This window comes from Danio aesculapii, chromosome 22 (genome assembly GCF_903798145.1).
Source record: "Danio aesculapii chromosome 22, fDanAes4.1, whole genome shotgun sequence".
Classification (NCBI taxonomy): Eukaryota; Metazoa; Chordata; class Actinopteri; order Cypriniformes; family Danionidae; genus Danio; species Danio aesculapii.
This window is the reverse complement of record NC_079456.1, coordinates 10644385-10716473: the sequence shown is the minus strand read 5'-3', so window position 1 is coordinate 10716473 and position 72089 is coordinate 10644385. Positions and strand designations below refer to the sequence as shown.

The 72089-nt window shown below is 36.7% G+C and overlaps 5 protein-coding genes, 1 long non-coding RNA gene and 1 pseudogene across 8 annotated transcripts in view; 2 read left to right on the top strand and 5 right to left on the bottom strand.

Moving 5' to 3' along the window:
* LOC130216419 (gastrula zinc finger protein XlCGF7.1-like) overlaps nt 1-12767 on the top strand; it is a 62712-nt pseudogene extending 49945 nt beyond the window's left edge.
* On the bottom strand, nt 6202-7793 carry LOC130216426 (uncharacterized). The gene is made up of 3 exons (XR_008835800.1): nt 7528-7793; nt 7313-7386; nt 6202-7172 (listed from the first exon to the last, which is right to left on the bottom strand). It is a non-coding gene; the product is annotated as an uncharacterized LOC130216426 (long non-coding RNA).
* Nucleotides 12768-17605: 4838 nt separating the features above from the next.
* On the top strand, nt 17606-22658 carry LOC130216409 (gastrula zinc finger protein XlCGF8.2DB). The gene is made up of 2 exons (XM_056448304.1): nt 17606-17753; nt 21239-22658. Exon 2 carries the CDS (start codon nt 21259-21261, stop codon nt 22195-22197), a length of 939 nt encoding a protein of 312 aa, XP_056304279.1. The 5' UTR covers nt 17606-17753; nt 21239-21258; the 3' UTR covers nt 22198-22658.
* Nucleotides 22659-26728: 4070 nt separating this feature from the next.
* si:ch211-236g6.1 (uncharacterized) lies at nt 26729-33833 on the bottom strand. Of its 2 annotated transcripts, XM_056448305.1 has the most exons (6): nt 33628-33833; nt 33030-33374; nt 32474-32776; nt 32045-32161; nt 31875-31942; nt 26729-27349 (listed from the first exon to the last, which is right to left on the bottom strand). In XM_056448305.1, the coding sequence occupies exons 1-6, from the start codon at nt 33674-33676 to the stop codon at nt 27299-27301; spliced, it is 933 nt and encodes a 310-aa protein (XP_056304280.1). In that variant the 5' UTR covers nt 33677-33833; the 3' UTR covers nt 26729-27298. The 2 variants fall into 2 exon arrangements, with proteins under 2 accessions (XP_056304280.1, XP_056304281.1); XM_056448306.1 differs by lacking the exon at nt 31875-31942.
* A 7132-nt stretch (nt 33834-40965) lies between these two features.
* LOC130216417 (uncharacterized) lies at nt 40966-45733 on the bottom strand. The gene is given in 7 exon segments (XM_056448316.1): nt 40966-41059; nt 41144-41214; nt 44434-44547; nt 44630-44914; nt 45129-45340; nt 45342-45423; nt 45546-45733. Coding segments are annotated over 7 exon segments (873 nt in total). The 5' UTR covers nt 45592-45733; the 3' UTR covers nt 40966-40996.
* Nucleotides 45734-46950: 1217 nt separating this feature from the next.
* Nucleotides 46951-64318, bottom strand: LOC130216396 (uncharacterized). The gene is made up of 9 exons (XM_056448290.1): nt 64000-64318; nt 63354-63659; nt 62940-63245; nt 52308-52358; nt 51388-51717; nt 50012-50308; nt 49801-49920; nt 49646-49713; nt 46951-48089 (listed from the first exon to the last, which is right to left on the bottom strand). The coding sequence occupies exons 1-9, from the start codon at nt 64301-64303 to the stop codon at nt 48039-48041; spliced, it is 1833 nt and encodes a 610-aa protein (XP_056304265.1). The 5' UTR covers nt 64304-64318; the 3' UTR covers nt 46951-48038.
* Nucleotides 64319-68865: 4547 nt separating this feature from the next.
* The window catches only part of LOC130216418 (uncharacterized), a 3952-nt gene continuing 728 nt past the window's right edge, over nt 68866-72089 (bottom strand). For both annotated transcript variants that reach the window (XM_056448317.1, XM_056448318.1), the window contains exons 3-4: nt 69354-69656; nt 68866-69272 (exon numbers count right to left, since the gene is read on the bottom strand). In XM_056448317.1, the coding sequence (XP_056304292.1) occupies nt 69112-69272; nt 69354-69656 (464 nt within the window). In that variant the 3' untranslated portion in view covers nt 68866-69111. The remainder of the gene's footprint in view (nt 69273-69353; nt 69657-72089) is intronic.

Genomic DNA, 72089 nt, shown 5'->3' with positions numbered 1-72089 from the left:
AACTATTTCACCAGGGTTACACTTTCCCCCCCTGAAATCATGCAAGTCCCTTTGCATGCTCTGAGTGGCTGATTAGTCACTACATTCAATGAGGCATCAGGTAAGTTGGAAAGGGCACCGGGACTTTCAACACCATTTAGGGAGCTAACAATGGCAGAGCTTAACCCCTGAAAAAGAGACTGGACAACATAAGAAAGGGGATTCCCGAGTTGAAGATAGTTAAGTCTGTTAGGTTCCTCTCTTTGTCTACTTGAGCGTCTGAGTGGTACATTTGGATTATGTCCTCTCTCAGCTTTGGGCTGTTCCTTCTCCACAGAAACATCTGATATTGCAGTACTTTCCTCCACTTCCTCTTTATCTCCACCTTCAACAGGTATGTAAGTCTCTGTTTCCTCTTCAGGTGTGTGACCTTTCACAGTGTCATGTGGATCATTAACAGGTGAATCGTCAACTGAAATATCAGCAGGTAAGTATTCCTCTGGAGCATTATCAGGTGAGTATGTATCGGGAACATTGGCAAAGGAATTGTCAGCTGGAGTGTCAACATGTGAGTAATCTTTTGGAGTATCAACAGGTAAGTATGGTGTATTGTTACCTTCTGAAGGCTTTAGATTAACTGAATCTGTATTCAAAGAAACATTTGAAGTTCCCTTTGATTTGTGTATGTTATGGACTGTAGAAAACCGTACAGTTTCCATTTCTGGGAGAGTATCATGATGACCATTAGGATATTCATCCTCTGGATCAGAGATGTTGTCATCATCAGATGGTTCTTTGCCAGGGTTTCTCCGTGTCCTAGGTTTAGAGGGAGGTTTGGTTAATGGGTGGCTTGAAATTTCTGAAGCTGGTAAAAATCCACAAGGAAGCAGAAGGTCCCTATGAAGTGTACGGAGAGGGCTATCCTTTGTTTCAGGACGAACAGTATACACGGGCAAGTCACCTGCTCGTTTCACTACTACATACACCTCGGACTCCCACTTGTCTGCTAACTTGTGTTTACCTCGTAACCGAACGTTCCTCACCAACACACGGTCATTGACTTCCAAGGATGAGTTTGTCACAAGTTTGTCAAATCTGATTTTATTCCTCTCAGCATTCTTTAATGCTTTACTAGATGCAAGCAAATAGCTCTCTTCCAGATGTGACTTTAGATGTTTTACATATTCAGAATGGGATGTTTTTGGGTGATCATGATATGGTAAACCAAAAGCAAGGTCTACAGGCAACCTAGGTTGGCGCCCGAACATCAACTCATAAGGGGTGAATCCTGTCACTTCATGCTTCGTGCAATTATATGCGTGAACCAACGGCTTAACAAAATCCTTCCAATGAACTTTATCTTTCTTTTCTAATGTGCCAAGCATGTCCAGCAGGGTTCTGTTGAAGCGTTCGACAGGATTTCCCCTTGGATGGTAAGGTGTTGTTCGAATTTTCTTGATGCCAGATATGTCACAAAGCTCTTTGATTGTGCGTGACTCAAAGTCTGGGCCCTGGTCACTATGTAAGCGTTCTGGGAACCCATAGTGCACAATAAAGTTTTCCCAGAGACACTTTGCTACGGTTCTTGCCTTTTGATTTGGTGTAGGGATAGCCACAGCATACTTAGTGAAAAAATCTGTGATCACCAAGATGTCCTTGTGTTGCTGCGGTCAGGTTCTATCGAGAGATAGTCCATACAGACTAGTTGTAGTGGTCGGGTGGCCTGGATGTTAACCAAGGCCGCTGCCTTTTGAGGGTGAGACTTTCTTCGCACACAACGACCACATGTCTTGATTTTCTGTTCTACATCGGCAGCCATTTTTGGCCAAAAGAATCGTGTTCTAACCAGATCCAACGTCCTTTCAATCCCCATGTGACCCATACTATCATGCAAACTACTCAACACAGAGGATCTTAGTGCTTCTGGAAGTATTAGCTGGTAAGTAATGGAATCCTTATCTCTCCGTTTCCTGTAGAGAACTCCGTCCTTTAACTCAAGGCGGTTCCACTCCTTCAAGTAGTACGGAAGACAAAGAAGTTCCTTCCTTACTGCAGGTGATGGTTTTTCTCCTGACTCCAAGTGTGATATCACCTCTCGAAGAACTGGATCGGCCCTTTGTTTGTCACCAAGATCTTTTGAAAGGTGCAATAGATCGACTGACCCATCTGAGCTACTTTCTTGTTCATAACAGTCTGGTATGGAACATGAACACAGTGACAGGGAGTTTAAAAGAGCAATGCCTGGCTCAGCGTCAGCTGAAAACCTAACAAAGTGCTTCTCACAGATAGCTTGGATGACTTCACTTGTGACATAGACAGAATCTTCTGCATTTGCCAGTTGATGTTGTATGAACTGCTGGATCCTCTCTCGTTCCTTTTGGTTCATATGACTTTCTGGTGATGGATCCTGAGGTCGCCTTGAAAGACTATCAGCATCAACATTCAACTTGCCTGCCCTATACTGCAGTGTAAATGAAAAAGTGGAAAGGGCTGCAAGCCAACGATAGCTAGTAGCATCCAACCTTGCAGTGGTAAGAACATGTGTAAGAGGGTTGCTGTCAGTAATGACAGTGAATTGACTACCATAAAGATAGTCACTAAACTTTTCAGCAACTGCCCATTTAAGAGCAAGAAACTCTAGTTTATGTGCTGGATACCTAGATTCACTGTATGACAGTCCTCTGCTTGCAAATGCAATAGCACGTAACTGTCCATCTTGGTTCTGATACAGTGCAGCTCCTAACCCTTTGGCACTAGCATCTGTATGGAGAAAATAAGGGAGCTTGGGGTCAGCGAAACCCAGTACTGGTGCACTAGTTAGCTTTTTGATGATGGACTGAAAAGCTTCCTCGCAAAGGGATGTCCAACGACCTCCAAATGGTTCCTTAGGGTTATGGTACTGACCCTTCTTGTCACTCTTTTTAATGCTCTTCCTTAATGGTGGGTATCCTGATGTAAGATCATTGAGTGGCTTCACAATCTTGGAATAATCTTTAATAAATCGGCGATAGTAGCCGGAAAAACCAAGAAATGACCTCAGTTCTTTTAGATTCTTGGGACTCGGCCAGGTTTTTAAGGCTTGTATCTTTTCTGGATCTGTTTCCACTCCACGTTCTGACACAATATGGCCTAAATAACGGACAGAAGTTTGAAAGAATTTACATTTCTCCAGAGACAGTTTCAGCCCGTATTCCTTTAGGCGAGATAGAACATTCAACAGACGTCTTTCGTGCTCCTCAAGAGTGTCTGAGAATATTATCAGATCGTCCAAAAAGACCAGTACTTGTTTAAGATTAATATCTCCCATACACTTCTCCATCAATCTTTGGAAAGTACTTGGTGCGTTGGTCACACCCTGGGGCATACGATTGAATTCCCAGAACCCCAGTGGGCAGACAAAAGCGGTTTTAAATTTGTCTGACTCCTCAACCTCTATCTGGTAGTACCCAGATTTTAAATCAAGCACGGAAAACCATCTTGACCCTGTCAGAGCAGAGAAAGCCTCCTCAAGATTTGGCAGAGCATACGCATCTTTCACTGTCTGAAGATTCAGTTTTCGATAGTCAATACACAGCCTTACTTCCCCATTCTTCTTCCTTACTACCACTATGGGTGAAGAAAAGGGTGACTGTGACTCTCGAATGACTCCACTGGCAAGGAGATCACGAAGATGCTGACGGACTGCCTCAACATCATGTGGGTGGATAGGCCGTGCTCTTTGCTTAAAAGGAGTTTCATCATTTAACTGTATGCGATGTTTCACTTTTTGAGTGCGACCAAAGTCTAAGTCATGATGACTGAAAACTTCAGGCATTTCTCTGAGCCTTTTGGTGATGCGATCTTTCCACCCTTGGGGTAGTGGGGATTCACCAAAATTTGAGGAAAAATCAAGCTCTTGCACAGATAAGTGTTCATCCTCAAAGGTGGCATTTGGTTGAGAGAGTACTGAGTCAACCACATGAAGTTCAGCAATAGTACACCTTGGTGGAATGGTTATTTGATGTTCAGTTTCATTTGTAAGCACCACTGGAAGATAGCAATGCTGGCTTTTTGGAACGGTTAATAAACATCTTTTAACAAACACCCCACCAGGTAAGGATGAGTTAAATGGTTGCTCCACTACCACACACTTGTCAACTCCAGAAGGCACTTCAACGGAACCTTCCACAACTACAGTCTGTCCTGCAGACATGACCTCAGGTACATTGCCTTTTAATCGTACACAACCAAGGATACCACTTGTGTTTTGTTTCCGCCTTGCCTCCAGTGTGCGCAAAACCACTCTGTAACCAAATGCAGATGGTTGGTAAGTTGGAGGATTTATCTTCAAATTCTGCTCATAAAGAACATCCAATGTGTTCGTGCCAATTAGGACCATAGACTGATCATGGGATTTCACATCAGGCACTACTAATGCGATGGTAGGTACTTCAACACTCACCCCCAGGAACTCCTCTGGAAAAGCGATAGTAACTTCAATATAGCCTTCATATGGGACAGAAATGCCATTGGCTCCTTCTACTTCCAAGATGTCATTTATGGGGTTAATGGGATACACAGAAAGATGTTGCTCATAAAAGGATTTGGGGACTGTTGTAACTTGTGACCCCGTATCCAATAAACACTGACACATTTCACCAGCTATGCTGATTTCTGCAATGCATCTAGCACCAACTAACCCTTTTGGAAGTGTAGCATTTGACATTCTAGAAGATTGACATTTGTTTGAGACACGTTTAGAAGTGGGACAATCTGATTTGAATTCAGCCCCCGTCTGTCCCTCAACACGGGCTGGCTTTAGTTTAAATGAGGGCTAAGGGTGGAGTTCTGAGAGTCCCACTGCAGCTGCTTCTCTCTCAGCAGCTTACGCTTTGTAGCGACAAGAACAGGGTTGGGTTCGGAAGTGCATGAAGCAGCTACATGGCCATCTTCCCCGCATACAAAACAGTATCCTGGTCTTGGCCTGTCTGTTGACTTCTTACTGACTGAATTTGCTCTAACGGTAGCAGCAGTTTGATTCTTGTCTTTGCCCTGGCTGCCTACTGCTTCTCGTACTGGCAATTTCTTTTGAGGTTTAGGCTTGGCCATAAGACTGGATAACTGACTTTGGAGCTTGACTATTTGTTTCTTGAGCTCTTGTGTTTCAGTTGCACTTGAAACCGCACCTGAAGCCTCTTTCTGCTCCAACTCAGCAGAAACCCATGTTCTTTGAGAGTGCATCAGTGCTTTTTGTTTAGCAGACCCAAGATGTTTTTTCATACGATCAACCTTAGCTGTGTGTTTATCCTCTTCTGTGCGTAACATCAGCAGAAGTTTTGCAAAGGAAAGAGGATGGTCACGTTTTTGCTCAAGCTGCAGATCAGTAATTAAGTCATTGTCCCAACAGCCTCTACAAAATTGTCTGAGAAGATATCGGTCTGATTCGTCAGGCATAATACCACCTCTTTTGATAGTTACACTCAAGGCTGTTTGTAATCTATACAGATAAGTTGAGGGTTTCTCACCAGCATCCTGCAGCGTGTTCATAAATCTTGCAAGGAGCTCATCTCCATCCTCAACAATACCAAAAGCTGAATCTAGTAATTGAAGATAAACAGAAGATGGAGCATCAGGGCGTAGATGTTTAATAACATCAGCTGCAGGTGGCAAGAGACTGTCCACCATCTTCCTAGACACATGCAAGTCAGACATGCTAGGATCTTTTAGAAGAAACTCAACACTGGAGCGCCATGTGTCATAGTCAGCCTCACTATTGGGCCTGGGACTCCTACCAGAGAAGGCTCGAAGCCTAGTTTGCATAGGCCCTTGGCCAGCCACATCACCACTTCTTACTACATGTTCAACTATAAGCTTCTGGACTTCTGGTGGATTAAGCATCTGTTGATGTGTAAGTGGGGACGGTGGGTTAGATTTTATGGGCGTATCCTGTGACTGTGGTCCTTCTACCTGACTTGTCTTCACAGAGGCTGTCTCAACACTCTGATCAGGAAGTGCTTGAGATGGTTCATTTTGGTTTGCATCTCCATCTGCAAAATCAGTGGACACTGAGGTAAGCTCTGAACTCATTTGAGTTAGCACCTGATTTAAGACTGCCTCAAAATTAGTTCCACTCAGCTTTGCTATTTCTTTTAATTCCTGAATATAGGATTTAGTAACATTACTTCCCATTTCCTGGGTGAAGATGCTAGACAGTGCCTTCACATGGTAAGTGATTTCTGGATCACTTGATGACTGGTGAGTATAAGGCAGCTGGGATTCAAGAGACTGCAAGGCTTGACCACTGTTATACTCAATTATTGTGTTCTGATAGAATGCTGATTCTCTGTCACTGATGACAAAAGTTCTTGAAAAAGAACCATATCTTTTCAGTATGTCCATTAATTCTTCATCATGCTCTGTGTTAGTCAAGCCACTGATAATCAGGGAGTTTGGAATTTTAATGTTCTCTGCCTCAACTATATCCATATTTAGTTAGATATTTATTATATATATTTTTTCCTAAGTTGAATGTCAAAAGATTATATTTTAGTTGCTTATATAAAAATTATTACTCAGCTACAGCGCCACCTCCTGGCTGGCTCGCCACATTTGTAACGGGTGTACTGAATTTATGTAATATTGGACCAGACAATATAATCAGAAGACTTCAAGGTAAGTAAAAGGAGGTGGGGGTGTAACTGAGCAATAACCAGACACAAAAGGTATGTTTTAAATATAAAAATACTTTTACTTTGGATTGTATGTTTTTTTCTCTTTCCTTATATTTTTCTCAGAAAACAATAATTACCTTAGAAATACAAAACTATTTACACATGGTCCCCAGGGTGCACCCACTTTACAATTGTCATAAATCAAAAACAAAATCACAATAAATGAGTTCAAGTAAAACCAAAAGAAACCATAAAAATAACACAAATAAATCAGTATGGTTGTTCACACTGAAATCAGTGAACTCAGTTCAATTAAGTTCAAGTTCTGTTTTTTCTGTCAAGAAAATCAGTCCTTACAGCTGTGTTCGGAATCCCAGTCCATTAAAGGAAATAACTTTTTGGTATATTCTTACTTTATCCGGTGAAAGGAGGATAAACTGAAAATTTGGGTACTTCACGACTTTCCAGGTCGACGTGGGAGGCTCGCCATCAATACAAAGAATCCAGGGAAACCGGGAAAATCTCCTCAGAAAAAAACCTGGCCTGATCACAGACCAGAATATATAAATAAGTTTAATGTGTTCAAAATAAGTTAAAAAACATACAAAATATACAACACATGGAACAAATAAAACACATACATGCACATGAATACTATAAAATGAGATATTATAATAAAATACCTGTCAAATTCACAATGCCTTTATCTCTCTATGGCCTTTTCACACACACGCGATTTCAAAATGGCGTCAGTGCACTGTAAACGCAATGCAACATGCGGTCTGACTTCAACACACTCTTAAACTCACTATCATGCTAAATAACAACTATTTTGCAGGTACAACTTGATTTAGTACAGCTACCAACACTTTTAAACAGTTTAGGAATCGTAACATACCGTATTCTATCCTTTTTGTTCAAGTTTACTCCTCTCTATTGCTCAGATAACCGGTCTCGTCTCTGCTCCGTGTCTCTCTCTGCCGGCAAGCTGGAAGGGGCGGAGCTAACAACCCGCTCCTACAATTGGCTGTTACTTTACCTTAAACTACATTTGTATACATGAATTTTATTTTGCTTATTATATTAATAAAGACTTGTAGATATAATAATAATATGATTATACTGCTCTGAATAATATTATAAATAATTATTCAACTATTTCACCAGGGTTACATTTGTGTGGACGGAGTTTTTGTCAGTTTGGTGCTTTTAGTACGCACCTGAAAAGACACCGTGGGGTGAAGGATTACTTGTGCTTTGATTGTGGAAAATCTTTTATTAGAGACGCCGAACTGAAACAGCACCAGAGAGTTCACACTGGAGAGAAACCTTTCAAGTGTTCACACTGCGACAGAGGCTTCAGTCAGCCAGGACATATGAAAGTACATAAGAGGATCCACACTGGAGAAAAACCACACACATGTGACTACTGCGGGAAGGTATTCGCTTATGCGCAGAGTTTTAAATTGCATCTGCGCTGTCATACTGGAGAAAGACCATTCAACTGCGATCAGTGCGGAAAATCTTTTTTAAGGGCAGACGGTCTAAAGAAGCACCTGAAAGTTCATACAAAAGAGAAGCCTTGAGTTTGTTCTACATGTGGAAAGTGTTTCAGTGAGATGAGCACTACACCAGAAAAGACACAATATTGTAAATAATCAAACGTGCGTTGATTGCGGAAAGACCTTTGTTACAAAAGCTGAACTGTAGCTGCACCAGAGAACTCACACTGGAGAAAAACCTTACAAGTGTTCACACTGCGACAGGACGTTTAAGCGGTTAGCGTCTTTGAAAATACATGAGAGGATCCACACTGGGGAAAAGTTATATCACTGTCCTCAGTGTGGGAGGGGTTTTGGTAAATTAGCTTATCTGCGCAATCATAAAAATAAATGTTGTAATTAAAGAACCATCATCCAAAGTGTAATTCAACATATATTGGATTGTAGGAGCACAAGAGCTCTAGAATGAAGACTGGTTACATTGAATGTATACATTTACATGGGAAAGTATGGGGGAAGCTTTTTTAAAAGCGAAAGTGAAAGTAAAACTTTGGCTGTTCTGTATCATCAACTGCCTTAACAATTTTCACTGTAAAGTGTTTTTCTCAGCTTTCTAGCTTGTAAACAACACAATGAACATTAAACCCACAGGATGGAAGTAAAGCGAAAGTAAAAGTAAAACCTAGTAACTCACATAACACTGAACACTGATTTTGCAGTGTACGCATGCACTCCAAATAAATTATATCTGCAGTAGTATATCTGGAAATAATTTTTTGCACCTCATTGGTGTAACAGCTTTTGGGTTTGTATGCATTAAGTATTAATTTCCTTTATTTTGATGGCACTGCTCTGCTTATCGTTTTGGCATCTTTAATATTAATCCTTCACTTGATTCAATCCGTCACGTTATTTGTTTGAAGAGCAGCATTAAGCTATTATGTTTGTGGTGACTTGCAATTTTAACATTGAGTAGTTTAACATTGAATAGCGGTGGTGCAGTAGGTAGCACAATCGCCTCACTCCAAGAATGTCGCTGGTTTGACCCTCAGCTGGGTCAGTTGGCATTTCTGTGTGGAGTTTGCATGTTCTCCCCCGTGTTTGCGTGGGTTTCCTCTGGTTGCTCAGGGTTTCCCCCACAGTCCAAAGACATGCGGTACAGGTGAATTGGGTAAGCTAAATTGTCCGTAGTGTATGTGTGTGAATGAGTGTGTATAGATGTCTCCCAGTGATGGGTTGCAGACGGAAGGGCATCCGTTGCATAAAACATATGCTGGATAAGTTGGCGGTTCATTCCGCTGTGGCGACCCCTGATTAATTAAAGGGACTAAGCCTAAAAGACAATAAATGAATGAACACTGAATAGTTTTAGGACAGGGTTATATAATGACATATAACATGATATAATATAAGTAATCCATAGTAAGAGTGATTCCTTCCAAATAAACAATGTCTCATTGGTTTTCTTTTCAGATATCATTTAAATTCATGATAAAATAATTATAATCATGCTTTGTAATGATTTTATGTTATTTTAGTTGGTTTCGTTTAAATATGATGTAGTTCATTACATTTATCATAAATCTTTTGTTTGAAATAAGTTGTGTATATATTTTTGTGATCAATATTTGGGACATTTTGGTTGTAAAGTATATTTTTACCCTGCGGTGATGAGCCTTCATGGTCAGTCAGCGCTAAGGTAAGAGATATATATTTGACAAAACACTGTTATCTTGAAATCAATGTGTATTTTGCTGACATTTAGAAGAATGCACAATGTTTGGAGTTTAAATGACATACTGCGTGCAACAGTGTGAGATATTGCCAATCAGCATCATGCATTTTAGAATCAAGGGGGTGGGTATTTCGCATTTTCTATCAAGGGGTGTGCGACTATTTTTTTAGAACTCTAACATGCACGGCGCTGTATCGCACTTCACCAACAAAAAGGGAGATGATTGTTTTCTTTCTTCAATCTAGTAGTTATCTAGCATCAATTGATATCTGTGGAAATCAGTTGATGGGTTCTGATTAGGTGGGCATGCATAAGAAATATTTTGAAATGTAAACAACCATAAATCATAACTAATGAAAAATTTACTTGATATGTTGTGTACACTGCACGTTTTTAAAATTTATTTATTTATTGTTACTTTTTAGTCAACAACACAAGAAGATGGCATTTGTTATTTTTTGTGTAGCTGACTCTAATGGATCAAAAAATGATTGATTCTGACTGTACAACAATGTATATGCCCTGTATATCGGCATTGGTTGTCTATATTGTGTGTGGGTTGAAAATATTCAACATTCAAAGTGTAATAATATGTTCAGACTCAATATTTTCGGCAAACTGTTAAAAAATACTTGCAGATGACATTCAAAACAGATTTATCATGATCTATGTTCGTCCTCCTTCCCAGTGGGTGGCGATATATGCACGGTAAGTTGGTTTGCCAACCGTCAAAAGACGAAAAGAAGAAGTTGACAGTGTTCATGAAATCACAGCACAAAAACAATTTAAGCACGGACACACTGAATGACAATTGAAGATATTGAAGAACAAAGAGGTTGGTGCTTAGTCCCGGTCTTCATTTGTGATGCTGAAATACGTCATCGATGTTTTAAAAGGTAAAGCTATCAGTCGTCAGTGGTACTGGTTGTAGTCAGAATATAAAGAGCTGTGATTTAATAACACAATGTGAGCAAACAATTAAGCGGTTGACTTTTCAAGAAATGGACACAGATTGGAGCCTGAATCATTTCTGATACATTTTAATTATTTGTTTATAACTAGAAAACCATCTTTCTTTGTTGTTTACATGTCTCAGAACTTGATTTAATGTTGTTGATGAGTTAATGTGTTGAATTCAATAAAAAATAGGAGGCTTTTGCAGCTACACCATATTTCAAATGGCTGACCATTTTCAAGTAGTGAAAATAAATGCATTTATAAAGTATTAGAAATAACTAATTTAAGCTTGTGTATATGTAATATGCATGTTGCTGTTCAGTATTTGGACTTTCAGCAGTGATATTTAAACCACACTGAACTGAACTAAACTGAACCTTAATTCTGATAACTGGACACATTATATTTACTTTTTTGAAAGGTTTATAATACCTTCGAGCATGTCAGGCTAAATAATCCGATTAAATAATTCACTTTTGCTGTCTTCATTAGTTTCAAAAACACAAATTTCTTAACAATTTGCTGTTAGAATTACAGTGCAGAGCGTATATGACACATATACAGTTAATACAAACTTTATATATTTATATACACTATCAAGTTAATCTAATAGAGGACACTTGATGCTTTCATATCCTTAATGTATATTCAACACATTTTGATAACAATTTCAACATTTCATACCTGATGAGGGACAATAATGCTATTAAAAACACAGGAAACGCGGAGCTGCTGCTGCTGCTTTACGTCAGAGTCTGTGTATTGTTTGAGCAGCAAGCCCCTCCCCCTCATTAAATATACAGTCCACAGGCAGAAGTAGCCAATCGGAAAGATGTAAATCATTACATCACATTCCATTTATTTGCGATATTTATTTTGTCTTTTCTTTTTCATGAAACGAAAGTGTACAGACTTAGAAAGACAAATAAACTTTGATTTTCAATCTCTAAAAATTTGTAACCACTTCACTTTCTCCTTTACAGTAACATTTCTGTCCTTGATTTATGATTCTACTGAAATTAAAACTCTTTTATTTTAGACTTGCTGAAAGAGACTGAAAATCCGAGGGAAGCAGAAGAGTATCAACATGTCCAAGCTGGGAAATATATCTCCGGGCCTCTCGCAGACAAAAAGTAAGTTACTGGAAAAAAAAGCGGAGAGTCCACAGACGTGTGATCAGTGCGGAAAGAGTTTCACCCGAAAAGAGAAGCTTAAAGAGCACATGAAAATCCACACCGGAGAGAAGCTGCCCACGTGCGATCAGTGCGGGAGGAGTTTCACGTATAAAACATCTCTTAGAGTGCACATGAAAATCCACAGTGGAGAGAAACCGCACACCTGTGATCAGTGCGGGAAAAGTTTCACACATAAAGGAACCCTTAAAAATCACATAAGGGCTCATACAGGAGAGAGGCCGTACACGTGTGAACAATGTGGAGTTTGTTTCAAACAGAAACGAAGTCTTGAGGATCACGTGACAATACACACTGGAGAAAAGCCACACAAATGTGATCAATGCGGGAAGAGTTTCAGAAAGCCACACACTGTTAAAAGACATCTGCTTACTCATACTAGGGTACGGCTGTTTCCTTGTGACCAGTGTGAGAAAGCTTTCTTTAGGTTAGATGCCTTGAAGGATCATCTGAGAGTTCATACGAAGGAGAGGCCTTACATGTGTTCTTTGTGTGGGAATTGTTTTAGACATTCGAGTAGTTTAAACGTACACAACTGTAGAAAGGTGTGAAGAATCACATGTGCTTTTCCTGTGGAAAGACGTTTGTTAGAGATGCTGATCTGAAACTGAATCAGAGAGTTCACACTGAAGAATCTTACAAGTGTTCACACTGTAACAAGAATATCTGAAAATACATGAGAGGATCCACACTGGAGGAAAAGCGTACAAGTGTTCATACTGTGATGAGATTTGTTGATTAAGTATGTCAAAGTTAACTTTGACTAAGGCACCGAATGCGCCGCTCGAAGCCGCGACACGGCACACCAGACACTCTGTGGCGCGGCAGAAACAAGAAGTGTCCCGAATCGTCGCGCCACGCATTTTTGAATTCTAAACATAGGTTTCTGCAACGGTCCGCGGCGCCCAGCCGTCGACTTGAGTGTACCCTGATAGAAACCTATGTTTAGAATTCTAAAACGCATGCTAGTTAAGATTACAGGGAGCTTCTGGGATCGTGAGAAATGCAAACGGCTGAAGTATAAGGTAGACTCAATGAGAAGTACACATGTTTGCAAACCTACCTAAAGATACAACCAATAATTCCGGTTAGAGCGATAATGTGGAGAATATTGATCTTGTGTTGAGCCCAATGAGCTTTGCATCTAAAAATAGAGGTAGGGTGTTCCTTTAGTGATATCGCTTCGACCCACGCTGAAAATGGCGGACGTGAATCAACAAACCGAGGATATGATGACGCACCTGTCAATCAAAATTGGTGGGCGGAGGGACCGCTCTCCTACGTAAAGTTGCGGTCGGTTTGAAAACCGCTCCAATTGGTCCACCGTTTTTTATGTTGATAAATTTAAAAAAAAAAAGCACTGGGTGTGTTTATATCACCCCAATATGACGGTCTATACACTATACATGCACATATGTCTGTCCAAACAGCTTGAAAAGTAGATTTTTATTACCATAGGTGCCCTTTAAGGATCACATTACAATTCACTGGAAAAGCTACAATGTGAGAAGAGATTTTCACAGCCATATATTTAAACCATTTAACTATGTAACAGAACTGTAATACTAGGGATAAAGTACATCTAGCCGGTTGTTATCACAGGCAGCTAACATGAAGCCTGAAGGGCTTTATTCTGTGAAAGCAACCAACTGGATGTATTTTATCCTGCTTATTACACAACTACTTGGCACAAAATATAAAAAAATGTTCTGAGCCTTAATAGTTTTATTAATTATTTAATTAAATGTGAAGCTGACAGAAATGAAAACGGCAGAAAGGAGCATATACTAACACAGGGATTCTCAACCATTTGGCCGCAGCACTAGTGGGCCTCAGCGATCCTGCAGGTGGGCCGCGAGAATTAAATTAACTCTCAATATTATACTATAATTTTTGGATTTGATTATTAATATGCTATATTAAATTGACTTCAGTAATGTTACGTCCCTGATGTTAAACGCCTAGGAGTGGGATTAACAGTGAAAAGTTTTAAATGTTGGTTGGGGTGAGTGTGGATAAGTCCCTTGCCTTCACGACAACACACCAAATTCAAGTTAAATAATTTATTACCAGAAATGTACAATAGTAAAACAAAACTGGGAAGCAAAAATAGACTTCAGGAGGGGGAAAGGCCATAACAACAAACAAAAGTACCCTCTAGCTAGTTAGGGAGTAAAACTGTCTAAACTGACAAAGTAAAATTAAATTAACAACAGAAATGTACACTAACTCCCTAACTAAACATAAACAAGAGAAAAGGGGTTTTAGAAATAAAATGGCACCCACCTCCCTACGGCTTCCACACACAAAGTTAGTTTTCAAGAACAGAGTTCTTGTGGTTTCAGTAGCTTTTACAACAGATTTTTCTAGCTTTTACATCAGATTAACTTCAACAAGTTAAGCACAACAGCAGCAATAACTTCTCAACAAAAACACCAAGCAGGAGAGAGACCACACTCTGGAAGCAAGCTTCAATGTGGCTTGCAACTGGCTGGCTTTTAAGCTTGCCGGACAACGAGTAGCAGGTGCAACCAATCAACTTCCTCTCCTCCACACCTAGCTGAAAAACAGGAATGGAGAGAGAGAGAGAGAGAGAGAGAGAGAGAGGGGGGGAGAGAGAGAGAGAGAGAGAGAGAGAAACCAAACACAATAATACATTCAAACACCATAGAATGTAACAGTAATGCACTTTCTCCTGTTCTCTGATTACTTCAAACTCAGCGCAAAAACAGCCTCATGATTGCGTCTGCAACTAGTACATGGAAGTCTGTTCATTCACAGTCACAAACTATCAGTAAGGTAAAAGTGAAAGTCTCTGTGTATTTTTGTGTGAACTGTTTAATATATCTGCATGGTTGTCCAAATTAATGTCCTGTGAGCGTTTTATAACGGACACGCATACATACAGGAGGATCTAACGAGGCTCAGTAGTGTTTCTGCCATAGAATGCAAAATAAACTTGCATATGAGCTTCAGACGCGCTCTGGCGGAGCTGTTCACTGTTCCTGTCAGCGATCTCCCAATAATATCCAACTGCCATCAGATTGAAGCGTTTCAACAGATTTAGGGGATTTTACTGTGTATTGTATGGGAGTTCAAGAAACTGGCTGCAAAATGGAAGAAAAGGCAGCATGTAATAAAAATGTATCCAATACATCCATGTGTTGTAGCACTCAAATGGTTCATTGCATGTTCAAAAATTGACGGAGATCTGAATTGAAAATTAACAAGTTTTATTTTGAATGCAAGAAGTTAGAGAATACAAGTTCTGCGCAGGAGAGGTGTAATATCAGTTCAGCTCTGCACTATTAGGCTCTTCTTCATGCTTTTATACTGTCTTTCGCACACTATCTAATCCCAACCCTACTGACTTATATGGTGTCGTCTTGACAGTTTGACCATTCAGCAACCAGATGTTCCTCTTTCTGGTATCTGTGTATCTTCTCTTGACAGTTGACGTTTTAAGGCAGATGTTTCAGAGCACGTACACACAGCTCATACATCCTGTCATTTTCAGAACTTTCTGCACTTTCTATGCACCCATACCCGATAACAGCATGTGCTGTACTCTAGCAGCCTGCAACACTTCTCTATACTGTGCACATAATATGGCAGTTAACCCTTTAAAGCAGTGGTCACCAAACTTGTTCCTGGAGGGCCGGTGTCCTGCAGATTTTAGCTCCAACCCTAATCAAACACACCTGAACAAGCTAATCAAGGTGTACTTGAAACATCCAGGCAGGTGTGTTGAGGCAAGTTGGAGCTAAACCCTGCAGGGACACCGGCCCTCCAGGACCGAGATTGGTGACCCCTGCTTGAAAGCAAAAGCCTTCATGTCTATATTTACTACGTATTTACTAGCAAAGCTTAATAAAATGCTTATCCTTCAGTGTACAAACATGTTTTTGAACGTGATTATTCGTTTGACAGCCCCAATAGAGATTAAACACAGGTCTAGCTATGTGTATAAAAATGGAGTTTAAATTTTCTAGTTTGTAATTTTTTTTGCAATATTTTGCTTGAATTTAATTGTATTATCTTTTAATTTCTAAATATATTTGGTAACTAAAATGTTATTTTAATAAATATATCTGTTTAATAAATCTGTTTTGTTTAAATCCACCAAAATTATAAGCATTAAAATTGTTCTGCCATGTTTAAAGGTTCTGACAAATGCAAATGGCTGCATTTTAAAGAAACTACTTAGTCCTGAAAAAAAAATGTGTAGAATCTTCATCAGATCAATAACTTAAAAAATTTTCACCACCTAAAATGTCCTAAACGATCTGTAGGGCAATACAATTGCTCTCTCTTATGTGTAATCTGTCCTAACCATCTGCGAAAAGTGACAATACAAAGCAATGTAATACAGCAATATGATCTGAGTGGGTGCATTTTTTTGTTTACTCTGTCATGGAACACATTCAATCTGTCATCACTTCAATGTGGCCATGTCACTGGCTCATGAACTGCAACAAGAGGCAATCTAATCACATCTTACTGTTAAAATTGGCTGCCATAGCATTTTCAATATGTGGACCTTTTTGGGTTTTTGGAAGCTATGGAAATTAAAAACGTAATACAAGAAATGCATCAGGACCATTGCTATGTTTACATCCCTTAAAATGATCTATGAGAAGAAAAAACAGGAAATACGTTACTGTACACGAGACGTCTTGAAGACAGAAGATGTGCTCCTAACTGTTGGCTGTGCTGTGGCGGGAAGAAATGAAACCTACATGCGTAATGAAATGTTGAGACTAGACAAGTTGGCAAAACAAGCAGCACAGCAAACTACGATAGACATTAACATAAAATACAGCAAGTCAGAAATCAAAAGTATCGTTAAAACTAAAGTATTGGGAAAATGGCAACAGATATGGAATAATGGGAGTACAGGACGTCAATATTTCAACATACAGAACTAAGTTCTGGAAAAGGTAGGGAAACAAGGAAAAGCGAACAGGAAGAAGACAAGTTCACAAGAATGAGATTTAATCACACAGCACTCAATAGTACATTACACGGGATCAATAAACATGCAGATGGGATGTGTGAATGTAATAATAACCAGGAGACTGTAGAACATGTATTGATGCACTGCCCAATTTATCACACAGAAATAAATAGATTATTCACACAGTTACAGGAAAAGCAAGTGGAACCTACCATAGAGAATATCTCAAAGTTGAGCACGGGGGATGTGTGTTTTAGATGTTTATAACTTTTTGAAAGACACAGGGTTAAGTAATTGAATTAAGCATTTAGCAGAATAGTTATGTATGGTAATATAGCTGGAAAATGCAGAAGGAAAGAGTATTGGATAAGGGTAATAAATAGAAAAAAGGATTTCGGGAAAAGGAATATATAAAAAATGTAGTATAAATTTTATTTATTTATTTAGTTTATTTTTTTGCCTTTTCTTTTGTGCCGCTTTGTTTCACTATAAGAAATACATAAGTTAGTCAACTCCTGGTTCACACTCCAATCCAGATGGTGGCGGTAATGCTCCAAAAAGCTGGTTGCCAACCGCCAAAAAACAACCAGAAGAAGAAATGTTCTGACTCATTATCTGCATTATCCATATCATTTAGTCATCCTCCTTCCCTTTAGGTGGCGGAATATGTACACAGAGTTGGTTAGCCAACCGGAAAAAGAAGAAGAAGTATGTATGAAACGGCAGTGGGGAGAGAAGTTTGAAGAGGACAGAAAATCGATGATACTGAAGAACAAAGAGGTTGGTGCTTATTCCTGTTACTTCATTTGTGATTCTGAAGTACACAAGGTCATAAAAGTTAAAGCAGTAAAAGTAAAGTTGGTTTTTAGATTAGCACATTCGTTCAGTGACAACTTGTGACATACTCCTTACGTTGTTTACCATGGTACTTTGAATATTCAGTCTAAAATCACATGCAAGTATGGCATTAGCACCATTTAATAGACCGTCAACAATGTTGTTATAGTCATTGACCCCTGATGTGATTTTCCTATTTAGAAATTGCAAATAATACTTTAATGAAATTATACTATTAAGGAGAAAGTCCAAATGTGTGAAAATAAAACCAACTTTACCTCAGTGTTTTACTTGATGTTGTCGTTGTCAGAACAGACGCACTGTGAATAGTATAGTATAAAAACCAACTGTCTTTATAGCACAACAGTGATAACAGGATGCTTTTGCAGCTGCAAATATATATTAAGAAGCTGATAAAAAAACAAAAGTGCAGACTAGTTTCAAATGGAGAAAATGTAGGACGAGCGTCTGTCAGCTTTGCATATATGTAATCATATTGCATTTTTAAAAGGACAGTCTAGCAGTTTGCAGAAGTCAAGGTTTTAAAACCACCAAAATTGTCTGCTGTACCGTTCCTAAGGTATGTGTAAGATTTATTTACTGTACATTTTTTAACCTATCATAACATAATCACACACACATATATATATATTTATCAATCATATACCTATTATAACATATATCATAAAATGTTTTGCGGTATTATGATGCTGCTGTAAAATATATGCCTTTTAAATGTCTGATTAAAAAACAAAAAATTTTTCCCCCTTTAAACACAGTATATTTTATTTTGAGAAACTTTTAAGATGTTTTGTAACAGTAAACGTGTCTGGCTAAATAATTCAAATGAATCATTGACTTCTGCTGTCTTCATTAGTTTCAAAACCACAGATTTATTTACAATTTAAAACGGCGTCATTGGATATTTTTTTCTGCTGGAAATACTGTTGTCCTAAAAAACTAATAAAAAAAAGAAAAAGAAACGTAAATAAAAAAATCTTACATATACCTCAGGAATGGTGTAGCAGAAAATGTTTGTTTTAAAACCTTGACTTTTCCCCGAGGTGTTAAAGTCTTAAAGTTTTATATTTCAAAAACAAAATTCTAGGCCTTAAAATGTCTTAAATTCACTGAAATATTGTGTTGTATGTATGTGTTAAATAATTTTAAACAGGTCTAAATTTTTCTCTCTCCAAGTAAAGCTAGTACCCAGTCAGACCAACATCCATCCAATCACCAACAATCTATCTTAATAAAATCAAGGGAGAGAAAGCTGAAAACAGTGGTTATCGTCCCTGTTATCATTTCTGTGTCTCCCACACATCCTGTAAAAGGTCTTAATTCTGTTTGCTGTATTTTTTAAGAGAATAATTCTCAATCTTAACCTTGTTTAAATTGAAACAGTCTGTTTAAACACATTAAAGCAGGGGTCTCAAACTCAAATTGGCAGGGGTCATATCAGTGACTGACAATTCATACGAGGGCCGCTTTAGCATTCAAGCACAAGAAAAAAAGTGGAAACTTGATGTTATTAATGCAGTCAAAGCTCCTTTTTGTTTCTTGTTGTACATATTGAAGGGGTAGTTTAAATTGCTATGAAAATCCTACAATTTAATAATAATTATTGTTATTATTATGTCCCAATCAATTGTTGCTTAACCAAAAGTTTAACCGATAGCATAAGACAGCAGAAAGCAGGTTGGGTAACTTTAGTGACTTAACTGACAATTGTACTTCTCAATATCTTTCTTTTTTGTAAAACTACAACAAAGAGGGGGAATGTATGTATATATTCACATTTACTTTAATATAGGGTTGGTCGATGTCGACCAATTTGGCATCGTACGATGTCTAATGTGAAACATTGCGATGGCATCATCGTCGTAGGCAGCAGTGATTTAATTATTTAAGAATAATTAATTAATTAATAATGAATTCATTACTTGTAGCCTACTGTTTCAACTACCTGACCCGCATGGTCTTTGTTTTACCTAAAACTAAATCATAAATAAATAAAGATGAGTAAAAAAATGGCATTTTAAAACTAAGATGTATTAGTGTAAATGGGGCCTGTATTTTTTGCGAGCGGCTTGCTGCTGCAACAGGGGCGGGGCGGAGGATCGCGATGCCAGCTGAGCATCGTGGTCTATCGGCCATCGGCGATGGATGATGGCATCGTCTATCAACCCAACCCTGCTTTAACATGTTCAATTTAGCCAGCAGTAAAACTTTACTTATGCACATTTTTATACAAATCGTATGCATGAGGAGAGACCATTTGAATCGAATATTAGCAAAATTATCATATTCACACCACCAGCATAACATGAAGAAGTTTCTGTACAACAAAACACAGGTGATTATAAAGCTGATTATAATCAAATGACCCTTGAATATTTTCAAAAATAGAGCTTTAGTGAAAAATAAGGACCTACGGACATATATTTGAATGTTTATTTAAGCCCCAGAAATAATCTGCATGTGCGTTACTCTCGACTGCACACTGAGAGAAACTGAAAGTAACCCGAACAAATAGTACATGTCCAGTAGGTAGTAGGCATGGGCCGGGATAAGATTCTGATGGAATGATAACTTTGGGTAAAAACATCACGGTATTGTAATTACTGCTCTAAAATATGTCCTATTTAGATGTCTTGGTGAAAAACAACACACGTGTTTTTTCCGCATTGAACATGGTATTTATATATATATTTTTAACATTTTAAATGGATTGGAACAGTAAACATGTCAGGCTAAATAATGAAAATAAATCACAAATATTACATAAAACACCAATTATTTTTTTCAACTTGAAAAGGCATCTTTGCATATCTTATTTTGGTAAGACTCCACTGCACTTTTCAGGTCTAGAGCATGCTGGATGTTGGTTTATAAGAGACTTGTTTTTCAGATGTTTCCTGAATCATGGACTGACCTGTAGTTTTTAATCTTGAGGGTCCTTTTCTACTGTTGGCCTAATAAATCCAAAAAAACAACAACTTACAAATACCGTAGGAACGGTATAACATAAAATTTTAACGGTTTTAAAACATTAACTTTTCAAAACCACGGTAAACCTTAAAACCGGTTATCGTCCCATGCCTAGTAGGTGAGGGGTCAAAACCACAAGTGGCTGAATGCAACTGCATAACAATGATAGTGATTCAAAAACAAATGTTTTTGTGGGCCAGATTTCGTTATATTTTGACGTCAGTTGCGGGAAAGAGGGAGGGCCTCAAATGGCCCGCAGGACGGCAGTTTGAGATGCCTGCATTCGAGCAATATAAGCATATGATGAATAAAAGATCTTATAAATTGCACCCAATTGGCAAAATACTCGTAAATCCACTTAAAATTAATCTGCATTGACAATTTTTCTCTTTTAAAATAACACTTCTTAAATTGTTCAATTCTTTTTTTCATTTTAGACCCGATCAGAGAAACCAAGATGAAGACCCGGGGGAAGCAGAGGAGTAATAACACGAAAAAACCTCTGAGCCGCTCGCAGACTAAAAGTAAGTTACTGAAAAGAAGAGAAGAGAGCCCACACACTTGTGAACAGTGTGGAGAGAGTTTCAAACGAAAAGGACTCCTTGCAAATCACATAAGAGTTCATACAGGAGAGAAACCGTATGCGTGCGATCAATGTGGAGCGAGTTTCAGGATGAAAGGAAGTCTTAGGGAACACATGACAATTCACACTGGACTAAGGCCACACACGTGCGATCAATGCGGAGTGAGTTTCAGACTAAAAGGAAATCTTAGGGATCACATGACCATTCACACTGACGATAAGCCACATAAATGTGATCAATGCGGGAAGAGTTTCAGATGCTTGCGGGGTCTTAAAAGACATCTGCGTATTCATTCTGGAGTCAAATCATTTCCTTGCGATCGCTGCGATAAAACCTTTTTTAGGTCGGATTCCCTGAAGGATCACTTAAAAGTTCATACGAAGGAGAAGCCTTATACGTGTTCTTTGTGTGGGAAGAGTTTTAGTCAGATGGGCACTTTAAATATACACCTGAAAAGACACGGTGGTGTGAAGAACCACATGTGCTTTGATTGTGGAAAGACGTTTGTTAGAGATGCAGAGCTAAAGCTGCACCAGAGAGTTCACACTGGACAATCTTACAAGTGTTCACACTGCAAAAAGAGAATCAAATCCGCACAGTATCTGAAAGTACATGAGAGGATCCACACTGGAGAAAACCCGTACAAGTGTTCATACTGTGACAAGAGATTTGTTAGTGCGATGAATGTCAAAATACATGAGAGGACCCACAGTGGTGAGAATCTCTATCACTGCCCTCCGTGTGGGAAGAGTTTTAGGTATTCTTCCTCTTTACTCTCTCATAGAAGAAAGCAATGCAAAAAAGCTCAGTAGCAGTTTCTATTTAGATCCTGCGCGTTCTAGTGTGACTCTTTGTCCTCCTCCCCAACGTGAGATGATAATGTCAAAGAACTTTTTTATTATTATTATTTTTGTATCATTTGTTTTTATTGTCATGTAGAATTTCACAGTGTTATGTCACTTGATATATTCTGGAGGCTTTTAAGTGTGTACAAAAGTTATTGTGCTTGCTTGAATTTCATTATGTTGAAAAAGAGGCTGTAATACTTCATTAATGAAGTGTTTTGATATTGAACAGTCCTGTATAAAATTAATAGATTTTCTATAGAGCAATATTCTCCCATGATTGCAAACAATTTGCCAGTTCTTTACAATCTATGGAAATAGTTTAATTAGCAATCATTATTTTAAGAAAATGGTTTGAGTTGGGGCTGGGCGATTAATCAAAAAGTAATCAAAATCGACATTGCGAACTAATAATCGATTTTTCCAGGTCATTTTTTTCTTTCCCTGTCTCAATTACTTACCTTACCTTGTGAGGAGTTACATGACCCTGCTCTGTTTGTTAGATGTTTGCTCACACTTTCTTTTGCTGTCTGAAGTGCATCAAACGCACAAAACATCCAATTCACACCCACCATTCCATGTAATGTGATGATTGTGAGGGCGCAGGTGAAACGTAATTTTTCGAGAGACACTCAAATACATCACTTGCGCTGTGTATGCAACGTCTATAAGTCATGTAAAGCAAGTAATTGCAAACTGAAATAAATATAATTTGATTTATATGGTTTGGAATTGGATGTTTTATTAGATTATTTACATTTTTTGTGATTTATTTTGTTCTTAAATTAAGAATTTTCAAGACTTTTTGTTGATTTTGTGTTTGATCCAGCGATTGTGGAATAACGAAAAGCTAAGGCGTCTGATTAATGAACTGTTTCGATATTAAACAGTTCTGTATAAAATGAATACATTCTCTGTAGGCCATTAAGATTAATATTCTCCCGTCATTACAAACAATTTACTAGTTCTTTCCAACCTATTGAAATAGTTTAATTAGCAGTCATTATTTTAAGAAAATGGTTTGAGTTAGGGCTGGGTGATTAATCAAAAAGTAATCAAAATCGACATTGCGAACTAATAATTGATTTTTCCAGGTCATTTTTTCTTTCCCTGTCTCAATTACTTGCCTTACCTTGTGTGGAGTTACATGACCCTGCTCTGTTTGTTAGATGTTTGCTCACACTTTCTTTTGCTGTCTGAAGTGCATCAAACGCACAAAACATCCAATTCACACCCACTATTCCATGTAATGTGATGATTGTGAGGGCGCAGGTGAGACGTAATTTTTCAAGAGACACTCAAATACATCACTTGCGCTGTGTATGCAACGTCTATAAGTCATGTAAAGCAATTAATTGCAAACTGAAATAAATATAATTTGATTTATATGGTTTGGAATTGGATGTTTTATGAGATTATTTACATTTTTTTGTGATTTATTTTGTTTTTAAATTAAGAATTTTCAAGACTTTTTGTTGATTTTGTGTTTGATCCAGCGATTGTGGAATAACGAAAAGCTAAGGCGTCTGATTAATGAAGTGTTTCGATATTGAACAGTTCTGTATAAAATGAATACGTTCTCTGTAGGCCATTAAGATTAATATTCTCTCGTCATTACAAACAATTTACTAGTTCTTTCCAACCTATTAAAATAGTTTAACTAGCAGTCATTATTTGTAAAAATGGTTTGAGTTAGGGCTGGGCGGTTCATCGAAAAGCAATCGAAATTGACAATCCGAACCATAATCGATCTTATTTAAAAAAAAAATAATAATAAAATAAATAAATAAATAAATAAATAAAATCTTATCTTATCTTTGCTTTATTTCACATGTAAATCACTTGCACTTCATCCACATCTGCTTACTGCACTGGCTGAAAAAAACCCATTCCATGTAATGTAATGGTTGCGAGGGCGCAGGTGAGACATCATTTTTTGAGAGACACTCAAATGCATCACGTGCGCTGTGTATGCAACGTTTACAAGTCATGTAAAACAATTGAATTGAATGTTTTATGATATTATTTACGCAGAATCGCGTAAAACTAGGTGGTCTGATTAATGAAGTGGTTCAATATTGAACAGTTCTGTATAAAATGAATACAATATCAGTATTCTCCTATGATTACAAACAATTTACTAGTTCTTTTCAAACTATTAAAATAGTTTAAATAGCAATCATTATTTTTTGAAAATGGTTTGACAAAGTCGAACCAATAATCGATCAAATATTTTTTGCTACTTCCTGCATGTGGAGCCATGTGTCATCACTTCTCTGTTTGTTTCTATTGTGTTAATTTGCACTACATTGACGATGACGGAAGCTGTGTCAGAGATGCCTTGTGACGGCATATTTTCCATTACATCAAAATGATTATTTCAATTAAAACATTTGTTGCAAGATGCAAGAAAAGCACAGTTTAAAATATTGGTTGCAGGATATACAAGAGTTGTTTTAATTAAAAGAGACACTGCTTATTTTCTACTTTTGAAAACATAAAAAAATAATTACTATTGTTTCCAAAGGAGCAAGTTATTTGTTTTCACTTTTTTTAATAAATCGGCCAGCACTAGCTTGAGTGGACTCTTTGAAGTCTACCTACTACTACTGTCCATTACTTTATAATACAAAATTTATTTGAGCGGTCGAACCGTTTTTATAAAGCAAGATCTATTTTGGTGGCTATCACAGATATCAGTATTTATATTTGCGCCATAAATGCTTAATAATTGTTTGAATGGTTGTAAGTCCAAGATGAAGACTGTAAAGATTGTTTGTACATGTGCTTACTGCTCTCTCGTATGTTGATTAAAGCTGTTAAATGTGGCTAAAGCATTAAACTTCTTTAACTGATAACAGAAAATTCAGTCAGAAGGTATATATAGGGTAATTTGGAACCCCTGTATTATTACTGTCATCTGCTCTTTTACTAATTAAAAATGTGACAACATCTTCACCTGCTGGCTGAAACCGGTACTTTTTAACAGCTGGCAATGTCCACTGCTAAGTTCATAGGTCTTAAACTGGTTTCCTGGAGGGCCGCAGCTCTGCACAGTTTTGCTCCAACCCTAATCAAACACAGCTGATCCAACTAATCAATGTGTTCATGACGGCTAGAGTTTATTAAGCAGGTGTGAGTTTTAGGTGGTTGAAGCTGAATTATGCAGAGCTGCGGCCCTCCAGGAATTGAGTTTGAGGCCACTGGCTAATTACTTTGGCAAAAGCTGTAATACCTGGTGCAAAACTTGGCTTAAGATTTCCAAACACTCACTTGTAAAGTCTGGCTTTCAAAGTCTAATGTAGTTTTAAGCCCTTTTCTACTTCTATTATATAAATATCAATGCTGCCATTTATTTTGTGTTCATACACTCTGAGATCAACTCAGTCTATAAATGTTTTATGAATGAGGCTCTGTTTTAATGTGCCGACTTGATGAATGAATACCATTTAATTTTGTAATAATTTAGGTTTTGTAAGTTTGAAAGGTTTCCTACTGAAACGCATTGCTTTACAGTTAGAGAACTATCACAGTTTCAGATGTGCATTAAAACATGATCACTTGTGAGAAATGTGTGAAATTCAGAACGCAGCAGCACGAGTGGTCTTTGATGAACCCAAAAGAGCACATGTCACTCCGCTACTCACCCGTTTGCACTGGCTGCCAGTTGCTGCCCGCATCAAATTCAAAGCTCTGATGTTTGCTTACAAAGCGACCTCTGGCATTGCTCCTTCTTATCTGCTCTCACTTCTGCAGATTTATGTGCCCTCCAGAAACTTGCGTTCTGTGAATGAACGTCGCCTCGTTGTTCCATCCCTAAGAGGGAAGAAATCACTTTCCCGAACTCTCGCATTCAATCTGCCCAGTTGGTGGAATGAACTCCCTAACTACATCAGAACAGCAGAGTCACTTGCTGTCTTCAAGAAACGACTAAAAACTCAACTATTTAGTCTCCACTTTCCTTCCTAATCTTAACTGCCTCTCTGGCTATACCACTAACTGTACTCTCTCTCTCTCTCTCTCTCTCTCTCTCTCTCTCTCTCTCTCTCTCTCTCTCTCTCTCTCTCTCTCTCTCTCTCTCTCTCTCTCTCTCTCTCTCTCTCTCTCTCTCTCTCTCTCTCTCTCTCTCTCTCTCTCTCTCTCCTCTCTCTCTCTCTCTCTCTCTCTCTCTCCTCTCTCTCTCTCTCTCTCTCTCTCTCTCTCTCTCTCTCTCTCTCTCTCTCTCTCTCTCTCTCTCTCTCTCTCTCTCTCTCTCTCTCTCTCTCTCTCTCAAAAAAAAAAATTTATTAATGCTTTGCTTCTTAGACTTTACACACCTGAAACTTGTCTATAGCACTTGTTCACTGCTGCTCTTATAGTTGTGTAAATTGCTTCCTTGTCCTCATTTGTAAGTCGCTTTGGATTAAAGCGTCCGCTAAATGTAAATTCATTTGACTCGTAGGGTAGGCTTTAAGAAAATACATGAAAAGCTCTTTAATAATGAAAAGTACTTCAAAAATGAAAAACAATACATGTTTATTCAGTGGGATGGTTTCGTTTGAGCACAATACTTAGGAAGTAATACTCCCACACAATACTCCGCACAATACTTGGAAAATAATCAGTGCTTAAATATGTTACAACACAGGAAAATGCAGATTTCCAGTTAAAAGTAGACGTAACATGACCTCGACACGTCTAGTCTAGAAAATATTATTTTTCTTGTGGTGTTATGAAACGGTTTTGGATTTCGCTCAAGACTGTTGAGATGAATGGAAAGTCTAAAGGGATTTAACATGGCTTTATGTCCTGTTAGTACTGAATACAAGAGTTTCCACTGATGTTTGATGAATAAAACATTGGTATTGAAATAAACATCAGTGATCAGTTATCGGCTTTCGCTACACCTATTTCAAAAATGTTTCCTTGTCCAGCATGAATTATTACCAACAATACTACAAAAGGAACGATTGCTGAAATGGACTGTCCATGAACTGCATGTTACTTTATAAAAATGAAATGTGAATATGCAAGGTGACTGTTATGTCTTGAGTGTTTGTATCATTAAAAACATTGAACACTGTGATCCTTAGTTTGTTGCGATGCTCGAATAGACTGTACCACCTTCTGCTTCAGCCTCCTGTGAAAAAAAGGAAGTAGTCAAAAAGCTATACTTGAGTTTTTGTCTTGTTTCTAGTCCAAATATTGAAAATCTAAAAAAAGAAATAAATCATGAGTGATTTTAATTTTTATTATTATTTTTTGTATTGTCAACTTTTTTTAATTCCAATTTTTTTCCTTAAAATTGGTTAAACAATCTGGCAAAGGACCAAGTAAAATCGTTTTGTTTTTGGTTTGATATACGATTATTTTACTTATACCCACTGGCATATTATTTAGATTGTTTTTTTTTTATTTAGAGGAGGAAAGACCACTTAATTTTGACTTTTTTCTAAGAACAAAACAATATTATTGTCTTGAAAATGCTTCTTGATTCATGATTTTTAAATATATGGACTAGAAAAAAGACAAAAACTCTTAAATGCTTTTTCTTGCAGTAATGATAATGCAACAGCTGAACAAAAATATAAATATATATACACACACACACACACACACACACACACACACACACACACACACACACACACACACACACACACACACATATATATATATATGTGTGTATATGTATGTATGTATGTATATGTGTATATATGCATACATACAGTTGTAGTCAGAATTATTATCCCCCTTGATTGTTAGCCCCCTGTTTATTTTTTTCCCCCAATTTCTGTTTAACACAGAAAATATTTCTTCAACACATTTCTAAACATAATAGTTTTAATAACTCATTTCTAATAACTGATTTATTTTATTTTTGCCATGATGACAGTAAATAATATTTGACTAAATATTTTTCAAGACACTTCTATACAGCTTAAAGTGACATTTAAAGGCTTAACTAGGTTAATTAGTTTAACTAGGCAGGTTAGAGTAATTAAGCAAGTTATTGCATAAAGATAGTTTGTTCTGTAGACTATCAAAAAAGAAAATTAGCTTAAAGGGGCTAATAATTTTGACCTTAAAATAGTTCATGAAAAATTAAACCTGCTTTTATTCTAAAAATAAAACAAAGACTTTCTTCAGAAGAAAAAATATTATCAGACATACTGTGAAAATTTCCTTCCTCTGTTAAACATCATTTGGGAAATATTTGAAAAAGAAAAAAAAAATCAAAGGGGGAGTTGGGGCTAATAATTCTTACTTCAACTGCATATATTCACTCATATGCATATAAGCATGCATATCACAAAACCACAGTCCACAAAATCATGAAGAGTTTGTGAAAAGTGGCAGCAAAACATTTCAGATCTGAAGCCGGTCAGCCTGCAACATGTATGACGTGATCTGCACACACACAGGTACATGATAAATATTTGCACACAAAAAAGCAACAACGAAATCACAAACTGCGTCAGACAGCGCAAAGACAACATCACGAGCATTATCTCCTGGTGTGTTTCCAAATACAGTAAAACAGCACAACTAAAACAAAACAAGAGATGACCTGGCAGTAATACATAAATGGTAAGCATAAAGCCATTAATTAATTATTTACATGTCATTATTTTGTGTTTTTGTTAAGCAAGTGTAAACAGCAGCTGTTTTATGTAAAAATACTCTGCAGGCAGCCCGCAGGAAAATGTAATTATGTTAGTCTGTTTTACATAGTCCAGAAGTCTGCCTTATTATTTTAAAAACAAGATCAAAAGCAGTGGTTTGATTGATAAAAAAAAAAAAAAAAAACACGTTCTCACTTTCAGAAACATAGAACGGTCAGGTTTGGTTCAAGTATTTCCATGTTGGCCTGGTACTCTGTGGTACGATTACAAACCTTTCTCAGCCTAGAATTCTTGAAACAGTGGTGCTGGTAGTGTGTGACTGTGTCTAACTCTGTTGTCTGCCTACCAGTTTCTTCATAGCTGGCTAAGGGGAAACATGCTATTTAATCAAACAGCTATTGATTGTTCAATATGAAAAGAGAACCATGTTTGAGATCAATATTTGGTCTGATGAGGAAACGATTGCGCTTATTGATATTCGGATAAAGTTCAGCAACAGCTGGAGGGTACAAAGAGAATCTCTTGTAGTGACACATGGTACTTCCAAAATCACATACTCCCCTACTATATAGTATGTGAAAATTGTATGCGAGGCAAGTAGTATGCCTGAATTCATAGTATTCTAAAAACAGTAGACGAGAAGTACCTCTAACCTTAGTTGTGAGATTGTGAAATTCAATTCATGTTAATTTCTATAGCACTTTTACAATGTAGTTTGTGTCAAAGCAGCTTCACATAGAAGTTCTAGTAAACTGAAAACTTGTCCGTCCCGTTTTTAGAGTTGAAGTTCAGTTTAGTTTAGTTCAGTTCAGTGTGGGTTATTTTTCACTGCTGAGAGTCCAAACACTGAAGAGCAAATCCATCAATGCGCAGATCCACAAGACCCAAACCAAGCAAGCCAGTGAAGACCGTGTCTAGGAACAAACTTCACCAATTGACGAAATTGAAGGGGGACAAATAAGTGTGCATCTAAAGGACACTTTACTATCCCACAAGGCCACACAAGAGAATTTATGAACGGGAGTGAAGTGACACAACTGACGCAGGTCACATGATAATGACAAACAGCTGATGTAGTACATTCAAAATCCATGCTACTCAGATTCATACTACTGTATATAGAACGCACTTTTCAAATGTAGTACTTATACGAGTACTGTGTGAATTTTTTTTTTTTGGACACAGTTTTGGGCCCCGTTTACACTAATACATTTTAGTTTTAAAACGGCGTTTTAGAATGAAAACGATCCACGTCCACACTGGCATTTCATTTGCCGTTTCTGAACAGCTCTTCTTCTACACTACTGCTGAAAATGCGCATCACTTGACCACACACACTCTGGCATGCGCTACAGCATATGCCCATGTCTGAGCTCCAGGCAGTCAGTGGGTGCTTTGAGCACAAAACCCCAGGTTAGAGCTGTGCACGTTGGACTGTTCATCAATAATCTACTAGATCTAATCTCACTATATTTAAGTATAATATTTAATTAATCTTGTATATATCTAACGACATATTCCCCGACTTTGGTCTTTTGAATATATTACTTTTTCTCAGGTAACATGTTTTGACTGGGCGCGAAGATAAGTTAATATATTATTTTAACCATGTACACTGATTCTACATATTGACTGATTGCTTGCCTTTATTTCTTATAATGTATAAACCTATTGTATGTTATACTTTGCCACACATGATCACATTGTTGGCCATTACATGGCCATTATTGATTATCAAAACTAGAGAGGGTATGTTTTATATTTTGCACTAAAAATGAAAGGAGGCAGTTCTGTTATAGGCTTCGTTTTGTTATAAATTTGCATACAGTGAAGATGACACTCATATAAATATGTAGCTAAAAGATGCCTTAACATTTTTGGCATCTGTTAAGTTGTTAATATCAAATAAGCAGTTCCTCATAACATGTTTTCATTTTATTGTTAAGATAGTGAAACAACGTAGCCAGGGAGATGTGAATGACGTTATAAAGTACACTGTTCCTTTCAAGATTTACCCAATGTGTCCTCTGGAGTTTGTTTTCCATATCAAACTTGCGAAGTCTGAACTTAAAAGGAAAAGATGCAAGACTGAAATTTCTGCACTTAATATTGAGGAAAAAGCCCCAAACTTTTTCAGATGTCTCTGTTTTCCCCATTCCACATGGCGCAGCAGCATTTCAAAATGAAAACGACTTCAGATTTTTGCTCTTCAGCGTTTCCAAAATGCTCAGTTTTTAGCGCTCGAAAACTTTAGGGCAGTGTGAACGGCAGGCATATCTGTAGCAAAACATATGCGTTTAAAACTAAAACATATTAGTGTAAATGGGGCCTTAGTCTCTGTTGACATGCATATCCTCTCATCATCTGTTGGTACACCAGCTGTCGTCATTTGGGTCAAGAGCAGTGTCCTTTTTTCTGTTATTTAGTAAATGTATTATCAATTAAAAAAGGTGTCCAAACATTGCTGTTATCATCACTCTTGTGTTATGAAGACAAACATTGATGCATATCAAAAATCTGTCATCAGCACCACTAAACATTTCAACTGTTTCCGTGCTAAATCCCGGATCACAGTGGGTAAACAAAAAAAAAAAAAAGCTTTTGTTTCCAAAATGACAGTTAAGACAGTTGGAGCAGGTGTGTCAGCCGGAATATTGAGTTGTTTTCCGTCAGTTAAGTAAATCTAGTTAGATTTGTAAAACTCACCAAACCTGATGTGTAACAAACGCATTGTCAGAATTAATAATGGATGTCCCTTAAATGGCTAGAGATGCTTCTATGCTTTTCTGTTGCTTAATTAGTATAGCGTGGTGACAGATGAATTATGTTCATGATCCTATTTATGTTCATGAATTGTTAAATAGGTCACTTTGGGGAAAAAGTGTCTGTCAAATGCGTACGTGTACTTTAGAAAGAATAAGCCATGTCAAAACAAGCAAGCACAAACTACGATGGAACAATACTGGTTCGTGCACAATAATGATTTGTGAGCTGTTTGCACAGACAGGCACCAAGAAACATAGCAGAACCGGATCTTACCGTATGGTACCGCAAATTATCTGCACAGAATGTAGCTGTAGTATACTGAATTTCGACCTCAGCTTCAGCTGTTTCAAAATAATCGATTTACCAAAAATATATTTAAATCTGAAGTTTAGATTATATTTTTTCCAAGGTCAATTAAATATTTTGGAGGAAATAAGACTTGCCACATCGTCCTTGTTTGCACTTGCTGTAGCACCAGACCGTTAATCCCAAAACTGCAATTATGAACAGCACCACGACCAAAACTATTAGTGGTATAAGATAGTGATTTGCCTCCAGTTCTGTAATGATAGAGAAAACAGCATTTAGAATAAGTCATGCAAGTCTGAGTTCAGCAGACACAAAATAGATGATCTGCAAGAGAAGTAAATCGTACAGTTTCAGTTTTAAGTTCCAAATCTGTGAAACTTTTCACATTTCGTTTTTGCCTTGCAAGATGCTGATTTGCCTATGCTCAGAGTGTATTTAACACCAGGGGTTCATTTTAAACTCAAACAGATACAAAAAAGAGAGTTCAAAAATAGCTTATAAAGACCAACCCGTATTAATTTATATATCAATACATGTCAGGAGATCAATAACAGCTGATATACCTGCACATGTGTGACAGAGATCAATGATGTCCAGATGTGTGGTGTGGTTTGTGAAGGTGTTGTTGATCACACAGCTGTAAGCGTTTTTATCCTGATATTCCACCTCCAGAGGTAGAGAGAGACTGATGCTGAGATCAGAAACACTGATGCTGGACGTTACACTGTTTCCTTTGTACCAGGAGAGACTCACAGCACTCACATTCACCACTGAACACAACACTGAACATCTGGAAAAATGCGATCTTGATGATTTTGAAGAACAGTTTGAACTGTTATTGTTGATGAAAGGAACAGGTAGTAGAGCTGAAAAAATGTAGAATAAAAAGAATGTATCAATAACAATCTATGAAAAACATAATACAGATTCTAGGCTAACGAAAAAGTAGAAAAAAATAAGACTGAAAAATAAAGATGTACATAATTAGCTAATTAAATGAAATAATAAACAATTAGACTATTATGCAGCACTCTAAGTTGAGAGTAAAATTAATTCACAAATTAAAACTAATTAGCAATTATGGGATGATTTGTGACATGATTTGAATAGTTTACTTACCAAAGACTGTAACATTAAATCTTTTCAGTGAGGTATCCATTGACCAACTGATCACAGTCAGTTTATAAGGTCCAGTGTGTTCAGTTCTTATGTTTCTGATGGTCAGAGATCCAGTGTGTTTGTCCATTTGTAGTTTGTCTTTGAATATTCCATCATTAAAGACAAAATTTATGTTAAAACCCATTTGTTCCCTTTTCATGATTTCAGCTATTCGAATGTTTTGAGGTCCAAATGTCCACACTATCTGATCACCTTCCTGCACTTCAGTAACATCAGTGTATAGTGGCACAGAATCTCCCTCAGTCACTAACACTGATTTAATTTCATTTGCATCCCCAAACATGACTGAAACAGAACAAATCAATTTTATTTTATAGTTCACAACCAGCAAGCAAGGCAACAAAGAAATAAGGAAGGATAGTTCAATTAAATGTAAGTTAATATTTAAATCTTCTTCTATTTAAAAAAAAAAAACGAAAAAAGAAGCCAATAGAGTGACATAAGCAAAACATGACAAGCAAATATGTGAATTTATGTGAAATGCGATGTATTCCACTCCCGATTTGCGTTTAATTAAAAATAAACAAATGAGACTTACCCTGTGTGATCAAAAAGCACAGATAGACGTATGCAGCATCTGTTTGCATATCCCTTAAGGATTTCCTAAAGCTTTCTAATCTAATAAAGTCTTCATAGCGCCGCGAAGAGCTCGTTTCTAGACCTCTAGCCTTTTGCAATCACTGCCCCCCTGCATGTTTTTTTTTTCACAGAAGAGCGGGAAAATGACGCAAGATGACATGAACAACCCGCGTGCATTTTATGAAAAGATAAAGGCGCATATTGCTGGCGAAAGATTTACCGCCGCTTTTCATGAGTTTATAAAACACCTTTTACTGCATATATAGATCACTATTAGCTTCGTATTTGATTTAGTGTGCAATGTTAAACTAAGTTAATGTTTGCATTTACACGTGATCAGTTTCTGTTCTTCTTTTGAATGGAAATCGATCTCTTTATTTTATCTTTAAATCTGTTATTTAAATTCAAACCGGTTTGGAAAATTAAAGGGTGCGTTAATGATGACAATTTTCAGTTTTGGGTAAACTCTACCTTTAAGCCACAGGAGCCACACCATTGTTCACTTTACAGCTAACAAATTCCTACAACAAAGCTATTTTTTTCAGAACATTAACTTATATTGACTTCATCACGATTACATCACTCCTCCGCCAGATAAAAAAAAAACAAAACAACAACAACAAAAAAAGGTCAAATAATGACATTTACTTATTTACATTTGCCGACTTTGTGTTCACACTTTTCTTGAAATTTTTAACACATTGGGTTCTGGTTGGCCACCATTTCCTCTTCAGCAAACTACAAATGCATTATAATGTTAAATCTGACTTAACGGTGATGTGGTTTAGCACATTATTCAATTACTGGTTTCAGAAGTCTTTTTTTTTTTTATCCGCTACAAGTGGGTTGATATATTTGTTATTTTAGAACATTATCTGCATCATTTAGATTTTATGAATGGAGAAAATGCAAAACTTTTCAGTGTTAGCATGTCTTCCCTGTTTGGAAACACTAAATAACTGTGTGCTTCGAGATTTAACAAAAAATAAAGTAATGATGTAATGTGTAATGATTCTTTAAAGAATCATAATTTTGCATGAAGCAGGATGACATTAGTGCAACCGATCAAAACATCTCATAATGTGGCTAGGTGATCAACACTACTGTGTATTTGTAGTGTTTACAGTTAATAATTTATCAGACGTTCATTCTGAATTCATCATAAAGCCACCACAATTAACCAAATGTTAAAGAAAGTAAATAAATATATAAAACTACATTTAATGATAACTTGCATAGACAGCAAAAGCAGGTCAAAAGCACGCACAAACACCAACCACATACACCTCCGTGTATCTGCTGTGTATTTACAAAAAACATAAAACCACTCGGTTCATAAAGCAGACCACATCACATCTCCCTCTGACTTAAAAAAAACTGCTACTGGGTCACGGTGCATGAAGACCCTCATGTTTCCTCCACTCAGAGGCCTTGTACATGTCAAAAAAACAAAACAAAACTGTGTCTGGTCTTTTGTCATGGAAATCACCTGTTTGTCCACCTTTGTGTGGGAGACTGTAGATGTTTGCTATCTTGAAACAAAAATGTGATGGCAAGAAACGCTTCAGATAACATTGCAATTTAATCCGTTCTGTTGAGCCTGAGAAAAATAATTGCTGCATCTGTAGAAGTGCTACATGGAAAATTTTGGTTGACAAAATGGAATAATATTAAGAAAAATAAATGTAAGCCAAGCTAGTTAGAAACATTAAACTTTGTCAGTAAATCAGCTAATTAAAAGTATATTAAAAGGTCATTAAAAGTCCTGGTGTGTAATTATAATAGGTCAATAGTGTAAAGACTTTCATGTTCTCACAGCATCATTGCTAGATCACTGTCTGAGAACATCGGTGAGTACTATACGCTATAATATCTATAAACGAATGAAAAATATATAATTAGTAAGTATCCGTACAATATAATGTTGAGCTGTTCGGTAGGATCTCTACTTATCTTGACTCATGTTGAGCTTTAAATAAGGGATAACGAAGATCCAGAAGGTTGTTATCACAAAATGAAACCTGACAGGCTTATTGGCATCTCGAAGCAAAGCTTAGCACTGTGGAATAAGATCCTTTTCTGCAAAAATAATCATCCTGGATGTACTTTATCCTGCTTATTACAAAGCTACTTGCCACGAAATATAAAAATAGATGCAAAATATTGTTCCGAGCTGTAATAGTTCATAATTTTTTAATTAAACACAAAAGCTGACAGAAACAAACAGCTGATATGTTACTTTCACTTGTGCATTATTCAGTCACAAGATGGCGCCAAACAGTTAAAACCGCAAAGCTGACAAACAAATTGATGGTAAGTTGCTTGCGCATTATTCAGCATAGATCTTTATACTACATGTCACCTACGCTATTGTTGTCTATTGGAATGAATGCATCAATAGAGCCACCATTTTAGTACGGGTAGTGCTCCTTTGAAATAAATGTGGGACCAAGATGCAGATGCATATTACACATGTATACATAAATCTATGATTGGGAGTTTTCACAATAGTGAGTAAGCCAATGTGGTTTTAAATTACAGAAATTTTAATTTTATAATGTTACATTTACACAATTTTTCATACGTCCTGGGAGCATTGTACAAATGTGGTGGCGATATTTAAGCATGCTTAGGATCCGTATGCGATATCTAGAGTATATATCTATGATTATTCTGTCACAAGATGGCACCAAACAGTCAAAAACGCTAAGTTGACAGAAATGAATCCAGTTGATTAAAGTATACCTACTTATTAATTATTCATTCAGAAGACCAAACAATTCGAAAGAATCAAAAAACGTAGCATGACAGCCAAGCACATACACATGAATATGAAAGTTTATGGATTTGAAGATATTCAGGTAATCCGAAGTACTTGAATGTGCCTGCATTATTTAGAGGTTGTTAACTGGGAATAATCTTGGAATGTCATGACTGACCAATCAGAAGTGAGTATTCCAGACAGTCAGATAATAATACAAAATAAACCATTTTTGATGAAGCTAAAAAAAATCAATTCTCATCATTCTAAGTAAGCTAGGTCCCTGTCAATATCAAAAGCAATTCTATGCCCTAGAAAGTGTCACATTTCAATACTTTATCAAAACCTTGACCTTAAACCGTGATATTATCCAAATCATGTGCAATTTGTTTCATTGCACCCCTAATAATTTGTTTTTATTACAAATACTTGGTGATGTGGTGCTAAGTTTTCTAAAGATTATTGTAGTTTGTAGTTGATGTGGGTTTACAAACTGCTAAGCTTTGCATTTTTATTTCATTTTAGTTTTATTTTCACCAGTTTTGTTGTGTCAGGTCTTGTGATTTTTCCACACTGCCCAGATATACCACAATTTGCAAACACAACTTATTTCCATTTTTAACATGAACAACGAATATATCACACCATCTCTGTCTTTCTGTACAATAGCTGTTCATTGTTTTAGATTTTAGTTTTCTAAAATGTAAAAGTTGACTAAAATATATTACTTGTTTCCATATTTTGTGCTTGACTGAAGTGAAAACAAGAGCTTATTTATGCTTTAACCCTCCTATTATACTTGGGGTCAATTTGACCCCATTCATTGTTTAACATGTGTGCATATATAGTTGACATTGTTTTTTTTTTTTTGCTTCATATTGAATGACTTTTCCTAATTTAATGGGGAAAACTTGATAAACATAAAATTAACATGATATTATTTTTTCAATGCCCTGTACACATTTTTGTAACATCGGCGTTCCTTGGGGTCAATTTGACCCTAGGGTCTTTTTGCTGTATAAAACATAAGAAATATAAAAAAAAAATACACATATTTGTTTTGGGAGATATTTTCTCCCATATCATACACTTTGATGACAAGGAAACAAGGAAGGGCAGACGAGAGCAAATATAAGTGATGGGATAAGTGGGTCCAGCGATTTGTCCTTTCTTTACAATCCAGGCCCCCACATCACTGTGGATGAATGTCTGATTCCATTTCGTGGTCGCTGTCCCTTTAGACAATATATGCCCAGCAAACCATGTTTGTTTTTCTTGGTGTCAAATTGACCCCATACATAATTGTGTTCCAGTCCTTGCTAAAAAAATTATTATTTACATATGTTATAAATAACAAAAATATATACCAATAAAAAGTACAAAATACACACACACACACACACACGTATGTATGTATGTATGTATGTATGTATATCTATATATATCTATCAAACTGACCCCAGTGGATAAAAGGTGTTAACAGATTTTAGGGTAACAGGAGGGTTAAAACTCAGTGAAGCATAACAGAAATAGCCCCCACATAAGCTCAGAGAAACTGTATGGCTAAATTTCTCTGTTTCAGTTTTGTACGTCTCTTCACCCACTCTCACTAACAATAAACCACATCCTGGCCACACTGTCAGACAGACAAACAACTTCACGTGACAACAGAAATGATATAAAGCAACACTTAACTCCTATAAGCATATCTTATTTAGCATTACACAAAATATTGTGTACATATTTCAGAATAATTTGAACAGACAACTAATTGTCAATGTAAAGTCTCCCACCACCCCCTTACAAAAAGTTAAACTTACACCAGTGCATTCAGTGAAAATGACATGGGGACCTAGCAAACCAATGAGCTTTCAAGTTCATTTTGGTGCCAAACATATATACAGAAGCCATGTAACACTGTGCAAAAAATAATTTTCAGACCCATCTTTAACTTTGGAAACCCTCTAGCATTGTATTATTTCTGTTAAACGAATGGACTGTAATAAATGGCTCATCACATTCCCTAATAGGACATGTACATCACACCGACATCTATTTGATGTGTTGCAGATAAATAAAAAATAAATAATCTTCCAGATTAAATCCACACATTTATTAGAGGCCTATAGTTAAATAGATGTTTATATGATGTTTTAGGGTGTTTGTAATTTCAAATGTTTATAAAACAGACCTTTCAGTAAAGCACGGGTGTCCAAACTTGGTCCTGGGGGGCCGGTGTCCTGCTTATTTTAGTTCCAACTCCAATTAAACACATCTGAACCAACTAATCAAGCTCTCTCTGTACACATGAAACTTCCAGGCAGGTGTGTTTGAGGATGTTAGAGAGAAACTATGCCGAACACTGGGCTGGCCTTCCAGGACCGAGTTTGGACACCCCTGCAGTAAAGGATAAAGTACATCCAGATGGCTGCAATCACAGAATAAGGCCCAACAGGCTTATCCGATGCAAAGCGCAAAGAGTTCCAATAATAAAATAAAATAAAATGACACTTAATGTGCCGAAAACACTTTCAGTTCTGAAAACTCGTGGTTTACTGTGCTTCCTTTTTGTGGACTTTAGAAAACCGCAGTGCTCTGTGCTTTTTTTGTTGCTAAGCAACCAACGTATCCAGTGGCGGTTCTGGTTTAAATGGCACCCTGGGCGAACCACCCCATGCACCCCCCCCCCTTCATATTGATATATTTATTTTTCAATAAATATAACAATTTATTTATATTTATTCTAGATAAATACAAATATTAGATCACTTTAGAAATCTTTTGCATGAATATTAATTATGACAATTCAATAGAATACAAAAAAATAAATGTTTCATAGAATTCTGTTGTCTTAGACCCGACTCATGGCCAAGAATTATTGTTATAAAAGACTCATTATCCCTCCTTTCTGCTTCATTGCCATGTTTAGTAAAAGGATCATCAGCATCATCATCATTATCATCGTATTACATAAACTTTAGTTTTGTCAACTTGCGAAAGTTGCTGCGTGCTGACACCGGGGAAAAGGCTGTTACTCCGGTTTCACGATGCTTGAGCGGCATGTATTTTGTTGGCGTGCATGCAAACAACCAGGGTTCAAACAGGAGCGTGTGAAGCATGCGGGAATGGTTTTCTGCATGCATTGCGTCTGTATGCTTTCACCAGCATTGTTTCAGTTGCACATAGAATAACAAACGTGTGCAAAAGATGCCAAATGTGAATGACCGCTAACGTCTTTATTCTGGGATTACCACTCTAAATTAATACACTTGCATAAAGTAAATCGTATCTCAATGCTTTTACTAGGGGACGTTTTATTTTTTATTTATTTTTTTTGCACAGTCTCCCAATGTCGCCCTGGGCGATCACCCATGGCTAAATCTGCCACTGAACGAATCAGCAGTCTTTGGGGTAGAGCGCATGACATCAGGCACTTTTTCTGCAGTTAAATTTTTTCTTTGTTTTGTTTTGGTGCCGTTTTGGATAAGTGTTGTTTTTCCCCCATGTATGGAGCAGGTTTGGCTGTGTATTATGCAAATAGCTAATCTCAGGCATGCATTTGCTTATTTAGAAGACTCCAAATAGAAGAAAGTTTAAAGACAATCTCGTGTGTACCCATGTGTTGTGAAGTAGGCCGAACGTTTTCATAATAAGTTTAAATATGCTTGTAAATACAAAATGTGTACAGAGTTACTAGCGTATGAGACCCATTGTTCTGAGCTGTAATTGTTTATTAATTATTTAATTAAATGTAAAGCTGACAGAAACAAACGAACAAACAAACAAAAAAAAAATCCTGAATGGAGCATACACTAACATATGTATTATTCGAACGCTATCTCACAATAATTCGTAACTTTTTGATTTAGTGGCTAATTCGTATGAAAATGTACACTATCATTCGTATAGTTTAGTACAATTTGCTCTTCTTCAATGAGGGTTAGGTTTAGGGGGGGAGTTGGGTGCCACACCTCCTTTTAAAAAGTTTACATTTTCCTACTTCAGAACTCGTACGAATTAGCCAATAAACTGACAAAACGTCTTTATAGATCTTTGTATACAGCAGATGTTTTTCAGACAAGACGTGCTATCTGAGCTTTGTCTGTCTTCACCCTTGTCCTCCTCCCCAGAAGAAAAGTGATATGTGCACACCTGGAGGTGCTTTATACTAGATGAAAGCACATGTACACACATCAAACATCACCATCTGGTCGAGGGCAGCACATATAATAAACCAAGATAAAAAGTGAGGGGGAGGCTTTATTCTTGAGCCATTTCACAAACCAGATCTGCAATAAACAAGTCCTTAAGAACATTGAAGCTGACTCAATAGAGCCTTTATATGAGATTTCAGATCTGAGAAACACATATGCCAATGGTGGAACAGTATTCTGCTATATTTGATCAAAATCTAAAGAAATATTGAAAAATATTTTGAATATTTGAGTAGTTAAAATGTAGTTTTACATTAAATAATATTAATTTTGATATTTTTCTTTTCAAATATTTACTGTAAATTAATATTGGATTATAAAAACAAAAGCGGCGCTCGGTTATATATTGAGTTTCACTGTTTTGTTTTCTGATAGTTGACAGCTGTCACTGATCTGTCCACATCCAGCAAGGCTATCTATAAAGGAAAAACACACACAATTACAAAATGACGTTCAGGTATACAAGAAGTCACCCATGATTAAATCAAGTGTTTACTGACCTGTGGCAGATCTGTCATCTGAAGACTGAAGATGACTTGAGTGTTTTCTGACATGATTTGCTGTTTTACATCTACAGAGAGCAAAACAAAGAGATTTTGGGTGTATAATCACTTATCTGCCATCTGGTGGAATATACGTTATGTTAATGGTCACATTTTACAATGAGTGTTCATTAGGTCAGTGTTTCTCAACCGCGTTCCTGGAGGACCACCAACACTGCATGTTTTGGATGTCTCCTTAATGTGTCACCACCATTACATGTCTTTCAGTCTCTGCTAATGAGCTGATGATCTGAATTAGGTGTGTTTGGATAAGGAGACATAGAAAATATGCAAAGCTGGTGGTCCTCCAGGAACGTGGTTGAGAAACACTGCATTAAGTAATAGTAGTTAATGTATTTACTAACATACGTGTATAACATTTATATACGTGTATAGCCGGCGTCCGCCGGTTCCTGCCTCAAAATCAGCGAATTTGAGCCCCTTGTACATTAAGGAAGCATTCAGAAAAAACAAAACACCAGCGAAGGAACTCGACACAGAGAAACATAGACACCTACTGCCAGCTAGAGTTTCGGAAGTGTATTGCAGAGCAACAGAAACAGCGCGCAGAAGTATAAATGCACGGCTACGTGCAAGGCTTGCGCCGTGGGTCACGCCGATCACTTGACGCAGAAGTATAAACCAGGCTATAGCCCCCGCTGTGACCGTCGCTATGCACACCTCTCAAAAAATATAACTACACGTCGCAATGACGCGTAGCGCAAGCTCTGTGATTGGTCAGCTTGGTAGCACTGACAAGTCTGGGCTGGACTGAGAGCCGCGCGAGCCCGATGGAGCGATTGTTTACAAGTGTGGAGTGCCGTAAAGGAGCTCAGGATGAAAACTTTTTTTGTGTTTACCTCATGGTTAAAGTTGTTGCACGTCCACCGGTTCCTGCCTCAAAATGAGCGAGTTTGAACCACTTGTACATTTAAGGAAGCGTTCAGAAAAAACAAAACGCCAGATAAAGAAACTCGACACAGAGTAATATAAACACCTCACTGCCAGCTAGCGTTTTGGAAGTGTTATTGCAGAGCAACTGAAACAGCACGCAGTATGATTGCACAGCTACGCGCGTTGCATGCGCTGTGGGTCCCGCCGATCGCTTGACGCAAAAGTATAAACCAGGCTTAATGAGGGATGTAATGAAGCATTTGGAGCTAGAGAAAATCTGATTCTCTCTAAAAAAGACAAATTCTATTAAACTTGACCACCTTTCATACACAATAAAAATCCATCATTTTACGAGTTTTTTCCATTAGCTGAAAAAACCCATAAAACAACGGCGCTTAAATTAGAGAAATTTACAGTAGAATAACGGCAGTAAATGACGGAAATTTACAGTAGAATAACGGCGGTTAAATGATGGAAATTTACAGTAGAAAAGTGGCAGTTAAATGACGGAAATTTACAGTAGAAAAACGGCAGTTAAATGACGGAAATTTACAGTAGAAAAACGGCAGTTAAATGACGAAAATTTACAGTAGAATAACGGTGGTTAAATGTCGGAAATTTACAGTAGAATAACGGTGGTTAAATGACGGAAATTTATAGTAGAATAACGGCGGTTAAATTACAGAAATTTACAGTAGAATAACTGCAGTTAAATTACAGAAATTTACAGTAGAATAACAGCCGTTAAATTACAGACATTTACCGTAAAATAACCGCCGCTAAATTATAGAAATTAGTATAACAACATACAGTAGTATAACAACTTTTAAATTACAGACATTTAACGAAAATAACGGCCGTTAAATTACAGAAATTCACAGTAGAATAACGACGGTTAAATTACAGAAAAAACAGTAGAATAACGGCGGTTAAATTACAGAAATTTACAGTAGAATAACAGCCGTTAAATTGCAGACATTTACCGTAAAATAGCGGCTGTTAAATTACAGAAATTTACAGAACAATAACGGCGCTTAAATTACAGAAAATTATCGTAAAATAACGGCGCTTAAATTATAGAAATTTACAGTAGAATAACGGCCATTAAATTACAGAAATTTACAGTAGAATAACGGCTATTAATTACAGAAATTTACCATAAAATAATGGCTGTTAAATGACAAAAATTTCCAGTAGAATACCGGCCGTTAAATTACAAAAATTTCCAGTAGAATACCGGCCGTTAAATTACAAAAATTTCCAGTAGAATACTGGCCGTTAAATTACAGAAATTTACCGTAAAATAACGGCGGTTAAATTACAGAAATTTACAGTAGAGTAGCGGCCGTTAAATTACAGAAAAACGACTGTTAAATTACAGACATTTACAGTAGAATAACGACCGTTAAATTACAGACATTTACTGTAGAATAACGGCCGTTAAATTACAGACATTTACAGTAGAATAACGGCTGTTAAAATACAGAAATTTACAGTAGAATAACGGCCGTTAAATTACAGACATTTACAGTAGAATAACGGCTGTTAAATTACAGAAATTTACCTGTAATTTAACGTCAGTTATTTGACAGTAAAATTCTGTTCCGCACCCCCGGAAGCCGGAAAAAATTTTTTAAATTACAGATTTTTTTTTTTACAGTGTGTTTTTTAACAAGATCAATGGACCTTTTTTACAAGACTGTCCTGAGGTGTTTAAAGGTCATTAGCGTCTTAAATCCTTGAAAGTTTTTAATATTTTGATTATCAAAAAACATGAACATTTACATGTATTCATGTGTGTATTATTTCATCTTTGCATCACAAAAAAACTCATTTCTGCTTGTGCGAGGTGTTTCAATTGCAGAGTCTATGGGCAGGACAGTACATTTGACATTGTTCTGGCTGCTGTTATTAGTCTCACACAATTTTTTCCTTGTTCTGACTGTCTTGATAACACCATCGTGGAGTTTTTCTTTTATTTCAGCAAATAGGATTGTCAAAAAATTATTTGTTGTATTCTCCCATTCACTGCGCTCTAAGTTTACTTTACTATGACTACGTCCATGGAGAAACCTGGAAATGTGAACAGGGTCCATATTTAGCAAATAACCAAATTAAAGAGGATTAGGCAAATTTTGATAAATATTGGGTATTAATTTTTTGCCCACACATATACACAACTATTATTGTCATTTTCATTATTAGTATTTATTCATGGATTTATTTTTTAATTTATCTCTTTTTGGCTCCGTTATGGTCAAAAATATTTAAAAAGTTGTTGAATAATAAGTAAAACATCAACAACAAATAGATCATATGGTATATTATTTAATAATTTTAAATGTTAAACTCACCCTTTTCTTGTGCTTGATGACACTTCCTGCTGCAACAGCAAACAACAGATGTAAACACTAACAGCCACATGCTGGCTATTACAATCAGAGGAAAGCATATACTCTGGCTCAACTCTGTATATTGAACATGGAGAGATAAACTTAGACTTTTCTTTTTGTAAAAACAACAAAACATCACTAATATCAATGTTCATACTTGTTTTACGTAATTGACACAATCGTTCAGTGTCCAGATGTGTGGTGTGGTTTGTGATGGTGTTGTTGACCACACAGCTATAGATGTTTTTATCCTGATATTCCACCTCCAGAGGTAGAGAGAGACTGATGCTGAGATCAGACACACTGATGCTGGACAATACACTGTTTCCTTTGTACCAGGAGAGACTCACAGCACTCACATTAGCCAGTGAACACAACACTGAACAACTCTGAACTGATGAAGATGGACATAAGCAGCTGATAAATGGAATGGGTAGAGTAGCTGAAAAGATGAACAAATAAAGTTATTATTATAAATACATCTAGAACAAGACGCAGATGCATTCTGGCAGAGACAATCAAAATAAATAAAATAAATGTGAATGTTCACAGTTGAATTACCATTTACATTCTGTATTGAAGCGATTGTTATTCAGCATTCAGTATACACGTTCAGACTAGGAATAATATAGTAAAATGTAATATAATTTACTCACAATAAACGGTGACGTTAAATCTTGTCAATACAGTTTTTCCACTGATCACTATCAGTTTATAAAGTCCAGCATGTTCAGTGCTGATGTTTCTGATGGTCAGAGATCCAGTGTGTTTGTCCAGTTGTAGTTTGTGTTTGAAAATCCCATCATTAAGAACAAAATTTATGTTAAAACCTATTTGTTCCCTTTCATGATTTCAGCTATTCGAATGTTTCAGTAACATCAGTGTATAGTGGGACAGAATCTCCCTCAGTCACTAACACTGATTTAATTTCATTTGCATCCCCAAACATACCTGAAACATTAATATATAAGAAATTATAAACGATGCAGTGTAGTTTAAAATGACAGTTCTAGTTTTAGCTGCAAAAGCACAAAGCATCAGGAAAGTAGGTCAATTAAATCAGGCACACTTACAAATGATAAAATACACAAGTAGAGCGAGGAAAGCAGCGTTTAACATCTTCAAGAAGTCTCCTTGTGGTGCTGTAATGTAATCCGTAAAGAAATAATCTAATACCCCAATCCTTCCAATTTAGATTTGTTGATGAGCACAAACATGTACACTTGCAGACGGCAAATGAAAAACTAATAACATTCAGACAAAATAGATGGCCACGACTGCTCTAAAAAACAGGCCACAGATCTTACCACAGATGGAACTAGTGCATGAGACGTCACATATTTAAAACACACACACAAGCTGGCTTTTGTTATTTATGAGGACTCTTTATAGGCATAATGTATTTTCATTCATTCCTTTTCTTTTCGGCTTAGTCCCTTTATTAATCTTGGGTCACCAAGGCGGAATGAATCGCCAACTTATCCAGCATATGTTTAATGCAGCGGATGCCCTTCCAGCCGCAACTCCTCTCTGTGAAACATCCATACACACTAATTCACACTCATACACTACGGACAATTAAGCTTACCCAGTTCACCTGTACCGTATATCTTTGGACTGTGTTGCCCATAATGTATTTTTATACTGTTTAAAATTGCTTTTACATGGCCTTACCCTACCCCTAAACCCAACCCTCACAAAAAAACCTGTGGCAAAAATTAAATGTGAAGTTAACCTTGTTAAGTATGATTTTTTTAAATGTCTGTCCTCATAAACCACCTCAACGTTGTAATACATAGTTCATATCCATATTTGTGTCCTCATAACCCACATATGCACACACGCATGCACACACACACTGAAAACAAATGTGGTTTTTCATGGATTTGCATGTAAATGTCCCAAAATTATCCAGGTTTTCCACATTAGTGCTGCCAGTTGGCCAGATATTAGTTTTAATGACACACTTTCATAAAATAAAATTACACCCAATCCTTAACCACACAATGACAATATAATCACATAATCAAAAATACTGTCTGACACGTTCTGTCACTCATAAAAAATGCAGTAATCCCAACAACATGCTCAAAAGGGTTAAGTGCAGAGACGAGCAATAGTCAGTGCAGAGAGAAGGAAATATTTCAAAATGTTTATTTTACACAACACTGCATTGAAGGTCTGGAATATAACACAAACAAATAAGTGCACAACTAAAAACAACAAGAGAGCGAACAAACCAAAGCAAAACTTTGTGGAAATAAAGTTTGGAGGAGATCTTAATTAGCTTGATGTTTACACTTTCAGAATGCACAGATCATCAACACAGCGAATGCATTTCCTATTACTTTTGTAAATGTCATTAACAGTCAGCAGAGGGGGCTGCAAACATATCAACGACAACTACACGTATGTTATGATTTAATTGTAATAAATAATGTTCCCCAAAGAAGAAAAAGGCATTTTCAACAATGGTAATAATCATAAATGTTTATTGATCCTCAACAGTGAGGTGGTTAAAACCTCTGATTTGCATCACTGGGGTTTAAACTAAAATATTTCACAATATTACTGTTTTTATACTGTTTTTATTTGTTTTTTATTCAATAAATGCAGCCTTTGTGAGCAGAAAAGACCTTATTCAAAAAAACATGATCAAATCTTAATACTATTTCTTAATGCCTTGCAAATGTGGAGCCTGCTGAAAGCCCTTTGAACTGTGAGACACCTCTGGTTTCTCTTTCTTAATAAATAATAAAATCCATTGGTGCCTAAAAGAACCATTTTGTCTTCCACAAAGATGTTCTTAAAGAGTTATTTCTCCGAAATCAAGATTATTTTTCATTCCTGTAAATGAAAACAAAGGGAAATTTGAGTGCTGATTCAGGGCCAAGTTCCAAAACAGTTCTTTGTTATTCGATACCTAAAGCACCGGCTCTAAAGCGCCAAAAATGGTGGCATAAAAACATTTCTGGTCTAGAAGTAAGAAGCACTTGCATCAGGGAGGTTATACTGTCAACAACAAGACAAACGGAAAGCGTTTTCATTGCCATATTTGAAATAGCAGCAGAACATAATATTGATTCCATTATTGTTTGTAATATCGGTCTATTTAAATCAAGGTGTGTTTTAGTGAAGACGTTATTCTCTATACACACTATGGCACTGCATGAACACATTGATTTCGCAGTGTTTGGATATTGATCTTGGTTTACAAAGTTGTGAACATTTATTGCAATGTATTGCTGATGATGTGTTTGTATTGGTGCTTCTGCTTCGTGTTGTTGTGGATCTTTCTGAATGGAATGCTTTACTACATCCATTCAGCGCTCAGTAGAAAAAAACAAGCCACGTCCACGGTCTCATTTAATATTTCATTTCTCTCAGGACTGATTCACAATATTAAAAAAAAACCTCGCAGCATCTGGTTGATGTGGACTTTAAGGGTGTGTATAGCATGAATACTGAAACCATACTAACAGTCACTGCAGTTTTGCATTGCTATACCCTCATCAATTCTCATCCTGAAAACAACAGGGCGTTCTCTCCATGACCAGATTTGCTCATCATCTCAAAAACACTTCTGAATACTCGGTCTGATCCAGTCCTTTAGTTTCCTGAAATAAAAAAGACATGCAATAGGAAAATATATAAAACCACTGATTATAACATACGCATTTAACACACATGAAAGAGCAAATATACAAAAGTAACATCAGCTATACCATAAACAAAATCTGTTAATTAACATATTATTTATGAATATCTTTATTCATATTTTTTTAACAAAGTTTTTTTTTGTTAAGCTTTTGAATTACTCTTACATAAAAAATAAGGCTCATTTACTATCAATAGAATCCAAAATGTAGTCTAGACCAGTGTTTCCCAACCCTGTTCCTGGAGGCACACCAACAGTACATTTTTTTCGATGTCACCGTTATCTGACCCATTAACTTCAGGTGTTGGAGTCTCTTCTGATGTTATGATAAGATGATTCAGGTGTGTTTGATTAGGGAGAGGTTGAAAATGTGGACTGTTGGTGTGCCTTCAGGAACAGGGTTAGGAAACACTGGTCTGGACCACTGGTTCCCAACCACATCTCAACCACCAGCAGTGCGTGTTTTGGATGTCTTTGTCGGTCACAACCATTACAGGTTTTTCAGTCTCTGCATGAGCTGATGATCTGAATCGGGTGTGTTTGGTTAAGGATCATCAACTGCCAAAGTTCAGTTTCAAGACCGTAAGAATGGAGGACGTGTGCAAGTTTCTGCATGTGTTCTTGGAATCGAGGAAGGGTTGATGCAGACTTGGGCACCAAACTCACTTTAGAAATCCCAGAAGTCATTGCGACTGAATAAAGGAGGTGGAAAGTGCAGCATTTTATATAGAGTTATTTTTTAAGGTCAGAGATATAACTTATTTGAGACTGTGAAAGTAAACATTACCATGAAAATCTTAATAAAGGCATAAACACATTAAGGGTGTTTATTTGCTAAAATTCATATTCAAATCTGTTTTATTTGTATTGCACAAGATTTTTGTGCATGTTAAATATATTGAAAACTAACCCCCCCCCCCCCCAATAAATCGTTGTATGAATGCTGTAATGTTTAATAATTTTCCATTAAAAATACGTGAAGGTCATGTGACCATCAAAAAGAATGCAGCTGATATCTTCTGTGTTCTCGTGGTTTGTTCTTCCAAGATGACCTGGCAAGACCGATCTTCACTAGAATGCAAGTCCTTTTCTGCATTCTTGGAATTGAGAAAAAGCCATGGAGAATGTGCAGAGCTGGTGGTCTTCCAGGAATATAATTGAGAAACACTGGCCTACACTATAGTTTCATATTCATGTTAGTGCATGACCAGAATCCACAGAACCACTGAAGTTGAAAACGACAGCAGATAATAAGGCTGACCTAAAATTTTAAAGCATGCTGACGCACAAATAATCCACCTTTTGTTTTGGTTTTAGGAAGGGATTTAATTACTCATACACACAAAACAAGCAAGCATCAGCATGCTGAAAGTTTCATTTAGAAATGAGGGTTCAATTCTGCACCATCCAGCATAAAAAGCCCCAAACAGACATGAAAACAATACCAGCTCAACAAGTTTTCTGTCAACTAAGAGATTTAGATCAAAGACGAAAGTAAAAACGGTGATATCTTACAGTATCTGGAGCTCTGTGTGTAGTAAATGTTGCATCAGTATAAATGACCTCTTCTTCTGTAGTTTCAACTGTTTAATTCAGAAAATCACAATAATAAAAAAGAGAAATGGGTCAATTAATTTGATGGCTCTCTGGTGTAATGAAAGATAACTGACCTGCTGGTTTGTTGTCCTTCCGGTGCCAGAACTTCACAGCTCCTGTGACCCCAAGCAGTAACAGCAACAGGACTACACCAGCAATTATTAGAGCTTTCAGAATAAAAAGTTGTCCGGTTGCTGAAATGCATTAGACACAAACAACAATGAATCACGCCAGACTTTAAACGGGACAAAATAGCAGCAGACAGACTCGTAATTGTTTACAGACCTGGACATGTCCCGCAGAGCTGAGTAATGTTGAGATGAGTAGTCTGGTTTGTGAATGAGTAAGCCACAACGCAGCTGTACGAATCATCCAGACACTCAATCTCCAGAGGTAGAGAGAGACTGATGCTGAGATTGGACACACTGATGCTGGACAATAAACTGTTTCCTTTGTACCAGGAGAGACTCACAGCACTCACGTTCAACACTGAACACAACAGTGAGCAATTCTGGCTTGAGGATCTTTCTGATACTGAAGGGTTTTGAGGAGAATCGCTGATGACAGGAACAGTTAGAGGGGCTAAAAGAGAAAGAAAACTGATCAACAAGAAAAAACACTGTGTAAATGTGGCAATTGTATTGTATAAAATAGACAAATTGCTGTAATTTGTCATTGATTATAGAATACATAAAATAACAGTTAAGCTGTTAATTTACAGATATTGTTTGTATTTTTACAGAGTTTTGAATATATTTTAAAATAACAGTAAAATACTGTATAAATAATACTGTAATTTCCTTGTATAAAAACAAAAATGAAAATCTAAAATGAGAGCCAAACTGTTAGTTTAGAGAGATTGTTTGTCATTTTACTGAGCTTTGAATATAATTTGAAATAAATAAAAAAAAAATTACTGTAACAAATTTAGAGATATTGTCTGTAAAATTAGTTTTTTGTTACAGTGTGTGTAACAGGCGAATGGGTCAAGGCAAGCAGCAAAACAACAATAAACAATATAAACAAGCATGGGCCATAAAATGCCAAGGCAGAGGCATTCATAATGCACACCACAGTAATAAGACTCAACTAGGATGTGTGTGTGAGTGGTGCGTTTATAGTCCATGTAATCAGTGTTGATGAACTGCACGTGTGTGTGTGTAATCAGAAGATGAACTGAAACTGGTGTGTGACTGCAGGGCATGATTGGATTTGTAGTCCAGTTTATTTGCAGATGTGATGTACCCTCTAGATTGTCTGATGGCCACTTTACTTGACAAACATGACCGAAATAGAGTTGCAGTAAAGATAAAGTAAAAATAATGATTAAATGATTAAATGATTAAAAAGTTAAATATGATCGAAGTTGGTCTGTACACTGTAAAAAATGATTAGTTGACTTAAAGTTGAGTAAACCCTTTGCTTTTAAAGCAGTTAGTTGAGTTTTTGTAAAGTGGAAAAACCCACTGAACTCTTCATTTATTTAATAATAATAAAAAAAACTGGTTTTAAAAGTAAATTAACTAATTGCTTTTTACAGTGTACATAATTTTTATTTACTCCACCAATCTCTGAAGATGCTAAAATGTCTCATTATGCATAATATCTACTTCAGTTGCCCACATAAACAACCATAAACAATTGATTTTTAATTTACTCACCATAAACAGCAATGTTGAAATATCTGTTTTTGACCCCTCCGCTGATGATCATTAGTTTATAAAGTCCAGAGTGTAGTTTGTTGATATTTGTGATGGTCAGAGATCCAGTCTGCTCATCTAACTGTAGTCGGTCCCTAAATCTCTCATTAATATCGCTGTCATATACAGAGGTCATCGGTTTTAAGATTTGAGCTATACGAGTCTCTGTATTTTTATGCCTAAACATCCACAGAATTTGATCATTGCTCTGTATTTTAGTAACACCAGTGTTTAGTGTTACAGATTCTCCCTCCATCACTGAAATGGTCTCTGGTTCATCTGCATGAAAAACTGAAAGAATAATAAAAACAGTAAGCAAAACAAATCACAGGGCCAAGGGCCGCTATAACAAGCTGTTATTGAAGAGCGGGGGGGGGGGGGGGGGTGGTGTAGCTGGGAAATTGGTAATGTGATAATGTCTTTGGGTCTCCCCTAAATGTATGGGCCCTTACAATCTTCCTTAAAACCCCCCCGCCACGACCCCCCCCCCCCCTCCCGCCACCACCAGCGGCGCCCCTGCACATAACTGTTTGTAAAAAGAAAGTGAGCAAGGAACCTTTAGACATACCGTGCATGATGTGCACAAATGTTTAAACAAGCTCTAATAAAAATGAGCATTATTTAAACTGAATGTTATTCACAAGTAAAGCATTTAGTTAAAATGCAAATCGCTGGTGCTGTACTTTTAAAATAACTGCAGTAAAGTAAATGCATTTGCCGAATGCTTGCATACAGTACATGTGAATAAATCATGCTTTAGCAAAGTTATACATAACTTCCACATGCTGCAAATTTCAATGCTTTAAGATTTAACCTATTCTTTTGTCTGTACTGTATGCTGTGGGGCAAATAATGATATATAAACAGATCTCAAAACATACCTTCTGCTGCAGATGAGTTTAAATTCTTCACTGTGTGTGTCAGCTTAAAACCTGCAAAAGATGTTATACAGTTTAAAGGCTACTAGTTAAAGCATGACGAGAAGTGAAGACAAACACACAAACAGAACTTACCTTTTAAAAGCCACAGGTAAAAACAGACACATGTGTAAATCCTCCTTTTTAACATCTCAGAAAACTTAAATTTGAAATAAAAAAAAGCCCAGCATTATTGCATTGCAAACCATGTCAGGCAGGAAGCTTGTGTGTACAACTTGGGCGGAGAAAACAGATTTCAGTGGTTTAAAGTCTGTGAAGGGGGGTTAGAGAGGGATTGGTTAAAGAGGCCCAGGAACAGCCTCACATTTCCTTATTTAGCCTATATTTATTGTTCATGTTAAGTCATTTTATGACAGTAAACTAATTCAGATCTTTATTAAATTTAGTTATGTGCAGTGATGTAAAGTAACAAATTACAAATACTCAAATTACTGTAAATGAGTATTCTGTCTCAGAAAATGTAATCTACTAAGTAGTTTTATAAATGTGTACTTTTACTTTCCCCTGAGTAGATTTTTAGTGCAGAATCGGTACTTTTACTCCACTACTTTCCTTCAACCTACAGTCACTACTTTATTTTTTCCTGTTTAAGGGGATTAGAAAAATTAGTCCTGTGATTTCCAATCATATCGCAAATAGAAGGTAAATCACATCATAATGAACTACCTCAAGACATGGGTGACTTTGAACGCTTCCAAACAGTTTTCTGCATTTGTAAGTGTACAAGAAGATGTGCAAAATCTTTACACACACTGACCCAGAGACTGTTTAGATGCATGTCACTGATGAGAGGATGACCCAACAGGCACAAGACGTCGATAAGATGTCAGGTTGATGGAAAAGGGGTCTGAATGCAGACCATGTGCAGTGCAACCTAACCCCACCCCTAACCCTACCGTCACAGTGACGTCACTCACTCCATTGAGTGCATTGTGTCTGACATTGCATCGCTAAGTGATGCAATCTCAGCTTGCATCATAAAGGCTGCATCCAGATACTATTGGGTTGATGTTGTTCCCCAATGTCGTGGGGACGTTGCATTTTGTTTGAAAATGAAAATCGAGTTGATGTCAGAACCCAGTGTCAGGCTGACGTCAATGTCCAATGTCCAACCTAAAATGAACCATATATCAACGATGATGTTACAGCTTGACGTTGTGTGGATGTTACCACATGACGTCTGTCAGATGTTGGATTTTGGTTGCCATACCTGACTAATAAATGTCAGTATTTGACGTCAAAATGATGTTGGTTTAAGATGTTGGCTTGACGTTGGATTTTGGTCTAACTCAACCTAAAATCAACCAAACATCAAAGTCATTTGACCTCGTTATTGGACATCAAAAAAAGATTGTCCTTAGACTCTGGCTAGACATTGAGTTTTGCCCACCTGACATCACAACCTAAATCTAACCTAATATTAGCGTCTTATGACGTTGTGTGCCTGCTGGGCAATTACTAAATGCACTACAGAATGTTACGTTTACACACATCCACAAATTACATGTAAATGCATCAGCTTTCTACAGCGTAATACTCACGACTTCTTAAAAGGGCTACTTTTTACTCGTACTTCGAGTATTATTTACAACAGATACTTTTACTCTACTTGCACTACATTTTTAGGCAAGTAATGGTACTTTTACTTGAGTACGATTTTTCAGTACTCTTTCCACCACTGGTTATGTTTCCTGTGATTTGATGAAAATGTAAAAGCATTTCGTGGCTATGTAATATTATTTCACTGCATAATGTAGTCTGTGATGTTTGTGCTGAAAGATTTTAAAGGGCTAACTGTTAATTAGTCTGGATAGGCGTTTCTACAAAAGGACACTGTTCTAATGTCCTGGAAACAACAAGCCGACGGTCAGGTGTTGGGCTTCGTCAATCTGTCGGTCGGCTTTGGTCCGGCTAATTGGTTTGGTGTGATCGACACGTTGCATCTCGTCGGCTTAACGTCCATTTGATATATTCTCAGGCAGCCTTTTGGTCCAGATGAGACTAGACAACACAGTCTATCAAGTGTTTAACATAGATGGCAGTTTCTCCCATACAGTTTTATGCAGAGGTGTGGACACCCTTCTGTTGCTGCATAATTATGTGCTCTTTCTTTAGAAGAGAAGATCACAGTGAAATCCTATTTGGTTTCTAGAGAAAGCTAGATAATGTCATGTTTTTGTGACAGCAGATTCTTAAGAATAATGTTCAGGGATCATAGGCAAAGTTGGATGTTTCAGCAGGACAATGACCCAAAGCACAGTTCCAGATCTACCAAGGAATTCATTCTCAGACACCATACAATGATCTAGAATGGCCATCCCAGTCCTCAGAATTCAACATCATCGAAAATTGTACAATGAAGAACGGTCCAAAATGCCTTCAGTAGTATTTAGAGACTTATCCTTGGCTATAAAAAGCATCTACGTGCTTTTATTTCAGCAAAAGGTGGCTGTACAACATTTTTTTCACATGTTTTTGTTATAACTTAAATTGCATTGCATCTGTTGTTTAAATAAAGGTTATGTCAGAACTGAAATGTTGCTTTTTCCCTAGGGTATAAAATATATCCAAATGAAATTGCTGATTTGAAGGGCCAGCAGGCTATGGCTTGCAATTCTGAAAATTATTAGGGGTGCCCAAACTTTTGCATGAAATTGTATATGTGTGTGTTTTCTAAATGAAAACTTAAGAGGAGCTTTTGGGGCCCCAGGATCAGTTGCCCTTCAACGGCTTTTAACAACCTGTAGACAGCCAGTTTAAAGATACACTCATTTAAAATGACTAGATGAGAACATAATGAGTGGTTTTGTTAGTTTAAATGTTAATTCCAGTACTCTCACCAGGTTGCAGAAGTGCCTCGGCTGCCAATTCCCAACATTTCTTTTTTTTACTGTCATGGTCCAGTGATGACACCTAATACAGGCAACGAACTGTTGCAAGGACTCCATAAAGCTTTCTTCCATGTCATTGAAGCGGCATAGTCCTCTCACTTTCTTCACTTCTGGTCACATGGAATGCCTTAGAGCTGAGATATCAATGAGTGTCTCATTTCTGCTCTGCTTTTGTCCATTTATCTGAATAAGAAATTTGGCCTGAGGAGAAATGATCATGCCCAACTGAACCTGGTTTCTCTCTAGCTTTCCCCCCCTTCACTTTCAGCAATTGGTGAAGTTTGTTCCTCGCTGCTGTCGCCACTGGCTTGTATGGTTTGTGACTTGTAGAGCTGCGCATCAATGGATTTGCTCTTCAGTGTTTGGACTTTCAGCTGTAAAAATTAAACCACACTGAACTGAACTAAACCGGACTTCAACTCTGAAAACTGGACAGACACAGTTTCAATTTACTAGAACTTCTATATTAAGCTGCTTTGACACAAACTACATTCCAAAAGCGCCTTAGAAAAATAGATGAAAAATGAGTTCAGGAGCGGGACTCTGCCGCAGTTTTTATATCAAATTTAAAGGGGACTGAGGCGATCATTTAGTAGTGTACAGGTAATCGCAAAGGTGTTAGGGGGGCTGAATGGAAATATAGGAGGGTTAAAAAAGCGACGCCCAGGCTGTTTCATAATTTTACTTGAACGTTTCAGCGAGACTTCATTCAGTTGATTTGTTGTGATCTTCGAAAAACTCAAATACTCAATAGACAAAAATTAGGGAAGTCTAATCATCAAAACAAGTGAGTATACCGAGAGTATGATCCTCAGAAGTGGTAATACCCAAACAGCTCATGGAAAAAAGTAGGCATACTGAGTATACGTGCGTATAGCAAGGACTACTGGTTGTACATCCAAATTTATCAAAATACCTTTTCGCTAGAGTTTTTACTTCTCTTTTTATTTCTAATGTAAAAAATGGGTTGTTTTATCCCAATTCTTGGTCAAAATATGGACAAACGCAACACTTGGGTTAAAACCAATATTAACCAATTTTTTTATCCAATATTTGACCCAATGCTGGGTTATTATTTGGACCTATGGTGTTTGACATCAAATCATTCAAGTTAAATCTACATAAACAAGGTTAGCATCTGCAAAACAGATTGAGCTGCTGACATTAAAACTGATGTATTTATTATATAAACATACGCAAGTAGTTAAGCTTAACGGAAAGAAGCTAAATTCACAAACCCACAAAGCCAACCACACATACTGTAGGCTTTGCACATTGGCCTTATCATGCTCAATCCAAACCATTTCACTTTGGCCAGATGTCACGAAGACGTAAACTGAAAATGCACATAAATGAAAGTATTTTATTGTGATAGTGTACTATATTAATTCAGTTCATATTTATATTTCGAATTACATTTGTGATGTCACATTGTCATGTCACCCTTATGTGCCTCTGCGCTTCTTCTGTCTCAAAAACCACATCCTGTGAAAACAGTTCATGATAAATTATGATCTCTTCTTAGAAATGTGTCCTTCTCATAAAAAACAAGATGCAAAGATTATAGAACTATAATGTATGCCGATGATATATGTGACCCTGGAGGTTTATTTAATTACACAAATAATAAAGCCGATTTCCATTGATGTATACTTCGTTAGGTTAGGATAGTTTAAGATAATATTTTGCTGAAATACTGTTTCAACTTTTTGAAAATATGTAATCTGAAGGGTCAAAAATAAAAACAAATCATTGAGTTGTCCAGATTAAGCAATATTTATTTATTTATTTATTTTTACATCAGAAGTAATTCCATCATCATTTTGATTTATTTTGTGGTCAAAGTTTAAAGGATAGAATAAAGGAATAATGTAGAAATTATTTTGAATGGATACTTTGCATCTATGAGATAAATGAGTAACAAAATATTTAAAAAAAAAATGTCCATTTCATGAACGAAATAAAGAAATCCCAAAGTGTCGTATGGCAGAATACTCCCGCTATCTAAGTAATTAGCCATCACTTTTAGATCTAAGAAGGCTGTGATGTCATTACCTAAGCTGCCCAAGAGGGGTTTGAAAGATCGCTGCCTGATGAAATAACTTTGTATTTTGATATCGCTTCACCTGTCGGTCACCCAGTTGCCCACCTGTTTGTGGTCTGTGATTTAATAAGGTGTTGGTGTGTGAGAAGGGGAATTTCCCAGAACATCTGCTCTATACTAAATCACATGACTAAAAGAACAAAGTACAAAAGAACAAAGAGTTCTGTGTAATTAAGATGTTATTGAGGGTTTCACCTGAAAGTAGTGTTCATGTTCTTGTGGGACTTTGATGTCTGCATAAGATATTCATTAATAGCCCATGATCTTATTAAAAACTGACTTTGATATTTGGTTAATAATGATATAATTTGTAAAATAATAATTTGGTTATGAAAATATATTTAATGTAGATATTTTGCAACAACATTATTAATAATTCAAATAATTAAATCTTGACTGTTTCTTGGATCAAAATTAAGGCATTAGAAGATGGAAATGAATTTGTGTATTAAAATATTGCTTTACTCAAATTATTTAAATGTCTTTTAAATGTGGGTCAAGCTTGGCCAAACTTACGTGGCCCACATATCCATTTTTAACATCTCGACCAAATACTACATTTGACATCTGGCCCATATCTTGTGTGCTGCCTTAAAGGGTCATGACACCCCCCACTTTCTGTTCAAGTCTACCTCAGAATTTTTTCAAAAGATGCATGATAATGGGCGTGGAGCTCCGCAAGCAAAGAGCAGGAGTGGATGAATAATAACGAGAAACCATCATCTTTGCACTTGCAGTTTTGCGCTACGTCGCCGATTTTGATCCCGCCTACAAAATCATTTTAAGCCCGAAGCTAAAATTAGCCGACAAAAGCTCAAAACTATCTAGTTTTCCCCTCAATTACAGCTAAAAGGTGCTAACATTGTCTTAACTGATGCTCAACACACACAAATCTGTTCAAATCTCAAAAAAAGTACTCGAGGGTTTCGTAAACTTTTAAAAATAGTGCCATGTTTGGCCCACATGCACTGTATAAAATTATTCATTGGATATACAATTTTTTGGAAAGGTAAGTGGTTGTTTATATGGACTAAATTTATACAAATTAATTGTAGTAATGTTCAACTTAATTGTTTGTTTAAATTCAGGCCATATCAATTGTTTGCCACAATTTGCAATGAACCATTTTGTTCAGTGTGCTGCATGCCAGTGCCGGATGAATGCCTGCTTTGCCAGCTTTATGCCAAATCTGGGCCAGAATACGTTGCTACCTGGGTTGTTAAAAAAAACTTAAGCTTAAAGAAAACAATGCTGGAACATTACCTTTGGGCTGTTATGAAGTAGTTTATGCAAATATAACATTTATGCAAATGTAACGTTTCAAAAGCAAAATAATCCCTATCTCAATGGAAATATGCAATTTTTTATGCAAATTTTTTTGTTCAGTTGAGACATGTACTCTTAAAGTGCATGAGAGTAAATGTTCTCCATGTAAAAAATGCTAGTAATATATAGTAGAAAAGTGTTTTTGAACCATACTTTAGTATAGTACACTATATAGTATAGTAGACTATGTTTAGTAATATGAACAAATGACCCAATACTGTATTTTTCTACAACCGTTGAGTAATACATCACCAATTACTCTAGTAAAAATTAAAACTGCAGTTTTAGTATTATGGTTTATTACTTCATGGATCATTGTTCTAGCACTCATTAACAAGGAGTAGTAAATACTATAATATTCATTCATTCATTTTCCTTCGGCTTAGTCCCTTTATTCATCAGGGGTCACCACAACGGAATGAACCGCCAACTTATCAAGCATATGTTTTACACAGCGGATGCCCTTCCAGCTGCAACCCAGTACTGGGAAACATACATACACACTCATTCACACTCGCATTCATACACTACGATCAATTTAGGTATTTAATTCACCTATAGCACATGTCTTTGGACTGTGGGGGAAACCAGATCACCCGGAGGAAACCCATGTGAACATGGGGAGAACATGCAAACTCCACACAGAAATACCAACTGGCCCAGCCGGGGCTCTAACCAGTGACCTTCTTGTTGTGAAGCGAGTGCCAACCCCTGAGCCACTGTGTGCCCCATACTAATATACACAGTATAATAAACTTTATTATGTTTCAAAAACACTGTAAATTACTATAGTATCTTTTTACCTGGTTTTTAATGCTGCATAAAAATCACTTCATGTGAATTCAAAGAATCACAGAGCTTCAGAGATGTGTAAAAAATGTGTATGAAATAGTTTCCATTGAGTTATTTAAAAAAAATGAACTTTGTCCATCGGCAAGTTAAATTCGACTAGGCTTAAAGTAAATAGTATTTGAGTTCACCACTATTTAACCCAAATAACCAATGCAGATCTCTATTAACATAACACGAAAGACCATATTTAAAGGTGCAGTATGTAAGTTTGACACCCAGTGGTTGAACTAGGTATTGCACTCCTGGAGCAAAACAAACGCAAGTGCGGGTTGCCAGATTAAGTACAGGAGCGAGTGATTTAAACAGTGTTCTAAATAAAAGCAACGACACTCGATAGAGGGATTATTTTCCATATTAAAAGATGTATTTTGTTCTGACCAACACCTCAAATTGATAGATTAAAACAGCTTCTGTTTCTCACAGGTGAACAACAGAAAACTGACAATGATCACCTCAGGTACACCTCATGTGCTTTATTCAGTGCTAAATGCTAACAATGAGAGTTTGAATGCCATTTTACATGACATTTATTACCATACTACTGAAAGCAGCAGCAGATAGTTCACCTCAGCTCTTGAAAGTAAAATAAACCATTTGAAATTGAACTTTAGAGCTAAAAACATATGAGTGATTCAGCATGTACATTTAATAATGTTAAAGAGGGTTGATGGGTATTAAATAGATTATAAACTTTACCATTCCGTGAGTGAGTGCATATTCTGTGCTTTTGAATGGCTGTATTTACATTTCTGTCTTGTTTAGTTTGGTGGAAACAGCCAAATTGCTCATCACTGCATATCTCGTCACAAAGCGTGTTGTTAGGACACAAGGTTACAATGTAACCTGCTCGCCTAATGTTTACGTTCGTAATATTTATATCATTTGCTAATTAATAACCTCATGTGGAACTGAATCTGTCTCATTTCGACTTGTCCACCTGCGGTCGCATTTCGCTCACGAATGCATGCTTTCAGAGGCTTTCTGAATGAATGAATGAATGAAATGCGCTGTTTTCCAACACGGCAACCCAGGGTGCTGAAATATAATTGGCTAAGCTGGCAGTGGGCAGGTTACAATTGCATAAAGACAGCGTTCCTCCACGAAAAAAAAAACATTTTAAACGCAGAATATCTGACTTCAGCATTGTTTTTCAGATAAACAAGAATCTTCACTTGGGATATTTTTTTAAATATCTGTACGCATATTATGGTATTTTATGCTTTAGACGAGTCAAAAACTTACATACAGCACCGTTAAGTTCAAACAGTTGTGTTTCTAAACTCTTGGTTTATGGTGTTAAATTCATGGTGTTTCTATAGTAAAAACCCAGCATTTCTGCCACTACAGCAGCTATATTCAAAAATTCAACCAATAATCAAATGCACACCTTAATTTTTAAAGAATTTAATTTATTGTTATTTATTGGTATTTACTGTCAAGGCACACACACACAGCAAATGTACATTTTACACCACAGGTGTTGAATTTAACACTTTTCTGGTGTATATATGAGTCCTACCAGCCAATTTGGATGAAATTTGGATGAGAAACCATTTTTACAGCATTTATTTTTTTTATTATACTGTATATTTTTTTTTATTTAAAAAAAATCTGTGAAAGTATGTGTGTGAAATCTTATATTGTTGCGATCACCGTCTTCTAGGCGAAAAGATTAAACCATTTTGAAAGATGTATAAAACACACAGTGACTGCTAGCCAGTTTTGAGGAAAACATGACACAGTGGGGTTAGTTGCAACAGGGTATTACCATTAAGCCACATACTGTTGGACACCAACAAAACTAACAAAATATTTGTTGAATTTTGAGTGTAATGTTGGAAACTTTTTAAATAAAAATGTTTTTTAATAGAAAATATTGTTTTAATAGAAAAAATATGTTATTGCTAATAATACAAATAAATGCATTTGTATAATAATGGATAAATGGATAATTTAATAAACAATAAAACAAATAAATAAAATAAACACACTGGGCTATGTAGAATAAAAAGAAAAAAGAGCCAACTACTGAGGAAATATAGCTACTATTTAAAGTACACTGAATTTAAATGAATTGTGTGTAATCTGTCTTTATAAGCATGTGTTACAACTAACCCTCTGGCTGTTAGAACTTGCCCCGCAGGTGGGTAAATGGTAACATTTATACTCCTGGCACTTTTGGCAATACTGCACTGAAACCACAGGTCCGGCGATCATAATTCCAGTGCTCATTTGTAGGAGAGGCTTGTGTGTTGTTGGTAAAAAAAATATGGGTAGTCTAACCCCATTACTTTGTTCATTATTTGACCAAAACCAAAAAGTGTTACTTTGTGCCCCGCTCTCCCCTATGTGCCATCTAACATCAAGCAGTGATTTTGCACACTCTTCTGCTCAACGCCAGTGAAAAATCGATTGGGTTTGAATCCGGAAAAACGTTTCAAAACGCTGATGATAAACACAAGCTAAAAGCGTCCCGGTGTGTATACTAGATTAAATACTCTATCACCACTGCAAGGTCATATAAAGCATTAATTGCATTTTTTTAAACTGGCATGAGTAAAAGTTAACATTTTTCCCACGTGAAATTCACAAAGAAAAGTGTATATTTGAATGTTTAATACCCTGGAAGATTAATAATAACAATATAAAATGTCAACGAACACTTTTCTGTTACCTTACTAAAATGCATGTTTAAGCATTTAATTTAACCAACATCAATGTTAAAAGCAGTACATCTGTCTAGCTTTACAGCGTTTACATTTAAGACCTGCAGGCAGTGAGTTATTATGCAAATGCATATTTCTTTGCACATTGTGGAAATGTTGGCATTAATAAATGCATTAGATTTCCTTATTATGGGTATTTTTTTTTCTTTTTCAGTCACATGTATCATGATATATCGTTGATAAAATTTCTTCCAATATATTGAATATCGTAGATATCGCGAATCGTGATATTATCAATATCGTGGGCACATCGCCACAAAATTTGAATCGTGAGTTACCTGTATCGTCCCACCCCTAGTAAATAGGTAGGTAAGCAGGTAGGTAAGTTGATATGACCAAAGTTAGGTTGTTTAACATGGGCTCAACACAATTTCACATTTTATTCTACTACATAAACACATTAGTAAAACTTCCTTGACTCTTTTAACCCTGATTTAAAAGTGTTAGATTGGAAAACAGCGCCACCTGGTGTTTTTTTATACACTCGTTCAGATTTGATGTCATAAACCACCACAGCAACAGTGACCACGCACAGTACAACGGAAAAAAACAAACGGATCACAGCTTCAGTAAAACCACAACAGTCTGAGTCTGAGGGAGAAAGAAAAGGTTAAATATTAAATCACTTGAACTCTTTTAGGTTAGTAAAGACCGCGAAAATCCACAATTATCATACCTGAACATGGTGAGCAGGTCTGACTGATGTCCAGATGTGTGGTGCGGTTTGTGATGGTGTTGTTGACCACACAGCTGTAGGTGTTTTTATCCTGATATTCCACCTCCAGAGGTAGAGAGAGACTGATGCTGAGATCAGACACACTGATGCTGGACAATAAACTGTTTCCTTTGTACCAGGAGAGACTCACAGCACTCACATTCACCACTGAACACAACACTGAACATCTGGACACTGATGGAGATAATGATGACCGTGTATTACATGTTGTAGAGTAACTGCTGATTACAGGAATGGGCAAAGGACCTTAAAAGTTGTAATAAAATAAACATTATTAGCCACATGGTAAACATTACTATTAACATTATTTACTTTTTACAGTGTAATTATCTTAAATGACTTTATTTTACCCACCATAGAGAGTAACAGTGAACGTTTGGTGGGAATTTAGTCTCTTGCTGATGATGGTTAGTTTGTAAAGTCCAGAGAGTTCAGTTGTGATGTTTGTGATGGTCAGAGATCCAGTTTGTCTGTCCATCTTTAGTCTGTCTCCAAATATCTCATTGCTGTCAAACATGTCAATGTTCTGCCTGTAGATCTCAGCGATACGAGTCTCTTGAGGTCCAAACATCCACAGAATCTGATCAAATCTCTGTATTTCAGTAACATCAGTGTTTAAAGTGACAGAATATCCCTCTGTCACCGATAATGACTTCACACCTTAAAAATATTATTATTATTATTATTATCATCGTCATTATTATTATTATAAAATAATATAAAATAATAGCCTAAAATGCCATTTCTGGAGTCTAATCATACATTTCTGAAAGATGAAACACTTTTTGTCCCTCTTGTGGAAAGGTGTAATTTTGGAAATGTGAATTATTTAATTATGAAAGTCTCTTATAATGGCAGGAACAGTCAGGATACCTAACAAAAATAGCCAAAAATTCTAGAACAATCGACTCCTGAAAATGTGTGTAAATAACCTCATACTTTATGGATATGGATAAGTAAAAAATTCTCATTGAGAGGTCCAAGATTTCAGTTTACTCACCATAAACATCAATACTAAAAGCCTTGTGTCTGATATCACTATCAATAATCTGTACTTTATAAAGTCCGGAGTGTAGTTTGTTGATGTTTGTGATGGTCAGAGATCCAGTCTGCTCATCTAACTGTAGTCTGTGTCTGAATCTCTCATTCTCATCATCATAAATATAGTTTCTCTGTTTATAGATTTTTGCTATACGAATCTCTTTATTTTTAAACTTAAATGACCACATTATATAATCATCACTCTGGATTTCAGTAACACCAGTGTTTAGTGTGACTGAATCTCCTTTGGTCACTGATATCATCTCTGTTTCTTTTGTTTGAGAAAAACCTGAAAGAAACTAAAATTAATCACATATTCACAATCTCAGATTTCATTCAGAGTTTAAAGATAAACTGACATTAGTATGTCTGTGTAATTTTGTTAATTTATTAATGTAATGTACACTTTACAAACAAATCATGCTATTGGATGGTTTGAGATCCCTTTTTAAAGCAAAAAATGTAATCAAACCACTATATTTGATAATAATCCATCAAAATACTGTCTTACTAAAACTATCATTCAGTAATTCACAGTGCGCTAAACTCTTTTTAAAAAAGTTTTAAAATTGAACTTTCCATGTATTTACAGAAATATATTTCCACAATTTCATTCAACTTGATTTAAATGTATTAATTTTGTTTTCAAATGTCAGTCATTTCAAATCCTTCCCATAATAACTCTATTACATTGAAATGAAATAAAATTAAACCCACTTACATTTTGTGATGAACATACACAGGCAAAAAAAAGCAACGTTTGAAGCCATCTTTTCAAAATGCGTGCACAATTGTCTGTCAACAACAAAAACAAAACAAAGGTAATCCAACCATGTACACCGCTTACTCAAACCTTCAAACTAAAATGTGAAATGATATGGCTAATCAAGTCTTGAACCTGTAAAGTACATAAAGCGGGATGACGAGTTCACACCTGATGAAATGAAACTGAGCTAAAAATAGCAGATCTTTCTGAGAACTCTTAACTGAGCTGCCAGTGTGGCAAAGTGTATGAAGAACTGTGTCCGAAACCACAACAACAACCTGACAATAGATGCTGTTTATTTGAAAAACGGGGGGACATTTCCTGACACAGACATTTCCTCACCCTTTTAACTTTCTTAAAACATTACTATAAAATATTTTAACATCCTTAGTTGCCTTGCTTTTCCAAAGGAGTCCTCATCAACTGCGTCTGCATTTTTCTCAGTAGCTTTCATGCATTTCTTACTCACAAACCACATGCCCCTGTATATGGCCTGTCAGTCATTTTCAACTCTTGGTTGTAGGTCGCATGGTAGCACAAGCATGTTCTCATCTGTCAGCTATTAAATAAGAAATGTTGAATATATAAATGTATTCAGTTATCTACGAGTAGAGACTTAATTGACCAGGATGCTCTTTTCACAGTGATTGAGTCTCACAACTAGTCTAGACAGAATCTTAGAGTCAGTAAAAACAGCGTTTTATTACACAATTCCTTCATGCTGTCCCAACACAAATCACCTAAAGTAGCTTTAAGTGAATTGAACTTAAGTATTGTTTCGTTTCATTTTAAATAAGCAGTTTGAACAAGCTTCAAAAGTACTTTTTTGAGTGTAATTGCTTTCAGAAAATCTACATATTTGTGAGTACTTAAAACTTCATCCTGTCTTGGTCTTGCTATCTTAGATCCTTAACTGGTATTAAAAGAATAGTTGAGTAATACGTTTCATAAGAGTGTCTAAAGTTCAAGACACCTTTATAATCAGGACATGAGTGAGGTGTTATGCATGCTTATGACAACTTCCATAAAACAACCCAGGCTCATTCTGAAAACGTAGTCCCGAGAACGTTTTTGGGGACCGCAAAATACATCCCTGGAAGTATGTATTTTTTGCAGTTTTTGCGAATCCGCGAGAGGCCGCTGTAAACACACCAGAGGCCGCTGTCGAACGACCATCTGTCTGTCTGACTGAATGATTGACTGGGTGACCGGTCAATCGACAGACCCACCCTCCTCCTTCCCTAAACCCAACCAGTTTTACCGATTGACCCGCCCGCCCGCTTACTTCCCTAAACCCATTTACAAAAGCCGTCCAGAAAAAGAAAAGACCTCGTCTGATTTTTTTTTACCACATTTTCACCCTCTTATGAACTTGTTCACTTTATTTTTTTGGATTCTGTTTTTGTCTCACCAGATTTCTGGAACCGCTCTTTCCCGGACTCGAACCCGGTCATCCTCGTCATGATCAGCTCTTCTCTTCGTCTCAAGTCCGCCGACGCACGCGACGAGCTAACTGGACAAACTGGTTGCGGCGGGAAAGCCCTCCACAAGGAGGTAAGCGGTCAGCCGGTAAGCGCGAAAAGGAACAGCGTCACACCGTCCCGTAGCGTTCGCTTAAAAAATTTAATGCAGCCATACGCACCTCTGGCTACATAATTTGCAGTCTCCAGAAACGTCCACGGGTTTTCAGAATGAGCCTGGGTTGACATAAAAGGTTCTAATTTAATGATCTAGGCGCAAAGTCTAAAGCTCATCGTGCAAAAGCATTAAGATTGTGTTCAAATCCAATTTAGCTATTTTAAGGACGGAAAAATACACTTTACGCCCTGGTGCATGGTGTGTTGAGCAAAACGTGCATTAAACGAATCAGAGTCTCATCTCCCATTACCATTTGCTATTTACATGGATGGAATTTGTAAGTGGAAAAACTGAACACTTCACTAGTGAGAAAAAAGTTAAACAAAGCATCTGCAGCGCGAGGATAAAGAACAAGCCTCCGCCATTCAGCCTCTTTACTTTCTCTTAACTTTATTTTTTACTCCTTTACTTTCGTGGACTAAGGAAATGGTGGAAACTCACTCCACATAAAACATCCATCAGTCGACATGTTTAGTTTAATTTGTTAAAAAACTGAGTTATATCCAAACACACGTCCTATTCTTATGCCCCATTTGGTGATGCATACATCTCCAAAACCCGACAGGTGGACAAATGTAAACTAGTTTTTATTAAAACAAATATAAATATGCATGTAATAAATAATACCCTTAATAATAATAATAATTACATCATACAAATGCATATTGTTATAAATAAACTGAAAATCCCCCTGAGATGAAGGCATGGAGGCAGTGGTTTTTATATTTATGTAGAAAGTAATCCTTTTTGTAACATTTTAATCCTTTATTGTTTTCATATGTAAAGATATGTGTGTATTGTTGTACATCCTGTGTGTATTAAGTAAATGTGTACACATTTTGGACCTGCATAGGAGCATAACTAACATGCTCTGCGCTGGACTTTTGAGCAGCTTTTAGTTGGTCAATGGTGCGGTCTATCTCAGTTCCTCAAAATAGCAATGCGTCAACAATATGCCTTAACACACCTCCTTTATAGACCAGCACACCCATGAGTCCGCAAAGTGGCACAGATGAATTTGCTATTTAAACAATGTGCCGCAAAATGTGAAAATGACAGTTGCGCTGGTCTAAAAAATAGCAACAAGTCGCGCCATACACATCTTGCGCCCTATTGCGCTGGGTGCCTGATAGGGCCCAAGGTGACTTTTGCCTAGTTATGTCACTTTAAATGCAAAAGTGACATTGTTTGAGATGTCTTTGTTATTACAACCTGATGTAGACAAATGATATTAATGTAGAGCAGTGGTTTCAAACTCAGTTCCTGGAGGTCTGCAGTTCTGCATAGTTTAGCTCCAATCACCTCCAACTCACACCTGCTTAATAGTCTCTAGTAGTCTTGAACACCTTGATTAGTTGGATCAGCTGTGTTTGATTTGGGTTGGAGCAAAAATGTGCAGAGCTGCGGCCCTCCAGGAATCCAGCTTGAGACCCATGATCAAGAACACAGGTGTCAATTCCAGTTCCTGGAGGGCCGCAGCTCTGCACAGTTTAGTTCCAACCCTACACTAACACACTTACATGTAGGTCTCAAACAAGCCCCAAGAACTTAATTAGTTTAATCAGGTGTGTATATTTAGAGTTGAAACTAAACTAAGCACAGCCCTTCAGGAACTGGAATTGACACCTTTGATCTAGAACAAAAGAGTAAAACAGACAAGTAAAGCTGCGGTCACACTAGAGTTTGAGTGTGCGAAATTCTGTCGTACGACGCTGCGAAAAGGGGTGGGATTAAACAAGATGATTAGACATTAAAAAAAGCGAGCGATTGCTCCATGTTTTAAATTTCTGTCCAGAGAGGTCATGTTTTGATCCTTGATTGGTCTCACGCAGTCAAGTGACGCGATTTCGCAGGTCAGAGTTCACCAAGCTTGAACTTTGCACCGCAGCAACCTGTGAAACTTGACGCATGACCTTGCGTTTCCGGTCTGACGTATTCACGTGCGTATGAATGGTAGTCTATGGGGAGAAAAGCCCAGTGTGACCGCAGCTTAAGACTGACTCCTCCACTTGAGAGAAACTCATTCAGATGCTTGTCAAGAGCTCCATCTGGTGTCCGGACATAGATCACACTGATAAGTTTGGATAAGTTTGGTAAAAAGTTGTATTTTTGCTAAATAGAGCACTACATTATTGTTATCTAGGTTAATAAAAGTGTAGTCTTATCCAGTTTAGCTCAGATGACCAGCAGAGGGAGTTAAACATCTCCTAGAGTTTGATTAAAATTAATGATTTTTAAATACATTTTCGAGGATAAAAGGTACTGTTCAGAGTTCTGAATGATGTAGTTTCCATCAACTATATTCAACATCCATCCAAAATATACAATAAACAACCAATAGTCAATGGATATTCAATCTGTAAGTAAAGTAATTTATTCTGTCATATAATTCATTTTGATTTATTGCTAATTATTGCACAGTAATATTTAATTGTAAGACAGTTGTTGCATAGTAATAATTAATAATAAGAAACACAATGGAAAGCATGCATTTCACATTTTCAGTAATAGCTTGTTGCAGGAATCAGGGAAAAGTATTTCTATTATTTATTTTTTGATCTAGCAAGGACTTTTACAACTTAATGAATGCGTTCATTTGTTTAACAAGAGTCATCAGTAAAATCAGTGAGACTGCCTGCTTCTTTAAAACCACAATTCAAAAGTGTGTTAGATCTGAAAATGTCGCCTCCTGCTGTTTTTTATACGCTGTCTTTCTGAACGTTCCGATATGATGTCATATATCACCGCAGCAACAGTGGCCACGCCCACTACAGCAGAGATGACCAATCGGATCACAGCATCAGTAAATCCACAACACTGGACAGAGTCTGAGGGAGAAACAGAAGGTTATAAACATCACTTTAACTCTTTTAGATTTGTAAAGTCTGCTAAAATCACCATTATCATACCTTCACATGTGCGACAGATTTGACTGATGTCCAGATGTGTGGTGTGGTTTGTGATTGTGTTATTGACCACACAGCTGTAGGTGTTTTTATCCTGATATTCCACCTCCAGAGGTAGAGAGAGACTGATGCTGAGATCAGACACACTGTTGCTGGACAATACACTGTTTCCTTTGTACCAGGAGAGACTCACAGCACTCACATTCAACACTGAACACAACACTAAACATCTGGACACTGATGATGACGACGACAGTGAAGGACATGTTGTAGAGTAACTGCTGATGACAGGAACAGGCAGAGGACCTGATCAAGTTTTATGAAATAAACATTATTAGCCATAATTTAAGCCAGGTAATAATAGTAAAATAAAATTTGAAAAACTAAGTCTGTAACATTTAAATATATTCAGTTCACTGTAAAAAGTGATTAGCTGCTTTAATTTAAAAAGGTGAATAAACACAATGTGACTTACATGTGGGAGGAACGCTCGTCCTTTTTTAAAACTAATTTTACAACTCTCCTAGAGATAAAAAGAAGAATTTTACCATTTTTATTTACTTCAGCGGATCTTCGTGTCTGGTGGGAGCACTTTTTATAAGAGTTAAGCATAGATCATTGAATCAGATTAGACCGTTAGCATCTTACTCAATAATGACAAAAACGTTTTGATGATTTTCCTATTTAAGGCTTGACTTTTCTGTAGTTACATTGTGTACTATGATAGAGGTTAGTTAAGGTTAACAAAGCTGCATAATTTAATTGTGCCGGCAGTAGCTATGGTATGGCAGCAAAGTACCTTGTTTATTAGACAGAAATGAGAGTTCTGTATAGATCCTAGCCATAGCTGGTCTTGTACATAGCAACTTTTCATTTTCCATTGATTTTATTACTAGATGTAACTACAGAAGCGCTTTAAATAGGAAAATGTTTGAACAAGATGCTAATGGTCTAATCTGATCGATGTCAACGAATTTGGCATCATACGATGTCTAATGTAAAACATCGTGATGGACGATGGTATCATCGTTGTAGGCAGCGGTGAATTAATCATTTATGAATAATTAATTAATTCATAATAAATTAATTATTTGTAGCCTAATGTTTCAACCACCTAACCTGCATGGTCTTTGTTTTACCCATAGGCCCACATGGTATCTGCGCAGGCAGAATTCCACAGATTTTCCACAGATTTTTAGCCCATCATTAATTCTGCTTATTTACTTGAGTAAATGTGTGTAAATCTATATATATTCACTTTTTAAAATTGATTACAGTAATATTATTGGCTAATATTAAAATGTTCATGTGATTTATGTACAATGCAGTTTGTACAGTAATATTTTCTGTCTTTTAGTAGATATATTATATGAGAGACTTGCTTTGTTTACCAAATAAAGTGAATCTAATTGAATTTGCATTGTAAACATTAAATAAAAGTCAAAAAGATATTATTTTTATTTTACATATTAAGGTTTTAGTTATGATACTCTCAAAATAATTCTGCAGAAATCCACAGATTTTTAGCAAAATTCTCCACAGAATTAGCAAAATACGTCTGCAGATTCTGTCTGGCGCTAAATCATAAATCAATAAAGAGAAGTTGCACACAAATTACCACCTGTCAATCCCCTTTTCCGCGGGACTCTGGCATGAATAGGCAGAGAGATCTGTGTCGTTATAATGGCGTCGACAAACTTGGTTGGAAAAAGGTGCACAACCAACAGCAACCAACCAACAGTATCTGAGGTTTTCACTAAAATTCAAGTACAAGTGTGTAAGCGAAAGATTGAAGCAGTGTACTGATGCTGTGACAATTTACCTGATAGATTCAAAAGACAGAAGAGTCATTAGATACAGATAAGAATAATTAAATATCATGTTTAACAACTGTAGTGAGACACGATCCAGCGGTACATCCTTGATAAACTGTCCGACGTGCTCTGCTCTCTGCATAGCTGACTGCTGGAGCTCAGACGCTGCAGTGCTTGACAGTGTGTGTGTGTGGCCATGTGATGTGCGTTTTCAGCTGTATAGTGTGGAATATTTTCAGAAATGCTAGGTGAAACGCCAGTGTGAATGTGGATCGTTTTCGTTCTAAAATGCCATTTTAAAACTAAGACGTATTAGAGTAAACGGGGCCTAAGTGTGTATTTTTTGCGAGCTGGTTGATGCTGCAACAGGTATGGTGCAGAGGATTGTGATGCCGGCTTAGCATCGTGGTGGCTATCGGCCATCTGTGATGAACGATGGAATCATCTATTGACCCAATCCTAATGCTAAGCTAAGCTAAAAGTGTTCTGCTGAATAGATTAAAAAATTGTAGAACTGTTTAATTATAGGGGAGTTGTAAAATGAGCCTAGTTTTGAGGAACAAGCTGGACTGTTCATTTAAGTCAGTGGTTCTCAATTCTGGTCTTAGGGCCCCCACCACCCTGTACATTTTGTATGTCTTCCTAAAACGCCTGATTCAGATCATCAGCTCATTAACAGAGAGATCCATGAACTGATCCTTTTGTGTCAAATAAAAGAGACATTTAAAATGTGCAGGGCTGGGGGGTGGGGTGGGGGGACACCTTCAACTTTGACCACTAACTTAAAGTTGACTTAAGTTTTTTTCCAACTATGCACATAGCTCATGTATTTAATCATTTTAAGACAACGTGTTTACTCACCTTTTTTAAAGTCAGCTAATCATTTTTTTACAGTGTAATTATCTTAATTTACATTATTTTACCC

Bases quoted from the DNA above. Each gene is read 5' to 3' on its own strand.
- LOC130216409 (XM_056448304.1), top strand. From the start codon at position 21,259: ATGAAGACCCGGGGGAAGCAGAGGAGTAATAACACGAAAAAACCTCTG.
- si:ch211-236g6.1 (XM_056448305.1), bottom strand. From the start codon at position 33,676: ATGCAAACAGATGCTGCATACGTCTATCTGTGCTTTTTGATCACACAG. The intron at 33,375-33,627 runs GTAAGTCTCATT...GTTCTGTTTCAG, and splicing joins GTGCTTTTTGATCACACAGG to TCATGTTTGGGGATGCAAAT. The intron at 32,777-33,029 runs GTAAGTAAACTA...ACATTTTTTCAG, and splicing joins ATTTAATGTTACAGTCTTTG to CTCTACTACCTGTTCCTTTC.
- LOC130216396 (XM_056448290.1), bottom strand. From the start codon at position 64,303: ATGATATCAGTGACCAAAGGAGATTCAGTCACACTAAACACTGGTGTT. The intron at 63,660-63,999 runs GTGAGTAAACTG...AATATTTTTAAG, and splicing joins TTTTAGTATTGATGTTTATG to GTGTGAAGTCATTATCGGTG. The intron at 50,309-51,387 runs GTGAGTAAATTA...TTTCTCTTTTAG, and splicing joins TTTCAACATTGCTGTTTATG to CCCCTCTAACTGTTCCTGTC.